This window comes from Sorex fumeus, unplaced genomic scaffold, assembly GCF_029834395.1.
Source record: "Sorex fumeus unplaced genomic scaffold, SorFum_2.1 ptg000012l, whole genome shotgun sequence".
NCBI lineage: Eukaryota > Metazoa > Chordata > Mammalia > Eulipotyphla > Soricidae > Sorex > Sorex fumeus.
Window position 1 is genome coordinate 841,424 of NW_026606069.1, and position 71,872 is coordinate 913,295.

Genomic DNA, 71,872 nt, shown 5'->3' on the forward strand with positions numbered 1-71,872 from the left:
TCTCCCATCACGAGCGAGCCCTCAAAGCATCATTTACTTACCGATCCCTTCTCTATCCCAGCTGCCTTTTCCCCCAGCACATAAGATCAGCTTCCAAGCTGTGGAGCGATCCTCTTGGCCCTTATCTCTACTATCCTTAGGTGTTAGTCTCCTATTATGCAGCAAATATATTGAAATTAAAACTTTCTGTCTCTTATCTTTTATTTATTTTAGTATTTGAACTGGGCTGAGAAGGGCTTAGGGGATAGTCCTTGTTCCATGCTCAGAAGTTCCATCCTGGAGTGTTACATAATTGAGGGAAATTGGTTAAACAAACATATGCTCTAAGACAATACAAACCTGTGCGCAAGTGAAACCTTTACACTCTAGAGATAACAAACTAATTAGCAGGAGTGGACATGAGGCATTTGAAATGACATTTAGCACATCTTTCTATTGAAAGGGGGAAAAAGTTTGAAATAAAATTTTATTTTATTAGAAATAGAAATAAGGATACACATTTACCAAATTTGTAGTACTTTTACTACAGTTCTACAAATTCTACAAATTTGTAGAATTGTGAAAAAGAAGGGCTGGAGTAAAAGCACAGTGAGGCTTTGAAGCGTTCAGCATAAGAAAAGGAACACGTGGAGGGTGCGGGGTCCTGGAGGAAAAAAAAAAAAGAAAAAACAGGTTCCAAAAAGAGCCGAGATCACCCGCAAGTTCCAGATGGAGTAGGTGCCGCATCCCGCCTCCCCCAGATGGAACCCCGGTGACCAGAAGCCTCTACAAACACAGCTCGAGTATGCGGGAACTAGGACTTTTCCTCAAAACCGCGCGGCCGCATACCCGCGTGACATCTCTCTTTATACAAAGTGATCAATGAGAAGTAAACCACCCAATCTTTCTCCCTGAAAATCAGAGTTAAGTTTGGAGCACGGCCACAGCCCCAGAAACACAAGGACTTAATGCAGAACCCAGCAGCTTAGAGCAGAAAAGTGAACGGACGATGAGTTAACCCAGGCCATCATTTCTGCCCAGAGGGGAAAGGATGTTGCCCCATTCGCCCTCTCTTCTCTGGAAAGAAGGATGGTGGCCGCATGGGAGCCTTGTGGACAGCAGGTATGAGCCGGGGGTGTGGGGGCTACTAAAACCTCATGGGAAGGGGGGCGTTCCAGTCCGTCCTTCACGCCCTACCGAGGTCACCAGTTGCCCCCCACGAGCGGCTCTCCAGCACGGCCACAGCCCCAGAAGCACAAGGGCTTAATGCAGAACCCAGCAGCTTGGAGCAGAAAAGTGAAAGGACTATGCATTAATCCAGGCAATCATTTCTGCCCAGAGGGGAAAGGGTGTTGCTCCCTTCCGCCCTCCTCCCTCTGGAAAGAAAGATGGCGGCCACATGGGAGCCTTGTGGACAGCAGGTATGAGCCAGGGGTGTGGGGGCGACTAAAACCTCATGGGAAGGGGGGCGTTCCAGTCCGTCCTTCACGCCCTACCGAGGTCACCAGTCACCCCCCATGAGCGGCTCTCCAGCACAGCCACGGCCCCAGAAGCACAAGGACTTAATGCAGAACCCAGCAGCTTAGAGCAGAAAAGTGAACGGACGATGAGTTAACCCAGGCCATCATTTCTGCCCAGAGGGGAAAGGGTGTTGCCCCATTCGCCCTCTCTTCTCTGGAAAGAAGGATGGCGGCCGCATGGGAGCCTTGTGGACAGCAGGTATGAGCCGGGGGTGTGGGGGGCGACTAAAACCTCACGAGAAGGGGGGCGTTCCGGTCCGTCCTTCACGCCCTACCGAGGTCAACAGTTGGCCCCCACGAGCGGCTCCCCAGCACGGCCACAGTCCCAGAAGCACAAGGACTTAATGCAGAACCCGGCAGCTTGGAGCAGAAAAGTGAAAGGACTATGCGTTAATCCAGGCCATCAAGTCTGCCGGAGGGGAAAGGGTGTTGCCCCATTCGCCCTCTCTTCTCTGGAAAGAAGGATGGCGGCCGCATGGGAGCCTTGTGGACAGCAGGTATGAGCCGGGGGTGTGGGGGCGACTAAAACCTCATGGGAAGGGGGGCGTTCCGGTCCGTCCTTCACGCCCTACCGAGGTCACCAGTTGCCCCCCACGAGCGGCTCTCCAGCACGGCCACAGCCCCAGAAGCACAAGGGCTTAATGCAGAACCCAGCAGCTTGGAGCAGAAAAGTGAAAGGACTATGCATTAATCCAGGCAATCATTTCTGCCCAGAGGGGAAAGGGTGTTGCTCCCTTCCGCCCTCCTCCCTCTGGAAAGAAAGATGGCGGCCACATGGGAGCCTTGTGGACAGCAGGTATGAGCCGGGGGTGTGGGGGCGACTAAAACCTCACGGGAAGGGGGGCGTTCCAGTCCATCCTTCACGCCCTACCGAGGTCTTCAGTCACCCCCCATGAGCGGCTCTCCAGCACAGCCACGGCCCCAGAAGCACAAGGACTTAATGCAGAACCCAGCAGCTTGGAGCAGAAAAGTGAACGGACTATGCGTTGATCCAGGCCATCAAGTCTGCCGGAGGGGAAAGGGTGTTGCCCCATTCGCCCTCTCCTCTCTGGAAAGAAAGATGGCGGCCACATGGGAGCCTTGTGGACAGCAGGTGTGAGCCGGGAGTGTGGGGGCGACTAAAACCTCATGGGAAGGGGGGCGTTCCAGTCTGTCCTTCACGCCCTACCGAGGTCACCAGTCGCCCTCCACGAGCGGCTCTCCAGCACGGCCATGGCCCCAGAAGCACAAGGACTTAATGCAGAACCCAGCAGCTTGGAGCAGAAAAGTGAACGGACTATGCGTTGATCCAGGCCATCAAGTCTGCCGGCGGGGAAAGGGTGTTGCCCCATTCGCCCTCTCCTCTCTGGAAAGAAAGATGGCGGCCACATGGGAGCCTTGTGGAGAGCCAGGTATGAGCCGGGAGTGTGGGGGCGACTAAAACCTCATGGGAAGGGGGGCGTTTCGCTCCGCCCTTCACGCCCTACCGAGGCCACCGGTTGCCCCCCGCGAGCGGCTCTCCAGCACGGCCACGACTCCAGAACACAGAAACCAATTTCTTAACTATCTGACTTTCAGTAGAAATACTTCCAGGGTCAATAGGTAAAATAGCAGAAATCCAAAACCAACATTTAATTCTTGAACCCAGCTGTAGAAAGCAAATCACTTCACAATGCTTTTTCAGCATGTCTGATTTGGGGGGGGGGGGGGAAATCTAAATAATAGTGGTGAATCTTTTATTGAAACAATGAATCTAATCAAAGCAGATAGAGTGTTAACTAGAATTCATCTGCCTCACAGGGACGGGGAGGGGTAGGGGGTGGGGTTTTATTGGGGTTCTTCAGGGTAAAAAAAATGTATTGGTAAAGGGAAATGTGTTTGATATTTGCATGACTGAGACCTAAACCTGAAAGCTTTGTAACCTTTCCCACAGTGATTCAATAAAAAAAAAAAAAAAAAAAAAAAAAAAAGCACAGTGAGTGGGGCATTTGCCTTGCACGCGGCCAACCCGGGTTTGATTCCCAGCATCCCATGTGGTCCCCCGAGTACCGCCAGGAGTGATTCCTGAGTGCAGACCTAGGAGTAACCCCTTTGCATTGCCAGGTGTGACCCCCCCCAAAGAAAAGAATTATGAGAAAGAGATCATTTTCCCCCATGTTCACTGAAAGTGAACACTTATGCAGTCACCCCGAAATCTAAAAAACCACCAGCTTTCCACACTGGGTGGGTGGGGGAAGGGTGAGCGTCAGAGAAGCCAAGGAAGGAAGAAGGAAGGGATCATCCCCAAACCTTTCTTGTGCCTACATTCTGAGGGGTGCAATCTTGAGTGGGGGGTGTGTAAAAGTGTGTTATCTGGTTCCTAATTATGTCTGTAATTTTAACAATATACTCATCAAAAATTCAGAACTTGTTTTGTTTTATCTTTTATTTATTTATTTTCGGTCAGCCCAGGATCTATTCCTTCGCCCCTCTTGGAGAGCCCAGCAAGCTACCCAGAGTATCTCACCCATACAGCAAAGCCTGGCAAGCTCCCTGTGACCTATTCAATATGCCAAACACAGTAACATCAAGTCTCGAAATGGAGACGTTACTGGGGCCACTCGAGTAAATCGATGAACAGTGGGAGGACACTGCAATGCAGTGCTCCTTTATTTTAGTATTTGGGCCTCACCTAGCTGGGCTTAGGGGATAATGCTTGCTTCATGCTCAGAAAAAACCACGAAAGGGTTACAAAATTGAGGAAAATTGGTTGAACATACATAATCACTGAGAATAAACAGTGTCCAGGAACAAGCAGAACATTCCAGCACTAGAGAAAAGCAAGTAGTGAGCGTGCACATGGATATTTTGCAATGTATTAGAAAATAACTTTATGATGAAAGAAAATATGAAACTACAAATGTCTGTTCTTCAAGTTTTTCTTATTAAAAAAAGATACAAAATAATTGGTTTTGCATTATAAAGAGTTACAAAATGGGAACATTTCTTCCCCCATCTTCCTTAAGTATCAACACCTGATGCAAAAAATTCTAAATTTAGAAAACCACCAGCTGTTAACATGAGGCAGGGGGGATGCCCAGGGTGTGCTCACCCCTCCTCTGCCCTCCCCGAGTCCACAGACAGAGGGGCACAGTCCGGCCCCACGCGGAAGTACGGCTTGAGCTCTTCAGCAAAGGGCTCGGTGAACGAGTGCAGGTGAGACCTGTCGGCAGCGTTGTAGAAGGAAAGCTGGCCCAGCTCCCAATCCAGGTAAACGCCAATGGCCACGGGTTGGTCCCTGAGAGCCAGAGGCACGGCCGCTGTGCCCACGGACAGGTAGTCGCCGTCCAGCAGCTGCAGCGTCCAGCATCTCTTGGGAGCCTCCAGGGAACGCGAGGCCTGGGCCGAAGGGGCGACGCTGCACACGCCCACGGCCCACTCGGGCTTGGCGCCCACCTGCACCTCCCAGTAGTGGCGGCCAGAGGCGAAGCCCTCCCGGCCCAGCAACACCAGCTGGGTGGTGTCATCACAGGATTCGGGGTCCCCATCCCCTTTGGACCTCTTCCTCACGCAGGTGACCGACTGGAGGTCCTGGGACATGCGCAGGCTGGGGTGGGCCGTGTTGGGGTCCAGGCTGATGCGCTCTCGGAATCTCCGGATGATGCTGTTGAGCGCCGAGCACAGAGGAGGGAGGCTGAAGCGCAGGGGCTGCACGGTCGGGGGCTGCAGGCCTGCCAAGCGCTGCTGCAGGCCCCTCACGCCCCTCAGCACCATCTCTTCGGACATCATGCTCCGCTCGGCCACATCCCGTCTGAGGTCTTTCAGTGTCCAGGTTGGCCCTGAGCTGCTGCTGCAGGCGTTTGTCCTCTTCTGCCAGCCTGCAGAGCACGGCCTCGTGCTCACGCTCCACAAACTGGGTGAGCTGCTCATATTCCGAGGCCAGCCGACTTCTGTGCTTTTCCACGTCCGCTCTCAGCTGCAGGAGGTTTCTGTCTTGGGCGACATCTCGCTTCTGCACCTCTGCCAGCTGCTTCTTCAGGGACTCGATGCAGCCGCTGAGCCTCTGTCTGTGATGAGCCGCTGCCTCAGCCAAGGACCTGATGTGGTGGCCCTGGTGGGCAGGGCCCTGGGCACACAGAGAACACACCAGTTTCTGGTCATCCTCGCAGAAGAGGCTCACTCCCTGTCTGTGCTCCTCACACCTGCCCTTCTCTGCCCGTGCCATCTCGCTGCTCCCAGAGCTCTGGAGGAGCATGGCCAGATCCACCAGCCTGCCCAGCTGGGCGTTGGCACTAACGCGAATCTCCTGGCGGGACTGCCGGCACACGGGACAAGGGATTGTGTCCTGCAGGTCCTTCCATGACATGCGGATGCAGGAGTCACAGAAGCTGTGGCCACAGTCGATGGTGACGGGGTCATTGATGTAGTCCAGGCAGATGTGACAGATGAGGTCTGGCTGCATTTGGGCCAGGGCTGCCGACACCTCCTCCATCCTTGGGTGCGGGAAGGGCAGGTCGGGGGTGATTTTCCTCAGAAAGTTGAAACCCTCAGACTCTCTCCTGCCAGGAAAACAGTTACACACTCAGTCATTTGTCCTGAGCTCATCTAAGAATGGGTCTCTCTGATGACCAGCACACTTCTAGACTCAAGGGCTTCTCCAAGTGTACTCTCCTAAGACCAATCGAACTGCTCCGAGCCTCATGCATTAGCACAGCGGTAGGGTGTTCGCCTTACAAGCGGCCAACATGGCTGACCCGAGTTCGATTCCTCCGCCCCTCTTGGAGAGCCCTGCAAGCTACCGAGAGTATTCGATATGCCAGACACAGTAACAACAACTCTTCAATGGATACATTACTGGGCCCGCTCGAGCAAATCGATGATCAACAGGAGGGCCTTTACCTTTACCTTACCTTTCAAGTAATATTGCTTCATAGATGCCAACTCTCTGTGAATGGGAAAATGACCCCATTCACATCAGAGAAAAGAGAACTTAATTCTGGGACTCAGTATAAAGAAAATAGATACCAGATAGTCAAATAGGTGCCCCCTAGCACCTGCACAAAGTGCGCAGGAAAGATGCTGTGAAGTTAAGCTCTGGCCCAGCAAGAAGCACATCCCCCCCCCCCCCCCACCCACTGTTTGACCTCTCTGCCCCACCTCTGTCCCACATAAGGCAATACCTGTGATGATCACTACTCACCTTGGTCCTGATTCTGGCCCTGCACAGTGCTCGGTGTTGTTGGTGAGCTGCTCTCCTTGGAGGATGCAGACTTCAGGCTGGCACTGCTTGCCCTGCACTCAGCACAGCATTTATATACATCCTAGGGTAGGGCTCAGGAGAACCACCCTGCAATAGGGTGGGGCTCAACTCACGGGATTCTCAGAGGGCTGAGTTATTTCCCAGACCTGTATTTTGTCACAAGGAATGCCATGTTCAGGGAACTAGCTTTCAGGGGAAGCAAGCCCTTCTTCAATTGTCTTCATTTTCCATATCCCATCCTTGTTGAGGAAAAGTAGAAATGATAAATAAACTAGAAACTGAGCGCTGTTGGCATCAGAGAGATAGTGGAGGCTGTAAGGTGTTTGCCAGGTGTGATCCTTGAGCCCAGAGGCAGGCAAGTACCCCCAAGCACTGTAGGGTGTGTGTTCCCACCATAAAACAAATAAACAAAGAGGCAAATAAACAAATACTGAAGTGCCAGACTGCACAGCAGGCTTGTTTGTTTTGCTTAGTTTGGGGTCACAAAGAGCTGGGATCAGACTTACCTTGGGCTCTATGCTCAGGGGTTACTCCTGGCAGGGTTTGAAGTACCTACCAATTGTTTTCCAGCAGAATAAACTGGATCAGCTGTGGGGAAGACAGGAACCTTAGTCTCTATTATATTGCTGACCTCAGAATTTTTATTTAATTTCATTTTGTCCTGAAGTTCAATGTGTTAAACATCACCTGAGAGACTTTTGTGCTGTTTTTTTTCTGCCACATCTAGCAATGCTCAGGGCTTATTCTTCAGATATCACTCCTCGTGTACTTGGGGAACTCTTTGAGGTCCCAAGATTCAATCTGGGTAGTCACATGCATGACAAGTATTATCAGTCCTTCCTAGTGATTTTTTCATTTTTTCCAGTAAGTCACCAATATTTTACAGTCATAATGCTTTGCATTTCTTCTTGATCAATAATATTTTAACACTCATTTACATAAAAAAGTTTTCCCTCATGAAGATCTTTGTAAACCACAGTGTTTATCTAAAGTATAAGAGGAAATTTGGAAAAACCAAGGAAATAAATTTAAACAAATAGATTCTTGAAAGAGGGAAAAAATGAGTTGTCTCATACATGAGGAACTTTGTTGAATAACTGCTAATAAACAATGCAAATATTTTCAACAATTTCCTTGGTAATCTGCAATTCTAATTAGCATTCACAATTAATAAAAAAAAATCGCGTGCCAGTGTAGCCCAATGGCATCTGCTCGCTCCAGGAATATGAAGAGCCTCAAACTGATCTGACCATCTCATAGGTGAGCGGCCACTCCACCGTCCTGTGGAATCCATTTGGTATTGGCTCTAGTCCAGCGGTCCCATGCATGGTATCATGTCCATTATCCCTGGCCTTTCGAGGGTGATCTCTGGGCTCAGATATCAGGTTCGGCTTTCCAGAGATTTTATTTAGACTTGCAGCATTCCATGGGCACATAGAGCCTTTTGGTTATCACTAAATTGATGATTATTTGGTTTCTCTTCAGCTTCTTCTGACATTTTGACATTTCTATTAAAAGGCAGTTTACACAAAGTATTTAACAATCCCTTTTCAGCAGTTATGATTGTTGGGGGGGTGAATTCTAAATAATAATGGTGCATCTTTTGTCAAAATAATGAATGTAATCAATGTAGAGAAGAGTTAAGTAGAAATCCTCTGCCTCACAGGCATTGGGAGGGGTGGGAGGGGGGTATATTGGGGTTCTTGGTGGTGAAAAATGAAAAATGAGTACTGGTGAAGGGAAAGGTGTCTGATCATTGTATTACCGAGACTTAAACCTGAAAGCTTGGTAACTTTTCCCACAGTAATTCAATAAATAAATATAAGAAGAAAAATAAATAAATAAAGTTATGAGAAAAAAATAAAAATAACTTCTCCCTGTAGGAAATAATATTACAACTAGGGAAATAACAAATTATAAATGTGTAGTCACTAAAAGATAATCATCCAATATTCAAATAAATATACTTTGTGTTTTATATCCAACCTTTAGTTAAGCAGTGTGCATTATTTTTCCAAAATAATTTTACTGTGCATTCAATTCTGTTTGGTTTCCATATCAGGCAAGAAATTAAAAAGAATCATACTTTCCTTAAAAAAAAAGGCAGTTTACATAGAAAATGTTCACAAAACAAAACAAAGTTCTTTTGAAATTCCAAAATAAAAAAATAAATTACAAGTTATTTCCTAACGTTTTATTTTTCAGGCTTCACAAATGTTCTTGTAGCGTCTATATTTTTCCTACTAGTTTCCTTTCTTAGAAATTCTTGAGTTTAGTATGTTACAAGCTCCGTGCTTTTCTCACATTGAAAAGAAAGTTCTTATTTTTTCTTGTTTTTCCTTTTTGTTACAACATGAAGAAAAAAGATATACAAGATGAACATAAATTCGCTCTGAATGGAATGAAGTTATATATACCTGAATGGAATGAGTTATATATACCTAGGTCAAGAAGTCAACATGACGAATGACCTGGCACCTGAGTTGCGCAGGAGGAAGAGAGTGTCTTGGAATGCCTTCAAGAGTGTTGAAGAAATAGCTAAGAGGACAAAGGACCTCTGGCTCTGGGCACATCTTTTAGATCCCATTGTTCTTCCTGCGTTAACATACACCTTAGAGACCTGGGCCCTACAAAAACAGAATGAGAATGTTATTCAGGTCTCCCAAAGAGGAATTTAAAGAGCTATGCTTGGAGTATCACAGTTCACTCAAATGAGAGAAAGAATCCAGCTTTCCAACCTCCATTGATGGTCAAGAATCAGGGATGCTGTCTTGTTTGCCAAGGAGTCAAAAATCAGATGGGCTGGACACATAATGAGATTTGGAGATGACTGTGGGACTAGTGTAATTACTGACTGGATTCCAAGTGACATTAAAAGATAATGTGGAAACCCACCCACGAGATGTTCAGACTAGTCTGTCAAGACCCTGAACAATTGCTTTGAGGCTCTTCGTGTTCCTAGAACAAGCAGACACCATTGGGCTACACTAGCATGCCACAGGGATGAATGGAGATGTTACGGTGCCCACTTGAGAAAAATCAATGAGTAATGGGATGTCAAGTGATAAAGTGATCAAGTGATAGAGTTGGGACAATAGCACAGCACGTAGGGTGTTTGCCTTGCACCTTTTACTTTCAGGAATCACTCGTGGCAGTGTGCAAAGCAAATGCCCTACCAGTTGGAGCAATAGCACAGCGGGTAAGGCATTTGCCTTGCACACAGCTGTCCTGGGTTCGATTCCTCCACCCCTCTCGGAGAGCCCAGCAAGCTACCGAGAGTATCTCACCCGCATGGCAAAGCCTGGCAAGCTCCTCGTGATGTATTCAATATGCCAAAAACAGTAACAACAAGTCTCACAATTTGTTGTGAGATGTTACTGGTGCCCACTCAAGCAAATCGATGAACAACAGGATGACAGTTCTACAGTGATACCTGGTGATTCTCAATATTATTCCAGGCTTTGCATTTAGGAATCACTCGTGACAGTGCTCAGGGACTATTTGGGATGCTATGGATCAAACCTGGGTTGCCTGCATGCAATGTTAGCACCCTCACAGCTGTGGACATGGGCAGGGACATGGCCAAAGCAGGAGCAGTTTCATGCTACTGAGCGCAGGGTTTGCTCTTGGTGGACTGGGTGAAGTTTAGGAATGAGAACATTCAAAGACAATATTAAGACTTTCACATAGGCAAAGAGGTAAATAAATGGTGGCACAATCACAGAGTGGTGAGGAATAATCAACGTCATTTTAAAAAACAGTTAACTTCATTTATTGGGCTGGAGCCATGGAACAGTCGGTAGGGCATTTGCCTTGCATGCGGCCAACCGAGCTGACCCGGGTTAGATGTCTCTTCCCCTCTCGGAGAGCCTGGCAGCTACTGAGAGTATCTTGCCCACACAGCAAAGCCTGGCAAGCTACCCGGGACCGTATTCGATATGTCAAATGCAGTAACAACAAGTCTCACAATGGACATGTTACTGGGCCCGCATAAGCAAATCAATGAACAAGGGGAGGACAGTACTATGGTGCTAATTCATTTATTATTTTTTTTTATTATGACACCACAATCTACCAAGGTGTTTGTAGTAGAAATTGTGGCTATGCCATTCTGACACCAGCCCCACCACAAATTTTATTAGCTGCACCCAGAAGTAAAGTATGCATATTCGAGGAAAAATATTTTCCTGAAAAGGGGAAATTCTGGGACTAGTGACTCTTTCCTTGGGAGAGAATGAACCCACAGAATAGCATGATACTTTGGTATTTTCTTTGTTTAGCACAGCGGAGAGGGCATTTGCCTTGCAAGCAGCCAACGTGGCCAACCTGAGTTAGATTCCTCTGCCCCTCTCGGAGAGCCCAGCATGCTACCGAGAGTATCTCACCCGCATGGCAAAGCCTGGCAAGCTACCCCTGGCGTATTCGATATGCAGAACACAGTAGCAAGTCTCACAATATTACTGGGCCCACTCAAGCTAATCGATGAATAACGGGAGGATCATGACCATGACCGTCACATGATAACACTACATTGCTGAGGCCATTTTCCTGGCTCTGGGTTGAGGGATCACAGCTGGCTGTCACCTTACATGCTCCACTGTCTCTCTGCCTCCAACACTGCTTTGTTTCTAGTTTATGGAACATTTCTACTTTCCGTCAAGAAAAGATGAAATTCGGTACATGTAAACAAAGAGGAAGGGCTTGATACACAGTTAAAATTAGGCTCCTGAAATAAAGACAGTTTCCCTCCACACGTAGTTCCGTGGACTCAGAATAGAGCTATGGGGAACCCATCATCAACCAATCATTGAACCAACCAATCAAATTGATGAAATCTCTTCATCAATTCAACCTCTCCCTACACTCCATTAGTCATTCCTGGATGAGTCTCTCCAGCTCCACCACTGATGTATATAAACACACTGCTGAGTGAAGAGCAAACAGTGCCCAGTGCAAGGCTGAAGTCTGCATCCTGCAAGGAGAGTAGCTCTCCAGTAGCCTCAGGCACTGTACTAGGCCAGTCAGAACCAAGCTGAGTAGGGATCAATTAGGTGTTATGGGGGACCAGAGTGGGTATTGAGATTAACCAGATAATATTTTATACTAAATCCTAGAGTTGAGTGATCACTCCTCTGATGTGAATGTGGTTCTTTCCTCATCACAGAGAGTGATGATGTGAAATAGTATCACGTGAGACAGGGGATCCTAATGTATGAAGCCCCAGAAGTTGATTGGCTTATTGGTAAATACTGTTTGGAGGGCGTTGAGTCCAGACATACACTGGATTCTCAGAGACCATCCCTGAGAAAACCATATTGAATTTAGAACAGAGGTCTGAGTAGGTGAATTTTTTTTTGGCTGGAGAAACTAAGGAGCTCTGCCTTGTGAGGAAAAACATCCCATTGCTGCCCATCCACACCTGACGATGGAGGAGGTGTCAGCAGCCCTGGCCAACATGCAGCCAGAGGTCATCTGTCCCATCTTCCTAGACAACATCTATGACCTCGTCACCATTGACTCCGTCCACAACTTCTCTGACTCCTGCATCTGCATGTCATGGAAGGACCTGCAGGACACATTCCCTTGTCCCTTGTGCTGGCAGTCCCGCCAGGAGATGCGCGTTAGTGCCAACGCCCAGCTGGGCAGGTTGGTGGACCTGGCCAAGCTCCTGCACAGCTCCAGGAGCAGCGAGATGGTGCTGGCAGAGGAGGGCATGTGTGAGGAGCACAGGCAGGGAGTGAACCTCTTCTGCGAGGATGACCAGGAACTGGTGTGTCCCCTGTGCGCCCAGGGTCCTGCCCACCAGAGTCACCACATCAGGCCCATGGAGGAGGCTGCAGATGAGTAAAGACAGAGGCTCGGTGGCTACATGAGTTCCCGAAGACACAGCGGGCAAAGGTGGAGAAGCTCTTAGTCATCCAAGACAGAAAGCTCCTGCAGCTGAGAGAGGAGGTGAGAATGCATAACAGTCAGTTGCCCTCGCAATTTGAGCAGCTCACCCATTTTGTGGAGCGTGAGCAAGAGGCCACGCTCTGCAGGCTGGCACAAGAGGAAAAGAGCCTGCATACAAGAGAATGCCACACACAGCACCAGGGAAGCAGCATGCTCAGAAAAGCTTGGCAGATTACAGGAGGGAAGTTTTCACATAAAGCAGAATTCTAGACGGAAAGAATTTCTACTTTATCATTGAAGTCCATTGGTAGAGAGCCAGTCTGATAATGGAGACAGGGCAATTTTTCCAAATACATGTTATATCCAACAGTGACAATAATAAAGCCAGAATACATATATAGAAATGAGGAAAGTGCTCTGGAGTAAGAAAACAACTCAGTGTCCAGAGAAATTGCAGAAAGGCTGGAGTGCCTGCTTAGCACGGGAACGTAGGGGTTAATTACTCAGCAACACTTAAAGCTTTGAGCACCCTGAACAGCAATCCTAAGCCACACACCTGGAGCCAGGAACAGGCAATGAGCACTGACACTGGGTCTGGCCCCAAATTTAACAACAACAACAACAACAAAGAAAATTATATAGTAAAATTATCCCTAATAACACAGGTACAGGAATTACCAAAAAGTTAAAAAAAGAACAATCTAGAACTAGACAACTGGGATGGGAAAGGAATTTCAGAGGACTGCAGAGTCATCCCCCTGTCCTGCAAGTTTTCATCCTGTGAACTAAGAATTCCAAGCTTGGCTCTGGTCACCCCAGTGTTTTGCAGTGATGGCAGTTACAGGAAAGGCACTTCCTGAGCACATGGTTTTCTCAGGCAGTTCCTTGTGGCCCAGATCTCTCCCTGGACCCCACACACCCCAGGACCCCTACTTACTGCTGCCAGTCTATAGAGGACTTGCCCCCAAACCCTTAGGGCCACTCATTTCCACTCCAACTACAGTTCTGCTTCCAATCTGACTGGCCTGTGGGGAAATACATTTTTCCAAAAACTTCCTTCAGATGATTAAATAATATTTATTATTATTTTTATCATCACCATCATTAGCATCATATTTGTATTATTTTGAAATGAGGACTGCAGGTGAAAGAGTAGGATAGAGAAGCCCACCTCTCCTTCACCGTCCAAGCAGGCCCCAGCTCGGTTTGCTGTCAAATGTCCCCAACAGTCACTTTTCCTGGAGCTGTTTCCATGCGCTAGAGGGTGGCTGTGGGGTTTTCAATTTGCCTTTGCTTTAATTGCACTAGAGTTCTAAATCACAAGCCTGGTTAACCTTAAGCAGTATGTATTCTGGCAGAGTTTAAAAAGAACAGTTATCTGGAAGCTCAAAGTGGGAACTGAGGCAAGGGAAAAGCACAGGATGCTCTAACCTACGGGTGTGAAATGTATCGCTGTGATGTAGCATCACACTGAGTCAACAATTGCTGTTAACCTATGGTTAAGGAGTAAGCAGATTCATAAAATTTCGAACCCTGTCACTTCTTAGTGCATTGTCTATATAAATATATGGATATATATATATATATATATATATATAAATAAAATGAGAGAGAGTTTGGAGGAGATAGCACAGCGATAGGGCGTTTGCCTTGCACGCAGCCAACATGGCCGACCCGAGTTCAATTCCTCCACCCCTCTCGGAGAGCCCGGCAAGCTACCAAGAGTATGCGATATGCCAGACAGAGTAACAACAAAGTCTCCAATGGACACGTTACCGGGCCCGCTCGAGCAAATCGACGATCAACGGGAGGGCCTTTACCTTTTACCTTTACCTCTACTCTTAGGTTTGATTTATCTTTGACTCTTCATTATGATGTGTTTTGAAGTATCCTATTCTATTCCTAAATCCCTGAGCCCTGGAGGAGTAATTCCTGAGTGCAGAAATAGGAGTAATCCCTGAGTACCACTGGGTGTGGCCCCCAAACAAAACAACAAACAGCTTTCAGGACCTGAGTGTATGATTCAAGCTTTGCCTTGGAGACGTTCTTAGCTTCAATTCTCCCTCCAAAATGTAACACCATATTCTCTTTTCTTTGAGACTCTTATAATAGGGATATTTCTCTTCATGTCAAACTATCTCTGGAAGTTTCTTCTTTTAACATTTTTATGTTTTTTTTAAATATTTTCTGATCTTGGAATTCATCTTCTTCAAACAGTCAGATTTGTTTCCCAGCTTCCATTATTCTGATGTTTATTCACAATGAGTACTTCTCTCCTTCTTGACTATCAAGGTTTAGTCAATCAGGGTGTTATTCATTACTAAATAATGACTAAATTTTTCATGACTGAAATTCTGATTTAACCACATCGAGTCTCTGTCCAGATTTCTGATAGTTCTACCAGGGACAGGATGTGTGCATGTTAGTCATATATGAGAAGAGGGGGGATGGGGAGTTCACAATCCTTATTCTGCTCTCTGATTCTCTATTTTAACTAGGTCTACTCTCTCTCTCTCTCTCTCTCTCTCTCTCGATCTCTGTCTCTCTGTCTCTCTCTCTTCCTCCCTCCCTCTCATCTCTTCTGAAAACACCTATCATACCTGGCAGTAAGCACTCACCCAGGCTTCTTCGCTCAACTCTATGGGTAGAACAGCCAAAAGTCAGAGGCAGGGCTAACCAAGAGAGTGACGTGGTGGCTTTGCTTTGTCACCTGATTGCTCATGAGGCCACACTCAGTTCCTCCTGCGAGTCTCTCAACAGTGAGGTATGAGCAGCTTGGTTCCCAGTTTAAACTTTTTCATTAGAAACCATATTCAAATGATAAGAGGACAAAAAGGCGTATTCTAATCCTAATCAATCTAGCCATACAACATTGTGCCATTCTATCTCTTCTCTAATCTCACGAAGCAAATTCCACACTACAGGTGACCTTTGGTGGAAATCCTCTACAATATACTCTGTTCTAATATGTAAATCATAATAGCATGATTTTATCAGAAGTAAAGTCAAGTAAGATGCTAAGTTCCATTTGGTTATCATTTAATATGCTATATATATACATATATATTCCAAAATACATATTTGTTTTAGACAATTTCTGTACTTTGCATTGATATATGTATCACTTGTTATAGGTGTAATTTTTTTCTTTTGACAGTGTGTTGTGAAGTTATCAAAACAAAGTTACTTGGATATTCTCGACTTGACATAATTTCATCAATTTCTTGTGCCTGTTTTGTAACAGAAAACGCCAAAATGCCAAGATAACTGAGTGAAGGGGACCCAGATTCCCAGACATTGTCATCGGTGATCATCTGTCCCCACTCTCACTTGGCAGCTGACTCAGGATCTGAAGAGGAGAAATCAAAAACAAGTTTGTGGTACTAGAACTTGCTGGGAACCTGGAAAGAGATCAGTTTTCCTCACAGTGTGCGTGCTAAGAAGAACGTTGCTTCTGACCTTAGAGTGGGTGGAGAACCAGAACTTTCTCAAAGGAACTTCGTCAGCTAACCCTATTCCTCACCAATGGCATTTTCAGCTTCCCTGTGAGATACCAGCAGAGGCCAGCTGCCCTCGCTGTCTGGATTACCTGAGAGAACCAGTGACCCTTGAGTGTGGGCACAACTTCTGTGACTCCTGCATCCACCAGTGCTGGGTTGACCTCCAGGACGTCTTCCCGTGTCCTGTCTGCTTCCACCACTGCCCTGACAGGAACTTCAAGAGGAACAACCAATTGCGTCACGTCACAGAAGTCCTTAAGCAGCTCCCCACTGGAAGGAGCAAAAGGAAATGGCAGGCAGAGAAACCCCTGTGTGAGAAGCACAATGAGGCCGTGGACCTGTTCTGTGAGGAGGACCAGCAGCCGTTGTGTCCTCAGTGTCGAGTTTCCACTCACCACCAGGGTCACCACCTGATCCCCACTGACAGAGCTGCAGAGAGTCAAAGGAAGAAGCTCAAAGGATTCATAGAACTTCTGAAGACAAAGATGAGCGATGCTAAGAAGGAGTGTGAAAATCAAATTGCACAGAGTGTGGGAGGGAGGTGGAAGATAGCATCTTGGAAAAGAGAACTACACGCTGAATTTGAGCAGTTCAAACTTTCCTTGAGAGAAGATCAATTTTCAATTCATGCCAGCTTGCTCAATAGAGAGAGAGAGATGGAAGAAAAGATAGTGCAGAATAAGAGTCAAATTTTAAGCAGTATGGACACGGTGAAAAATCTCTCACGTGACATAACAGAGAAGTGTTTGCAGGCTGACCAGAATGTACTAGCAAGTGTTGAGAACCTTTAGAGTACGTATGAAAACCTTCCCTCCCCTGCAGTCTCCTCATGTGAATCCAAAAAAGAGAGCTATGCTCTTCCTCCCCATTATGTTGGTCTGCACAAAATGATGAGCTAATTCCAGGATCCTAAGACTGCCCATCCAAGTCTGACTGTCTCCAAAGATAGAAAAAGAGTCAACCTTATAACAAGTCTCCCACTCCTGCTGGATCACCCCCATGTTGAGAATACTCCTTTCCTAGGTGTGCTCTGTTGTGAGGCCTTTGATGGAGGCAGGCATTTTTGGCAGGTAGAAGTGAAAGGCATAGGTAAATGTTCCCTCGGAGTGTGTGAAAAATCTTTCTGCAATCATATTTTGACACTTCCCTACTCTGTAAGTGAAATATAGCAATCAGATCTAGCCTTAACTCTCCCTGGTAATATGTGCATTCAACAGCCAGAAAAAATTTTGAGAATACGAATTGGTGTTTTTCTGGATTATGAAATGGGAGAACATTCTGTTTTTAATATGACTAACAGGTCATGTTTGCTTAGGCTCACTGGTACATTCTCAGAAAAAGTGATACCCTATTTTGCTATTGGACCTTTATCGAATTCTCTTACAATGCATATCGTTAGAGACTAATGATGTGAGCATACTGGAGGATAATGTGGTATGTGCTATGTTTCCTTCCCCTGATGTTGAAACGCTCACTGTAAATAAAGCTTTTCAAACATCTCCTAAAAGCCTTCTTCCCCCCTACCCCCTTTCCTGTTTGCCTGGGAAAACTGACAGGAGAGACTTTTGTATCAAGTGAATCTCTTAAGCCAAGCAAGTCCCTAGCAATGCTAGAATCATCACCGCACCCCAGCCACTAGTCCACAGAACACCTAAAATACTTGTCTTGGGCAACTTCAGTTCATTGGTGACCTACTGTGTATTTTTAGCTCATTTGTTTCTAGTTTATTATTTTCCCATAGTTATCTCTGTTTCGAAAATTCCTAGACACTTTCTACTATGCTATTTTGTACTGCATTTGCAGACTTTTGCTCGTTCTCAAGAATTGCTCCAGCTTTTTAAGCTATTTCCTCCATCTAGTTGCTGAAATTAAAAAATATACTTATGGATTGTGCTCCTTAATGTTTTATGTTTTAACCAGGTATAGCCCAAATGTGTGATAATGAACCTTATTGTAAGTAATGGTATAAGAAGGCTGGAAGCTAGTATTATTCAGATTTAATTTGGCATATGAGTTTAAGTTCCGGCTGGAGTGAACGCAGGAGTTTGAGCATTTTGCCTTGCCATGGTCGACCCGGGTTCAATTCCTCTGCCCCTTTCAGAGAGCCTGGCAAGCTACTGAGAGTATCCCACCCTCACGGCAAAGCCTGGCAAACTCCCCATGAAGTATTCAATATGCCAAAAACAAAAATAAGAACAAGTCTCATAATTGAGACGTTACTTGTGCCGGCTCGAGCAAATTGATGAACCACAGGACTACAGTGCTATTCATTTAAATTAAAATTTTGCAATGAAATTAGAAATATTCTTTAAGTATTATCTAACAGATAAGAGTTTTCTTGTGTTCAACAGGATAAAGTTTTTCCACAGGCACTGATGTGGCCCTCAGGGGATGTGAGGAGACATTTACAGGGCAAAGGGCACAGGCCAGGAGAGCGTACACAGGGTGGACTGGGTGAAGTTTTGGAATGAGAAAATTATTCTAGGAAAGAAGCAGGAAGTAATTAATTGATGAGGTTGACATGTCAATCAAAAAATAATTTCCATACTAGATAGAAAACAATATCACAGACCTCCAGAGATCCCTGAAAATGGTTGATTGTGAAGATCACGAGATTTGTATAATCACTTATACTTTCTTAGGAGAAATTGATATTTCCTAGTAAAGACTTCCGGATTTCAGTTTGATCCTATCAAACATTGAACAGAGATACAAGAATCAGGGAAAGCCCCAAAAGTGCAACGATCACACATGTCCACAGCCCTGGCTCCGGAACTTCATTTTCTTGGTTTTGGTTTTAGTTTTCGGTTTTCGTTTGGGGTGATACTCAGCTGTGCTCAAGGTGTACTTCTGGCTCTGTCCTAAGGTATCTCTCATGGTGGACTTGAAGGAAAAACTATATGGGGTTGGTGCAAGGCAAATGTCCTACCTGCTGTATTCTGCCCCACCCCTTCATTTTATTGTTGGGGAGTCCCTACCTTATAACCTGAACTTTTGTGTGTTCTCTCAGCTCAGCACCAGGCCAACCCTGCACTGCCTCTACCCAGAGAGACCTGAGGTCTTTGCTGTTTGAAATCTGAATTGTCCCACCCACTTTGTGAAAATTCCATCATGGTTATCACAGGATTTCACATCTACAGTTATAGGCCAGAATGTACTTTAACCAATAAGGCTGGCCTTGCACGCAAACCCACATTCAATTTCTGTCACCTCAATGGTATACCAGGCATTGCCAAGAGGGATCCCTAAGAACAGAATGCAGGAATAAGCCCTGAGCAATGCGAGGTGTGACCCCCAAACTACTTTATATTTATATTCATATAATACCCCCCATATCATCTTCCTTTTTTAAGTAAAATTTCTATAGAGAGAGATTATGAAGAATGAAAGAGGAGAATAACTCATTCAGAGAAAACATGGGCTTCTACGGAGGACAGAACTGGGAGCGCAATATCAGGTTTGAGACGCAGGGGAAGAGTAGTTTCATAAGTTTTATCCTAAGCTGCCCCCAGATGGAGCTTTATGCCTACATAAAAATCAGTCCATTGCACAAAGGCAGAACTGCAGACCAATGGAACAGGTTTGAATACACTGACATCTCCCCTCAACCATGTGATCATCTAATCTTTGATAAAGGTGCAAGAAATGTGAAGTGGAGTAAGGAAAGCCTCTTTAACAAATTGTGCTGGCATCACTGGATGGCTACATGCAAAAAAATGGGCTCAGAACTCTGCCTAACACCATGTACAAAGGTAAGATCAAAATGGATTACAGACCTCAACATCAGACCAGAAACCATAAGGTACATTGAAAACAAAGTTGGCAAAACCCTCCATGACATTGAGGCTAATGGTATTTTCAAAGACGCCACGCCACTGGCTGAGTAAGTGAAAGCAGAGATAGATAAATGGGACTATCTTAAACTAAGAAGCTTCTGCACCTCCAAAGAAACAGTGACCAAAATACAAAGACAGTCTACAGAATGGGAAAGGATATTCGCCAAATACACATCTGACAAGGGGTTGACATCCAGGATATGCAAAATACTGGTTGAACTCCACAAGAAGAAAACAGCCAACCCCATCCAAAAATGGGGCAATGAAATGAACAGAAACTTTCTCAAAGAAGAAATCAGAATGGCAAAAAAGCACATGAGAAAATGCTCTACAACATTAATCATCAAGGGAGATGCATATCAAAACCACAATGAGATACCATCTCACACCTCAGAGACTGGCCCACATTCAAAAGAACAAAAGCAACTGATGCTGGTGGGGATGTGGCGAGAAAGGGACACTCCTTCATTGTTGGTGGGAATGCCGACTGGTTCAGCCCTTTTGGAAAACAATATGGACGATTCTCAAAAAATTAGAAATTGTGCTCCCATTTGACACTGCAATACCACTCCTGGGAATATATCCCAGAGAGGCAAAAATGTAAGTCGAAGTGACATCTGCACTTGTTTGTTCATTGCAGCACTCTTTAAAATAGCCAGAAACTGGAAGAAATCTGAGTGCCCAAGAACAGATGACTGGTTAAAGAAACTTTGGTACATCTACACAATGGAATACTATGTAGCTGTTAGAAAAGATGAAGTCATGAAATTTACATACAAGTGGTACATCATGGAAAGTATCATGCTAAGCAAAATGAGTCAGAAAGAGAGGGATAGATATAGAAAGATTGCATTCATCTGGGGGATATAAAGTAACAAGATATGAGATTAATACCCAAGAATAGCTGAGATCAGCACCAAGAGGATTACTCCATAGCTTAGAGGCCAGCCGGGCATTCTAGGGAAAAGGGCAGCTCAGATAGAGAAGGGAGCACCAAATAAAGGGTGTTTGGAGGATCCTCCCAGGAGGGGAGATGCATGTCGAAAGTAGACTATGGACTGAACATGTTTGCCACTCAATGCCTCTTTTGCAGATCACAACATCCAAAAGGAGAGAGAGAACGAAAGGAATGGCCTACCACAGAGGCAGGGTGGGATGGGGGGGATGGGGGTGGGAGGGATATTATCCATGGTGGTGGAAAATGGGCACTGATAGAGGAATGGGTATTTGATCATTGTATAATCGAAACCCAAGCACAAAAAATTGTAAATCTACAACTGTACCTCATGGTGTTTCACTAATTTAAAAAAAATCAGTCCATTGCTGTGGTCTTTCTTGTCAAGAAGACCTTGAAACTTTTGATGATCAACCTTTATGTGCTTCTCACATTTTTAGACATGCTCGGGCACCTTTTCAAGGGGTCCAGGATCCTATAGGTCTGTACTGGTGTCAATTAAAGTCTTATCTGCCTTACTTCCTGTGACCAAAAAGTGGTTCTGTTCTTTAAAAATTGCTCATTTAGGACTAGTGAAAGTTATTTCTTCAATCTCAATCTTTACTGTATTAATTCTAAAGAACTCATTGCCAGTATACACCATTTCTCTTTTTTCTAGAAAACATGACAATAGAATGGACCCATAGAATAGCTGGTGGGGTATTTGCTTTGCACACACTGTCCCAGGTTCAACCCCTAGGATCCTATCTGGTCCCATGTGCACAGTAAGGAGTAATTTCCAAGAATAGAGCCAAAAGTAAGCCCTGAGCATCACCTGCTGTGGCCACAAAAATAAATAAATAAATAAATAAATAAATAAATAAATAAATCACTGTCACTGTCCTCCCGTTGTCCATCAATTTGCTCTAGCAGACACAGCAACGTCTCCGTTGTGACATTTGTTACTCTGTTTGGCATATCAAATACGTCACGGGTAGTTTGCCAAGCTTTTTGTGCAAGCGGGATACTCTCAGTAGCTTGCCGGGCTCTCTGAGAGGTGTGCAGGAATCATACCCAAATCGGCCACGTCAGCCGCATGCAAAGCAAATGCCCTACTCACTGTGCTATCGCTTCCGACCATTACATAACAGTAGAAACAGAAATTTTAAAAAAAATGAGTATAAGACCGTTCTCATATTATAAAAGGAAATATGCCTCAATCCATACTCCATGTGGATGCTAGTCTTCAAGACTGTGCTGTATGCTGTCAGAGGAATAGAACGAACCAGAGCCTCCAGTTCTTTCCTCAACTTTATGTACATGAATCATTCAGTACCTAACATGACCCAAATTGAGTCACTCTTTCTGCTGGCAAAGGATTCACAAGTAAAACTTCCTTCTAGGAAGTTGGAGTGAAGGGTGATTATTTACAGGTGTGTTGTGGACATAATACAGGCAAATAGACACGTGGGGGCAGCCGTTAATGAGGTTTTCCTCTGAAAAGGAAGTCTACCTAATCACATTCCCTATTGCTGCTCCAAAGCAGGACAATTGAACACCTCTGAGGTGGAAAGACTCAGCACCTTAGAGTGGGAGGGAAAACAATGTGAGCATTTTGGAGCTGTAGTGAACTTGGCCAGGTCGACCAGCCTGCCCAGCTGGGCAATGGCACTGACACTCTTCTCCTGGTCGGGCTGCCCGCAGACAGGGCAATAGTATCTGTCCTGCATGTCCTTTCGTGAGAGGCTTATGCAGGAGTCACAGAAGTTGTGCTCCAAGTCGATGGTGACCGAGTAGTCCAGGTAGATGGGACAGATGAGCTCTGCCTGCATTTTGGCCAGTTTTGCCAACACCTCCATTTTCAGCTGTGGGAAGGGCAGAACTGGAGTTTTATTCCTCACAAGGCAGAGCTCCTTGGGCTCTCTCTTGCCAGGAGGAGAAAAAGGTATTTATATAACAAGGCTCAAATAAATTATTATTATTATTATTATTTTTCTATTTGGTGTCACTCCCGGCAATGCACAGGGGTTACTTCTGGCTCTGCACTCAGGAATTACTCCTGGCAGTGCTCACAGGGTCATATGGGATGCAGGGAATCGAACTTGGGGCAGCTACGTGCAAGGCAAAAGCCCTACCCGCTATGCAATTGCTCCAGCCCCAAGTAAAACATTTCTGAGTGGGGGAACTGCAAAAGTGTGTGACATCTGATTCGTGATTTTGTTTGTAAGTGTAGCAATATATTAATAACAAATTCAGATCTTTGTTTTTATAATTATTTATTTATTTTATTATTTGGTCCTCATCAAACTGGGCAAAGTAGATAATCCTTGATCCATGCTCAGAGGAAACTGCTAAAGTGTTACAGAATTGAGGAAAACTGGTGAAATACACATATTCTCTAAGAATAAACAACCTGTGTTAAAAATAAGCCAAAAGTCCCAGGGACCTCCCACCTCCCAGGTCTAGTAAAACTGGATCGGAAAAGTTTGCAATGTCTTTGACAATAACATGTTGAGGAAAGGAAGTATAACTTATTAACCATTAAATTTTTATTTTATTAGAAATAGACATAAAGATATAAAATAGTTGGCATTAAAAATTACAAAGAGTTACAAAATGGGAACAGTTCTTCACATCAACCTTAACCACCGACACCTAATGCAAAGAATTCCAAATTTACAAGAACACAAGCTGTCCACATGATGCAGGGGGGGAAGCCCAGGATATGCTCACCCATCCTCAGCCCCGCCAGCGCCCACAGAGAGAGGGGCGGAGTCGGGCCCCAAGCGGAGGTAGGGCTTGAGCTCTTGAGCAAAGGGCTCCGTGAAAGAGTGGAGGTGAGACCTGTTGGTGGCGTTATAGAAGCAAAGCTGGCCCAGCTCCCAGTCCAGGTAAATGCCGATGGCCGTGGGCTGGTCTCTGAGAGCCAGAGGCTCGGCCCCCGCACTCACGGCCAGGTAGTCGCCGTCCTGCAGCTGCAGCGTCCAGCATCTCTTGGGAGCCGCCAGGGGCCGTGAGGTCTGCGCCGAAGGGACCACGCTGCACACGCCCACGGCCCACTCGGGCTTGGCGCCCACCTGCACCTCCCAGTAGTGGCGGCCAGAGGCGAAGCCCTCCCGGCCCAGGACCACCAGCTGGGTGGTGTCATCCCAGGGCCCGGGGTCCCCATCCCCTTTGGACCTTTTCCTCACGCAGGTCACCGACTGGAGGTCCTGGGACACACGCAGGCTTGGGTGGGCCGTGTCGGGGTCCAGGCTGATGCGCTCTCGGAATCTCTGGATGATGCTGTTGAGCGCCGAGTACAGAGGAGGGAGGCTGTAGGCCACCGGCCTGAAGCAAAGGGGCCGCACGACCGGGAGCTGCAGGCCCGCCCAGCGCTGCTACAAGCCCCTCACGCCCCTCAGCACCATCTCCTCCGACATCACGCTTCGCTCTGCCACCTCCCGTCTGAGGTCCTTCAGCTCCGAGATGTGGTCCGAGTAGGCCTCCAGGTTGGCCCTGAGCTGCTGCTGCAGGCGTTTGTCCTCTTCTGCCAGCCTGCGGAGTGCAGCCTCGTGCTCACGCTCCACAAACTGGGTGAGCTGCTCAAATTCCGAGGCCAGCTGATTCCTGTGCTTTCCCATGTCCTCTCTCAGCTGCAGGATGTTTCTGTCTTGGGCGACTTCTAGCTTCTGCAGCTCTAGCAGCTGCTTCTTCAGGGACTTGATGCAGTCACCAAGCCTCTGTCTGTGATGAGCCGCTGCCTCGCCTATGGACCTGACCTGGTGGCCCTGGTGGATAGGGCCCTGGGCGCACTGGGGACACACCAGCTCCTGGTCAACCTCGCAGAAGAGGCTCACTCCCTGCCTGTGCTCCTCACACCTGCCCTCCTCTGCCACCGCCATCTCGCTGCTGCTGGAGCTGTGCAGGAGCTTGGCCAGGTCCACCAGCCTGCCCAGCTGGGCGTTGGCACTAACGCGCATCTCCTGGCGGGACTGCCGGCACACGGGACAAGGGAATGTGTCCTGCAGGTCCTTCCATGACATGCGGATGCAGGAGTCGCAGAAGCTGTGGCCGCAGTCGATGGTGACCGGGTCATTGATGTAGTCCAGGCAGATGCGACAGATGAGGTCTGGCTGCATTTTGGCCAGGGCTTCCCACACCTCCATCCTTGGGTGTGGGAAAGGGCAAGTCGGGGGTGATTTTCCTCAGAAAGTTGAAACCCTCAGGCTCTCTCCTGCCAGGAAAACAGTTACACACTCAGTCATTATCCTGAACTCAATATGGGTTTCTAAGGGATGTGTCTCTCTGATGACCAGAACAGTTCTAGACTCAAGGGCTTCTCCAAGTTCACTCTCCTAAGACCAAAGGAACTGCTCGTGCAATAGGGTCCCTCGTGCATTAGGGTCCCCTGTTTCAAGTAATATTGCTCCACAGATGCCAAGTCTCCGTGAATGGGAAAATGACCCCATTCACATTAGAGGAAAGGGAACTTAATTCTGGGACTCAGATAGATATCAGATAGTCAAAAAGTTGCCCTCTAGAACCTCACACAGTGAGCACAAAGGAAATTGTGGGAGCTAAGCTCTGGCCCAGCAAGAAACACAACCCCTCTTCCCTCTCCATCCCCACTTTGATCTCTCTGCCCCACCCCTGCTCTACATAAGGCAAAACCCCTGATTGATCACTACTCACCTTGGTCCTGATTCTGGTCCTGCACAGTGCTTGTTGCTGTTGGTGAGCTGCCCTCCTTGCAGGATGCAGACTTCAGACTGGCAATGCTTGCCCTGAACTCAGCACAGCATTTATATACATCCTAGGGTAGGGCTCAGGAGAACCACCCTGAGATAGGGTGGGGCTGGATTAAAGGATTTTCATAGAGGGGAGTGATGCCCCAGAGCTCTATTTTGTCACAAGGAATGCCATGTTCAGGGAACTAGCTTTCAGGGGAAGCAAGCCCTTCTTCAATTGTCTTCTTGTTCCACATCCCATTCTTGTTGAGGAAAAGTAAAAATGATAAATAAACTAGAAACTGAGCGCTGTTGGCATCAGAGAGATAGTGGAGGCTGTAAGGTGTTTGCCAGGTGTGATCCTTGAGCCCAGAGGCAGGCAAGTACCCCCAAGCACTGTAGGGTGTGTGTTCCCACCATAAAACAAATAAAGAGAATACTGAAGTGCCAGACAACCATGAAGGTTTGCTTGTTTTGCTTAGTTTGGGATCAGAAGGAGCTGGGATCAGGACTTACTCTGGGCTCTGTGCTCAGGGTTTTCTCCTGGCAGGGTTTAGTGTACCTACCGGGTAGGGCGTTTGCCTTACAAGCGGCCAACATGGCCGACCCAAGTTCGATTCCTCCGCTCCTCTCGGAGAGCCCGGCAAGCTACCGAGAGTATTCGATATGCCAGACACAGTAACAACAACGTCTCCAATGGAGACGTTACTGGGCCCACTCGAGCAAAATCGACGATCAACGGGAGGGCCTTTACTTTTACTTACTTTACCATTTGTTTTCCAGCAGAGTAAGCTGAATCAGCTCTGTGGAAGACAAGAACGTTGTTCTCTATTATATTGCTGAACTCAGAATTTTTTTTAAAGTTTTTTATTAGTGAAACACCATGAGGTACAGTTATAGACTTACAAATTTTTGTGCTTGGGTTTCAGTTAGTGATGGAGCGATAGCATAGCGGTAGGGCGTTTGCCTTGCACGCAGCCAACATGGTCGACCCGAGTTCGTAGCTCTGGCCCTCTTGGAGAGCCTGGCAAGCTACTGAGAGTATCTTGCCTGCACGGCAAAGCCTGGCAAGCTAACCGTAATGTATTCGATATGCCAAACACAGTAACAAGAAGTTTCACGATGGAGACGTTACTGGGCCCGCTCGAGCAAATCGATGAACAATGGGAGGACCATGACCGTGGGTTTCAGTTATACAATGATCAAGTACCCATTCCTCCAGTAGTGCCCATCCATCACCACCACGGGTCCCAGCATTCCTCCCACACCCCATCCCCCCTATCCCACCCTGCCTCTGTGGCAGGCATTCCCCCTTGTTCTCTCTCTCTTCTTCTGGGTCCTGTGTTTTACAAGAGAGGCATTGAGTGGCAATCATATTTGGTCTATAGTCTACTTTCAGCATGCTTCTCCCACCCTGGGAGGATCCTCACAACACCCTTTATTTGGTGCTCTCTTCTCTATCTGAGCTTCCTTTTCCCCTAGCACGTGTGGCTAGCCTCCAAGTCATGGAGCAAAATTCCTGGTACTAATCTCAGCCACTCCTGGGTGTTAGTCTCCCATTTTGTTGCTTTATGTTCCCCAGATGAATGCATTTTTTTAATTTAATTTTAAGATCAGTGTGTTTTAAGTTACCCTGAGAGACTTTTGTGTTGTTTCTTTTTATACCACTTTTAGCAGTGCTCAGTGCTTATTCTTCAGTTATCACTCCTTATGGTCTTGGGGAACTCTTTGAGGTCCCAAGATTCAATCTGGGTAGGTCACATGCATGACAATTATTATCAGTCCTTCCTAGTGATTTTTAATTTTTTCCCAATAAATCACCAATATTTTACAGTGATAAAGCTTTTCTTTTCTTCTTGATCAATAATATTTTAAGACTTATTTTATGTTAAAGAATTGTCACTCATGAAGAACTTTGAAAATCACAGTGTTTATATAAAGTATGAAAGGAAATTTGGAAAAGCTAAGGAAATAAAGTTAAACAAATAGATTCTTGAAAGAGGGAAAAAAACTCTGAGTTGTCTCATCCCTGAGGAACGTTGTTGAATAACTGCTAATAAACAATGCAAACGTTTTCATCAATTTCCTTGGTAATCTACAATTCTAATGAGCATTCACAATTAATAAAAATAAAAAAATATCACGTGCTAGTGTAGCCCAATGGCATCTGCTCGCTCCAGGAACATGAAGAGCCTCAAACAGATCTGACCATCTCATATGTGGGCGGCCACTCCATCGTTTGACGTCCCATGGAATCCATTTGGTAACAGCTCTATTCCAGTGGTCCCATGCATGGTCCATTATCCCTAGCCTTTTGAGGATAATCTCTGGGCTCAGATATCAGGTTCGGCTTTTTTAGATAATTATTTAGGATTTTTTTTTCTTTTTGGGTCACACCCGGTGATGCTCAGTGGTTACTCCATATGGGATGCTGGGAATCAAACCAGGGTCAGGCGCGTGCAAGGCAAATGCCCTACCCGCTGTGCTATTGCTCGAACCCCTCAGAGAATTACTTAGACTTGCAGCATTCTATGAGCACACAGAGCTTTTTGGTTATCACCAAAATGGTGATTATTTGGTTTCTCTTCAGACACTTCTGACATTTTGACATTTCTATTAAAAGGCAGTTTACAAAGAAAATGTTCAGGAAACAAAACAAAGTTCTTTTGAAATTCAAAAAAAAAAACAAGTTATTTTCTAACATTGCATTTTTCAGGTTTCACAAATGTGCTCGTAGTATCTACGTTTTTCCTACTAGTTTCCTTTCTTAGAAATTCTTGAGTTTAGTATGTTACAAGTTCCATGCTTTTCTCACATTGAAAAGAAAGTTCTTCTTTTTTCTTTTTTTTTCCTTTTTGTTACAAAATGGGGCTGGAAAGATAGTATAGCGGGTAGGGTGTTTGCCTTCCATGAGGCCGACCGACCGACCAAAGTTCGATTCCTCTGCCCCTCTCAGAGATCCTGGCAAGCTACAGAGAGTATCTCGCTCATATGGCAAAGCCTGTCAAGCTCCCTGTGACGTATTCGATATGCCAAAAACAGTAATAACAAATCTCATAATGGAGACGTTACTGGGCCCGCTGGAGCAAATCAATAAACAATGGGAGAACAGTGACAGTGACAGTGATACATATATAATTATTATATAATAACAATTTTTAAGTGTACCCTGCTTTTTGGGATAAAAACATTCCAAAAATAAAAGGTTTTAGAAAATTTTTCATTTCATTTCATTTCATCATCCTGTTATTCGTTGATTGCCTCGAGCAGGCCCCAGTAACTTCTCTATCATCCTAGCCCTGAGATTATATTCAAGGCTCTTTAGGAGAATGAGACCCATCGTTGCTACTGGTATTTGGCATATTTGGTACGCCACGGGGAGTTTGCCAGACTCTGCCCTGTGCGCAGGCTACGTTCGATAGCCTGCAAGTTTGTCCAAAGTAGGAATGAGACAATAAGATGTCATAAAAAAAAGTTCTGATAAGATGTCACGCGGCTGCGCGGTTCCGGGATCTGGATTTTATAGTCTCTGAGTCTTGGCCGCTGATGGGATTACACGGTGCCAGGGGGCCAGGTGGTGGGTGTGACCCCCGCCTACTGGAATTTGGAGGATCTGGGTGGAAGATGCTTGACTCCAATCCGAGTAGGCTTGGAGGTCTCGGACCTGGAACCCGCGTGGCTTTGAAAATATGTCAAGTAATTTTGTGAGCCCATAATCAAGAATAATCAACCTCTTACCAAAATGTGTTTCTTTTTATGGAGTCAGAGAGAGAGAGTACAGTCGGTAGGGCGTTCACCTGCATGAAGCTCACCAGCTTTGGTCCCTAGTACCAATTATTCCTATTCCACATATCCCTAGTCCCCATCAAATATGAACCTGAGCACAGTGCCAGAGTTAAGCCTGGAGCACTGCTAATTTGGGGTGAAAGCAATCAAACAAAAAATATACTAAGAAATGAAATAAAATTGATTATTTTTTTATTTGTTTTCTTTTTGGTCCATACCTGGTGAAGCTCTAGTGGGCCCAGTAACATCTTCATTGTGAGACTTGTTTTTACTGTGTTTGGCATATAGAATATTTCCATGTGGCAATAGAAGCATGCTGAAAGTAAATTATAGACCGAAAATGATTACCACTCAATGCCTTGTTTGCAAACCACAACACCCAAAAGGAGAGAGAGAACAAAAGGGAATGCCCTGACACAGAAGCAGGATAGGGTGGGAGGAATGGGGGGTGGGAGGGATACTCGGACCAGTGGTGGTGGAAAATGGGCACTGGTGGAGGGATGGTAGTTGATCATTTTATAACTGAAACCCAAGCACAAAAATTTGTAAGTCTACAACTGTACCTCATGGTGTTTCACTAAGGTAAAAGGTAAAGGTAAAAGCCCTCCCGTTGTTTGTTGATTTGCTTGAGCGGGCCCAGTAACGTCTCCATTGGATACTTTGTTGTTACTGTGTTTGGCATATCAAATACATCACAGGGAGCTTATCAGGCTCTGCCGTGCGGGCGAGATACTCTCCGTAGCTTGCCGGGCTCTCCAAGAGGGGCGAAGGAATCGAACTCGGGTTGGCCATGTTGGCTGCGTGCAAGGCAAACACCCTACCACTGTGCTATCACTCCAGCGATAGTGTTTCACTAAATAAAATAAAATAAAATAAAAAAATAGAATATTGCCCATGTGGGCATATTTGGCATATTGAATACGTCACTGCGAGCTTGCCAGGCTTTGACATGCGGACGAGATACTCTTGGTAGCTTGTTGGGCTCTCTGAGAGGGGTAGAGGAATTGAACCCAGATCGCCCCGGTCGGCTATGTGCAAAGCAAATGTCCTACCAGCTGGAGCAATAGCACAGCGGGTAAGGCATTTGCCTTGCACACAGCTGTCCTGGGTTTGATTCCTCCGCCCCTCTCGGAGAGCCCAGCAAGCTACCGAGAGTATCTCGTCCGCACGGCAAAGCCTGGCAAGCTCCCCGTGACGTATCCAATATGTCAAAAACAGTAACAGCAAGTCTCACAATTTGTTGTGAGATGCTACTGGTGCCCACTCAAGCAAATCGATGAACAACAGGATGACAGTGCTACAGTGCTACCTGGCGAATCTCAATATTATTCCAGCCTTTGCATTTAGGAATCACTCGTGACAGTGCTCAGGGACTATTTGGGATGCTATGGACCAAACCTGGGTTGGCTGCGTGCAATGTTAGCACCCTAACAGCTGTGGACATGGGCAGGGACATGGCCAAAGCAGGAGCACTTTCATGCTACTGAGCGCAGGGTTTGCTCTTGATGGACTGGGTGAAGTTTAGGAATGCGAAAATTCAAAGACAATATTAAGATTTTCACATAGGCAAAGAGGTAAATAAATGGTGGCACAATCACAGAGTGGTGAGGACTAATCAACGTCATTTTAAAAAACAGTTTACTTCATTTGTTGGGCTGGAGCCATGGAACAGCGGGTAGGGCATGTGCCTTGCATGTGGCCAACCCAGCCGACCTGGGTTCTCTGCCAATCCTTCAGAGATCCTGGCAGCTACTGAGAGTATCTCGCCCTCAAGGCAAAGCCTGGCAAGCTCCCCATGACGTATCCGATATGCCAAACACAGTAAAAACAAGTCTCACAATGGACACGTTACTGGGCCCGCTCAAGCAAATCGATGAAAGGGAGGACTGTGACCGTGGCTTCCAATTATGGCACCACAATCTACCAAGGCGTTTGTAGTAGAAATTGTGGCTATGTTATTCTGACACCAGCCCCACCACCAATTTTATTGGCTGCACCCAGAGGTAATGTATGCATATTCGAGAAAAAATATTTTCGAAGCCTCATTGCAGCACTGCAGACTCTTAAAAGGGAAAATTGTGGGCCTAGTGACCCTACCAACCAATCAAATTGATGAAATCCCTCCATCATTTCAACCCCTTCCTACAGTCCATTAGTCATTCCTGGATGAGTCTCTCCAGCTCCACCACTGATGTATATAAACACACCGCTGGGTGAAGAGCGAACAGTGCCCAATGCAAGGCTGAAGTCTGCATCCTGCAAGGAGAGTAGCTCTCCCGTAGCCTCAGGCACTGTGCTAGGCCAGTCAGGACCAAGGTGAGTAGTGATCAATTAGGTGTTATGGGGGACCGGAGTGGGGTATTGAGATTAACCAGATAATATTTTATACTAAAACTCAGAGTTGAGTGACCACTCCTGTGATGTGAATGAGGTCATTTGCTCCTCGCAGAGAGCTGTGCTGTGAAACAGTATCAGGTGAAACAGGGGACCCTAATGTATGAAGGCCCAGAAGTTGATTTGCTTATTGGTAAATACCATTTGGAGGGCGTTGAGTCCAGACGTACACTAGATTCTCAGAGACCATCCCTGAGTAAACGAAATTGAATTCAGAACAGAGGTCTGAATAGGTGATTTTTTTCTGGCTGGAGGAATTGTGGAGCTCTGCATTGTGAAGGAAAAACACCCTAGTCCTGCCCATCCCACACCTGAGGATGGAGGAGGTGTTGGCAGCCCTGGCCAAAATGCAGCCAGAGCTCATCTGTCACATCTGCCTGGACTACCTCAATGACCCCATCACCATCTACTGCAGACACAACTTCTGTGACTCCTGCATCCGCATGTCATGGAAGGACTTGCAGGATACATTCCCTGTCCTGTGTCTCAGCAATCCTGCCAGGAGTTGCGCATCAGTGCCAACGCCCAGCTGGGCAGGCTGGTGGACCTGGCCAAGCTCCCATACAGCTCAAGGAGCAGAGAGATGGCATGTGCAGAGGAGGGCAGGGGTGGGGAGCACAGGCAGGGGATGATCCTCTTATGAGAGGAGGACCAGGAGCTGGTGTGTCCCCTGTGAGCCCAGGGCCCTGCCCACCAGGGCCACCACGTCAGGTCCGTGGCTGAGGCAGTGGCTCACAGACAGAGGGTCGGCGACTGCATCAAATCCCTGAAGAAACAGCTGGCAGAGGTGCAGAAGTGAGAAGTCACCCATGACCGAAACGTCCTGCAGCTGAGAGCAGATGTGGGAAAGCACAGGACTCGGCTGGCCTTGAAACTTGCGCAGCTCACCCAGTTTGTGGAGCATGAGCAAGATGCTGCTCTCTGCAGGCTGGCAGAAGGAGACAAGTGCCTGCACACGAGAGAATGCCACACACAGCACCAGGAAAGCGGCATGCTCAGAAAAGCTTGGCAGGTTCCAGAAGGGAAGTTTTCACTTAAAGCAGCATTCTAGACTGAAAGAATTTCTACTTCATCAGTGAAGTCCATTTGCAGAGAGCCAGTGTGATAATGGAGACAGGGCGATTTTTCCAAATGCTTGTTGCATCCAACAGTGACAACAATAAAGCCAGAATACATATTAAAAAAATGAGTAATGTGGTCTGGAATCAGAAAACAACTTAGTGTCTAGAGAAATTGCCTGAAATGCTGGAGTGCCTGCCTAGCAGGGGAACATAGGGATTAATTACTCAGCAACACTTAAAGCTTTGAGCACCCTTAGCAGCAATCCTGAGCAACACATCGGGAGCCAGGAACAAGCACTGAGCACTGGCACTGGGTCTGGTGTGGTCCCAAAATTAACAACAACAACAACAAAAAGAAGAAGATAATTATATTGTAAAAATATCCCTAGTAACACAGGTATAGGAATTACCAAAAAGTTTAGAAAAGAACAATCTAGAACTAGAAAACTGGGATGGAAAATTATTTTTGGAGGACTGCTGTCTTGCAAGTTTTCATCCTGTGAACTAAGAATTCCAAGCTTGGCTCTGGTCACCCCGGTGTTTTGCAGTGATGGCAGTTACAGGAAAGGCACTTCCTGAGCACATGGTTTTCTCAGGCAGTTCCTTGTAGCCCAGATCTCTCCCTGGACCCCACACACCCCAGGACCCCTACTTACTGCTTCCAGTCTAAAGAGGACTTGCCCCCAAACCCTTAGGACCACTCATTTCTACTCCCACTGCAGTTCTAATTCTAATCTGACTCGACCTGTGGGGAAATACATTTTTCCAAAAAGTTCCTTAATGTGGTTAAATAATACTCATTATTATTCTTATCATCATCATCATCATTTGCATCATATTTGTATTATTTTGAATTGAGGACTGCAGGTGAGAGAGTAGGATAGAGAAGCCCACTTCTCCTGCCACTTTCCCCTTCACCAACCGAGCAGGCCCCAGCTCAGTTTGCTGTCAAATGTCCCCAACAGTCACTTTTCCTGAGCTGTTTCCACGTGCTAGAGCTTAGCCGTGGGGTTTTGAAGTTGCTTTTGCTTTAATTGTATTAGAGTTCAAGATCCCAAGCTTGGATAACCTTAAGCAGTATGTATTCTGGCAGGTTTTTAAAAAGAGCAGTTATGTCGGATCTCAAAGGGGAAACTGAGGCAAGGGAAATAGCAAAGGGTGCTCTAAGCTACTGGTGTGAAATGTTTCACTGTGATGTAGCTTCACATTGAGTCAACAATTATTATTAACCTGTAGTTAAGGAGTAAGCAGATTCATAAACTTTGGAACCCTGTCACTCCTTAGTGCGTGTGTCTGTATATACATATATATGTGTATATATATATATAGTCACGGTCACGGTCATGGTCCTCCCGTTGTTCATCGATTTGCTCGAGCGGGCCCAGTAACGTCTCCATTGTGACACTTATTACTGTGTTTGGCATATTGAATATGTCACGGGGAGCTTGCCAGGCTTTGCTGTGCACGCAAGATACTCTTGGTAGCTTGCAGCGCTCTCTGAGAGGGGCAGAGGAATCGAACTCAGGTCGACCATGTTGGCTGCATGCAAGGCAAGTGCCCTACCTGCTCTACTATCGCTCCAGCTCTATATAATAGAGTAAATAATATAGTTATAATATATATAGAGAGAGTTTGGAGGAGATGAAAATCTCTCTCTATATAGATAAATACGTATCTATCTATCTATACACACACTCAACAATACACACACATATGTAACGGTGTATGTATATGTGTGTGTCAGATGAAGATGTTTTCTAGTGAAGAGTTATTTATTACCTATTAGATGAACCCTCATATAAAATGGATCTAGGCGACAGGAAACTGACAAAAAGTGGACTTGGGTGGAAGTTTGGAATCCAATCAACGCTTCAGTGGTGAAAGAAAGAACATGTCTTTCCAGTGTCTTTGTAAACTAAGAGAACTTGGTGGCACTGAAAGGATAAAGTGAGGATAAAAGGTGCAAGGTTTTCTCTAAATCTCCCGTTAGCTCTAGGCCAGTCCACCGGTTGTTTCTTGGAGGTGGGATCATCACCCTTTCCTGAGATTGGTTGCTATAGTTGGAAGACCCACCCAGTGGAGACCCACCTAGTGGAGACCCACCCAGTGGCTTTTAAATGAGCTGGCCAGCTCAGAGACCGCACAATGCTGCCAGGCTGCCCTCACAGAGCATTCAGGAAATCCACTGCAGACTGACCCCAGAGGAACTCAAGGCCTTTACAACTGGCCAACCAGGTAAGCATGGGATTGAGACGATGTGGGGAGGCAGAACTTTGAAGGGACACATACTCTGGAGATTTCTGGCCCTGCAGAGACAGAGATCTGCACCTGTAAAGGAAACACACCCTCTGTTCAGTTTCCTGGAAAAGATTTTTCCATTCATTACAAATTCCAGTTCCTCTACCTTTCTCTTCTTCATCACATATATTCTTGCTAAATTCAGATAGCAATTTGCACCGTGACATAGATCAGACACAGTGGAGAAATGTGATGGATGGGCTCACTGTGGGACTTGGGGTGCAGAGGGGACGCAATGACTGACACCTGATATGTGATGAACCATCTGAAGAAGCTGGTGTTAATCACCATTCTAATCCCAAAGAAACTCTGTGTAAAGAATATCGGACTGGAGGTGACTTTGGGTTCGAACTGGACAGTTGTGGGTACTTTGTCAGTGAGAACATTTACTTTGTATACCAATTCCATAGCTTTCCTCCACTGTAATATTACATTAAGTAAGTAAAGTCCCTCCTGTTGATCATCGATTTGCTCGAGCGGGCCCAATAACGTCTCCATTGGAGACTTTTGTTGTTACCGTGTTTGGCATATCGAATACGTCACGGGGAGCTTGCCAGGCTCTGCCGTGCGGGCGAGATACTCTCGGTAGCTTGCCGGGCTCTCTGAGAGGGGCGGAGGAATCGAACTCAGGTCGGCCATGTTGGCTGTGTGCAAGGCAAACGCCCTACCGCTGTGCTATCGCTCCAGTTAATATTACATTAACCTTATTATCTGAAGCATAACATTTTTTGTCTTTAAAGAGAGGGCCATAGAGGCATCACAATTGCCTCATATGCATCTAACTATGGTTTGATCCCAGGCTCCACATAATGTCTCCGTGGCACACACCAAAGAGAGAGACAGAGACAGAGACAGAGACAGAGACAGAGGGAGAGAGAGAGAGAGAAAAAGAGAGAGAGAGAGAGAGAGAGAGAGAGAGAGAGAGAGAGAGAGAGAGAGGTTGGAGTACAGTTTTGAATTAAAGTAAAAAAGAAAAGCACTGACATGGAAATTGGCTTGTCAAGAGTGTGGTTAGAAAAACAGTAGTAGTTTTGGTTGGACATACGTAGTTTTTATATCAATTTTTATCCTGATATACCATCACCCGCATTGCATCCTCAGTTAAGTTATGTGGACAATATTGAAGGGTTTGTTTAACTGTGGTTTGTCTGTTTCCTTGCTTTGTTTCTTTATACTCCACATATGAATGAAATAATGTTCTTTTTTTCTTTTTTTTTTAATTGTTCTCTGGCATCGATCTGTACTAAAGGTTGTAAACTGATTTTTGAGCATCTATCTGTGTTCAGGGTTTACCCCTGCCTCTGCGTTCAGGGATTACTCTCAGCTGGGTTCCTGTGACCAATGGGCTTCTGAGGATAAAACCCGCATCAGACACATTCAAGGTTAGTTCCTTACTCACCTTACTCTCTCCCAGCCCAATTGTGATCTTTAAGAGAGCTCCCTCATACGTATTTTTTTGCCCTGCTTCTCTACTCTTAGGTTTGATTTATCTTTGACTCTTCTTTATGATGTGTTTTGAAGTTTTTCTCCTTGGACTTATTCTATTTGCAACTTTTAAAGCTTCCAGTGTGAACGTACAGTGGGAGTAGCATTTGCCTTACATTCAGCTGACCTGTATTCGAACCCCAATATCCTATTCCTAGGTCCCTGAGCCCTGGAGAAGTAGTTCCTGAGTGCAGAACCAGGAGTAATCCCTGAGGACCACTGGGCGTGGCCCCAAAACAAAACAAACAAACAAACAAACAACAAACAGCTTTCAGCATCTGAGTGTATGATTCAAGCCTTGCCTTGGAGATGTTCTTAGCTTCAATTCTCCCTCCAAAATGTAACAACCTATTCTCTTTTATTTGAGACCCTTATTATAGGGATATTTCTCTTCATGCCAAACCATCTCTGGTATTTTCTTCTTTTAACATGTTTGCGGTTTTTTAAAATTTTTTTTTGATCTTGGAATTTATCTTGTTCAAACACTCATATTTTTTCCCAGCTTCGGAGAGCCCGGCAAGCTTCCGAGAGTATTCGATATGCCAGACACAGTAACAACAAAGTTTCCAATGGAGACGTTACTGTGCCCGCTCGAGCAAATCGACGATCAACGGGACGGCGGCTTTCTGTCATTCTGATGTTTATTCACAACGGGTACTTCTCTCCTTCTTGATTATCAAGGTTTAGTCAATCAGGGAGTTATTCATTACTAAATAATTACTAGATTTTTCATGACTAAAATTCTGGTTCTGACCACATTGAGTATCTGTCCAGATTTCTGATAGTTCCACTAGGGACACAATGTGTGCATGTTAGTCATATATGAGAAGATGGGGGATGGTGAATTGACAACCCTCATTCTACTCTGTGTTTCTCTATTTTAACTAGGTCTACTCTCTCTCTCTCTCTTTCTCTCTCTCTCTCTCTCTCTCTCTCTCTCTCTCTCTCTCTCTCTCTCTCTCTCTTCTTTCCTCCCTCTTGTCTCTTCTGAAAACACTTATCATACCTGGCAGTAAGCACTCACCCAGGCTTCTCCGCCCACCTCTATGGGCAGAACAGCCAAAAAGTGAGACGCAGGGCTAACCAAGGGAGTGACGTGGTGGCTTTGCTTTGTCACCTTATTGCTCATGAGGCCACTCTCAGTTCCTCCTGGGAGTCTCTCAACAGTGAGGTATGAGCAGCTTGGTTCCCAGTTTAAACTTTTTCATTAGAAACCATATTCAAATGATAAGAGGACAAAAAGGCATATTCTAAACCTAATCAATCTAGCCATGCAACATTGTGCCATTTTATCTCTTCTCTAATATCATGAAGCAAATTCCACACTACAGGTGACCTTTGGTGGAAATCCTCCACAATATTCACATTCACTGTCACTGTCACTGTCACTGTTCTCCTGTTGTTCATCGATTTTCTCGTGTGGGCCTAGTAACATCTCGATCGTGAGACTTTGTTGTTACTGTGTTTGGCATATCGAAAATGTCACGGGTAGCTTGCGAGGCTTTGCCAAGCGGGCAAGAAACTCTTGGTAGCTTGCCGGGCTCTCCGAAAGGGGGCGGAGGAATTGAACTCGGGTCAGTCATATTGGCTGAGTGCAAGGCAAACGCCCTACCCACTATGCTATCACTCTGTTCTAATATTTAAATCATAATAGCATGATTTTATTATAAGTAAAATCAAATAAGATGCCACGTTGCATTTGGTTATCATTTTATATGCTCTCTCTATATACATATATAGGCTGGAATTATAGCACAGTGGTAGCATTTTACTTGCAAGCTGCTGCCTGGCTAAGCCGGGTTTGATTCGTCGCCCTTCTCAGAGAGCCTGGCTAGTTACCGAGTCTTTTGCCCACACGGCAAAGCCTGGCAAGCTACCCGTGATGTATTTCATATGCCAAACACAGTAACAACAAGTCTCACAATAGAGATGGTACTGGGACCGCTGGAGCAAATCAATGAACAATGGGAGGAAGTGACATATATATATATATATATATATATATATATATACACATACATATCACTGTCACTGTCCTCCCGATGTTCATCGATTTGCTCAAGTGGGCCCAGTAACATCTCCATTACGAGACTTGTTACTGTGTTTGGCATATCGAATACGTCACGGGTAGCTTGCCAGGCTCTCCGAGAGGGGCGGATGAATCGAACTCGTGTCGGCCATGTTGACTGCTTGCAAGGCAAACGCCCTACCTGCTGTGCTATATATATTTGTTTCAGACAATTTATACTTTGCATTGACCTATCTCCACTTGTCTATATGTATTTTTTTTTCTTTTGACAGTATATGGTAAAATTATCAAACTAAAGTTACTTGGATATCCTCGACGTGGCATAATTTCATCACTTTCTTGATCTTGTGCCTGTTTTGTAAAAAAAAAGGCCAAAATGCCAAGATAAATGAGTGAAGGGGACCCAGACCCCCAAAAATTGTCGATGGTGATCATCTGGCCACACTCTCACTTGGCAGCTGTAAGGATCTCAGGATCTGCAAAGGAGAAATCAAAAACAAGTTTGTGGTAGTAAAACTTGCTGAGAACCTGGAAAGAGGTCAGCTTTCCTCAAAGCGTGAGTGCTAAGAAGAACGTTGCTTCTGACCTTAGAGTGGGTAGAGAACCAGAACATTCTCAAAGGAACTTCTTCAGGTAGCCCTATTCCTGACCAATGGCGTTTTCAGCTTCCCTGGCTGAGATCCCAGCAGAGGCCAGCTGCCCTCACTGTCTGGATTACCTGAGAGACCCAGTGACCCTTGAGTGTGGGCACAACTTCTGTGATTCCTGCATCCACCAGTGCTGGATTGACCTCCAGGACGTCTTCCCGTGTCCCGTCTGCCTCCACCACTCCCCTGACAGGAACTTCAAGAGGAACAACCAATTGCATCACGTCACAGAAGTCCTTAAGCAGCTCCACACTGGAAAGAGCAAAAGGAAATGGCAGGCAGAGGAACCCCTGTGTGAGAAGCACAATGAGGCCCTGGACCTGTTCTGTGAGGAGGACCAGCAGCTGTTGTGTCCTCAGTGTCGAATCTCCACTCACCACCAGGCTCACCACCTGATCCCCACCGACAGAGCTGCAGAGAGTCAAAGGAAGAAGCTCAAAGGATTCATAGAACTTCTGAAGACAAAGATAAGCGATGCTGAAAAGGAGTGTGAAAATCAAATTAAAAGAAGTGTGGAAGGAAGGTGGAAAATAGCTTCTTGGAAAGAAGAACTACAAACTGAATTTGAGCAGTTCAAACTTTCCTTGAGTGAAGAGCAATTTTCAATTCATGTCAGCTTGCTCAATAGAGAGAGAGAGATGGAAGAACAGATAGCGCAGAATAAGAGCCAAAGTTTAAGCAGTATGAACACAGTAAAAATTCTCTTGGGTGACATAACAGAGAAGTGTTTGCAGGCTGACCAGGATTTTCTAGCAACTGCTGAGAACCTTCAGCATAGGTATAAAAACCCACTCTTCCCTACAGTCTCCTCATGTGAATTCAAGAATGAGAGCTGCACTCTTCCTCCCAATTATGTTGGTCTGCACAAAATAATGAGCAAATTCCAGGAGAATTTGACACTGGATCCTGATACCGCCCATCCAAGTCTGACCATCTCCAAAGATAGAAGTAGTGTCCACATTGGATCAAGTCACCCTCACCTGCTGGACCACCGCCATGTTGACAACATTGTTCCTTTCCCAGCTCTGCAGTGTTGTGAGTCCTTTGATGGAGGCAGGCATTTTTGGCAGGTAGAAGTGAGAGGCATAGGCGAATGTTCCCTCGGAGTGTGTAAAGCATCCTTCCATGATCATATTTGGACACTTCCCTTCTCTCAAAGTGACTTATGGCAATCAGATATCACCTTGACTCTCCCTGGTAATATGCGCATTGAAAGGCCAGAACAATTTGTGAGAACGAGAATTGGTGTTTTTCTGGATTATGAAATGAGAGAGCTTTCTATTTTTAATATGAATAACAGGTCATGTTTGCATAGGCTCACTGGTACACTCTCAGAAAAAGTGATACCCTATTTTGCTATTGGACCTTTATCGAAATCTCTCACAATGCATATCGTTAGAGACTAATGATGTGAACATACTGGAGGATAATGTGGTCTGTGGTATGTTTCTTCCCCCTGTCATTGAAGGTTCAATGTAAATAAAGCTTTTCACACAACTGCTAAAAGGCTTCTTTGATTTTTTTTCCCCATTTCATCTTTGCCTGGGAAAACTGACAGGAGAGCCTTTCGTATCAAGTGAATCTCTGTAGACAAGCAAGTTTCTAGTAATGTTAGAATAATCACTGCATGCCAGCCACTACTCCCTAGAACACCTAAAATACTTGTTTTGGGCAACTTTTCTTTTTGGGACCTACTGTGTATTTTTACCTCAGGGGTTTCCAGCTAATCATTATTTGCTCATAGTCATTTCTGCTTCCAAAACTCCTCAACATTTTCTAATTTGTTATTTTGTACAGAATTTGCAGATTTCGCTTCATTCTTAGGAATTTCTCCAACTTTTTATGCTATTTCCTCTACCTTGTTACTGAAATTAAGAATAAAGTTATGGCATGCACAGCTAGCTCGATCTCCTAGAAAACCGGTTTTCTCCCCTGATCTGCTCGGGACAGGAATGGAGGCCCACCTCTCGGCAACAAAGCTGAACATCTCCTATTCCAGCCAGGTACAGCTTCCCCCCAGTGTCCGGGACTCTCTCTGGGCATGCGCAGCTTGCTCGATTTCCTAGAAAGCTGGTTTTCTCCCCCAATCTGCGTGGGACAGGAACGGAGGCCCACCTCTTGGCAACAAAGCTGAAGGTCTCCAATTCCAACCAGGTACAGCCTGGCTCCCAGTGCAAGGGACCCTTTCCGTAGCCACGGCTGCTAATGCGGCCGCGAAATATTCTCCCACTACATATGCCATAGGAACCATAAGCTACCCTCTTAGATGGAATCTTCTCTATTTTAGCTCAGCCACTAGAAACACAGTAGCCAATAACTCATAAGCCTATCTCAACTCACACTGCATATTAAGTAGAATAGTAACAGTGAACGTGAAGGACTAAACCACACTTGTCACAATGGTAAAGCAACGCAAAAGCCCACCAAACTTTCTTATTGAAGAGTCTAGCCCAGATGACACCAACAGTACTGTAGTGTTAGACAACCTCTCTGACAAGGAATTCAGAAGGGAGCTACTTAGGATGCTTAGGGAACTAAAAGACACAATGGAAAGCAATGCCAATAGAAGACAAGAGGATTTGAAGGCAGAAATGAGGAAAATGCAATCGGAAATGTCAGACCTGAACAATCTCGTAGGCAAATTGAAAAACTCAGTGGAAGGCCTCAGCAGCAGAGTAACAGCTGCTGAGAACAGAATCAGTGAGCTCGAAGATGAAGTTCAGAGACTCTCCAGAAAAGAGCAGAATATGGAAAAGAGACTCACAATTCGGGAGCAGATGCCAAAAGAAGATTGTGCTGAAGCCAACAGGGGTAACATAGAATTTTTTGAGTCCCAGAGGGACAGGAAGAAAAGCTTGATGAAGAAGAAACTGTCAAAGACATCATTGCTACAACGTTTCCAGAGCTGAAGAAAACTTGTGACCACATTCAGGAGGCCTGAAGGGTACCAGCTAGAAGAAATCCAAATAAAAATACCCCAAGACACATCCTGATCAAAATGACCAAAACCTTAGACAGAGTCAAAATTCTGAAAGAAGCAAGATCGAAGAAAGAAATCTCTTACAAAGGAGCATCCTTAAAATTCACAGCTGATTTTTCTGATGAAACCCTCATGGCCCGAAAACAGTGGTGGGAGTAGGTGAAAAAACTCAATAAAATAAATGCCTCTCCAAAAATACTTTACCCAGCGAGACTCTCATTCATAATAGAAGGAACAACACACAGTTTCACAGAAAAATAACAGCTCAGGAACTTCATAGACTCAAAACCATGGTTACAAGAACAACTAAATGGGCTAGTTTAAGGCAAGACAGGCCCCTCAAATACACCAAATTTCAACAGAACAATGGGACAAAATTCCATAACAATAATCTCTCTCAATGTCAATGGGCTAAACGCACCAATTAAAAGACATAGAGTAGCAGGTTGGATTAGAAAAGTGAACCCAACATTCTGCTGCCTGCAAGAAACACATCTCAATAGGCAAAGCAAACACAGACTCAGAGTCAAAGGCTGGAAAACAATCCTACAGGCATACAGCTCCCATAAAAAAGCTGGGGTAGCCATCCTAATATCAGACCACATCGATTTCAGAGTGAAGAAGGTCATAAGAGACAGTGAAGGCCATTTCTTATTGATCAAAGGATCTGTACAACAGGAAGAACTTACAATAATAAAGGTATATGCACCTAATGAGAGACCAGCAAAGTACTTAAAACAACTACTCATAGATTTGGAAAAAGACATCAATAGCAACACAATACTAGTGGGAGACTTCAACACCGCTTTGTCACCTCTTGATAGATCAACGAGACTCAAGCTCAGCAAGGACATACTTCATCTGAGGGAAACAATGGAAGAAAGGGACTTAGTAGATATATACAGGACACTTCATCCTCAAAAAGCTGAATATACATTCTTCCCAAGCATACATGGAATATTCTCCAAGATAGACCACATGCTGTGTCACAAAACATGCCTCCATAAAATTAAGAAGATAGAGATTGTGTCAACAATCTTCTCAGAACATAATGCACTGAAATTAGAAGTAAATCACACAAAAAGAGAAAATTAAATCAAACACCTGGAAATTATACAGTACGCTATTGAACAATGAGTGGCTTAGAAAGGAAATCAAAGAAGAAATCAAAAGATTCCTAGAAACGAATGAAAATGAGAACACGAGTTACCAAAATTTATGGGACACAGCAAAAGCTCTGTTAAGAGGAAAGTTTATAGCTCTACAAGCATTCCTCAGGAAGGAGAAGCGAGCACACATAAATAACCTAAACTCACAGCTTAAGAGCTTGGAGAAGGACCAACAAAAGGAGCACAACCTGAACAGGAGAAAGGAAATAATAAAACTCAGAGCAGAGATTAATGAGATAGGAAACCCAAAAAACAATCCGAAAGATCAATGAAACCAAGACCTGGTTCTTCGAGAAAATTAACAAGATCGATAAGCCTCTAGCAAAACTCACAAAGAAAGGGAGAGAGAAAGCCCTAATAAACCGAATCAGAAATGAAAAGGGGGTCATTACAACAGAAACTACAGAAATTCAAAGGATCCTCAGGGAGTACTTTGAGAAGCTTTATGCCACAGAACATCAAAACCTCTAGGAAATAGATAAATTCCTAGACACCTACAGACTCCCAAGGCTGAACCAAGAAGACCTGGAATACCTGAACAGACCTATCACCATCAAGGAAATTGAAATGGTAATAAAAAGTCTCCCCAAGCACAAAAGTCCTGGCCCGGATGGATTCACTAGTGAATTCTTCCAAATCTTTAAAGAGGACTTACTCCCAATTCTCTTTAAGCATTTCCACGAAATTGAAATATCAAAAACACTTCCGAACAGTTTCTACGAAGCAAATATCACACTGATAACAAAAGCAGACAGAGATACCACAAAGAAAGAGAATTACAGACGAATATCCCTGTTGAACACAGATGCAAAGATCCTCAACAAACTACTAGCAAATAGAATACAACTACTCATCAAAAAGATCATACACCATGACCAAGTAGGATTCATCCTAGGGTTGCAAGGATGGTTTAACGTTCGGAAATCAATCAACATAATCCATCATATAAACAAAAGAAAAGATAAAAAGCATATGATCATATCAATAGATGCAGAGAGAGCATTAGACAAGATCCAGCACCCCGTTATGATGAAAACCCTAGCCAAAATGGGTATAGAGGGGACTTTCCTCAACATAGTTAAAGCCATCTACCACAAGCCCACAACAAGCATCATCCTCAATGGGGAAAAACTGAGAGACTTCCCTCTAATATCGGGGACGAGACAAGGATGCCCACTCTCTCCACTGCTGTTCAATATAGTACTGGAAGTACTTGCAATAGCAATTAGGCAAGAAAAAGATATTAAGGGTATTCAGGTAGGAAAGGAAGACATCAAGCTCTCACTATTCGCAGATGATATGATACTCTACTTAGAGAACCCAATAACCTCCACCAAAAAACTCCTAAAAACAATAGACTGGTATAGTAAAGTTGCAGGCTATAAAATCAATACACAAAAGTCCATGGCTTTCCTATACGAACACAGTGAGAGAGAAGAAAGCGACATGAAAAAAACAATCCCGTTCACAATTGTGCCCCACAAAATCAAGTACCTAGGAATCAATTTATCTAAGGAAGTAAAGGACCTGTACAAAGAAAACTACAAAACGCTACTTCAGGAAATAAAAGAGGACACGAGGAAATGGAAAGATATCCCCTGCTCATGGGTCGGGAGACTTAACACTGTCAAAATGGCAATACTACCGAAAGCATTGTATAATTTCAATGCAATCCCTATAAGGATACCCATGACATTCTTCAAAGAAATGGAGCAAACACTCCGGAAATTTATATGGAACAATAAGCCCCCACAAATAGCTAAAGCAATTCTTGGGAAAAAGAAAATCGGAGCAATCAAACTCCCTAACTTCAAACTCTTCTACAAAGCAGTAATAATTAAAACAGCATGGTACTGGAACAAAGGCAGAACTACAGACCAATGGAACAGGGTTGAATACACTGACATCTCTCCTCAATCATATGATCATCTAATCTTTGATAAAGGTGCAAGAAATGTGAAGTGGAGTAAGGAAAGCCTCTTTAACAAATTTTGCTGGCATCACTGGACGGCTACATGCAAAAAATGGGCTCAGAACTCTGCCTAACACCACGTACAAAAGTAAGATCAAAATGGATTAAAGACCTCAACATCAGACCAGAAACCAAAAGGTACATTGAAGACAAAGTTGGCAAAACCCTCCATGACATTGAAGCTAATGGTATTTTCAAAGATGCCACGTCACTGGCCAAGCAAGTGTAAACAGAGATAGATAAATGGGACTATCTTAAACTAAGAAGCTTCTGCACCTCAAAAGAAACAGTGACCAAAATACAAAGACATTCTACAGATTGGGAAAGGATTTTCGCCGAATACACATTTGACAAGGGGTTGATATCGAGGATATACAAAATACTGATTGAACTCCACAAGAAGAAAACGTCCAACCCCATCCAAAAATGGGGCAATGAAATGAACAGAAACATTTTCAAAGAAGAAATCCGAATGGCAAAAAAGCACATGAGAAAATGCTCTACATCATTAATCATCATGGAGATGCAGATCAAAACCACAATTAGATACCATCTCACACCTCAGAAACTGGCACACATTCAAAAGAACAAAAGCAACTGATGCTGGCACGGATGTCGTGAGAAACGGACACTCCTTCACTGTTGGTGGTAATGTCGACTGATTCAGCCCTTCTGGATAACAGTATGGACTATTCTCAAAAAATTAGACATTGAGCTCCCATTTGACCCAGCAATACCACTCCTGGGAATATATCCCAGAGAGGCAAAAATGTATACTCGAAGTGACATCTGCACTTGTTTGTTCATTGCAGCACTCTTTACAATAGCCAGAAACTGGAAGAAACCTGAATGCCCAAGGACAGATGAATGGTTAAAGAAACTTTGGTACATCTAAACAATGGAGTACTATGTAGCTGTTAGAAAAGATGAAGTCATGAAATTTACATACAAGTGGTACAACATGGAAAGTATCATGCTAAGCAAAATGATTCAGAAAGAGAGGGATAGACATAGAAAGATTGCATTCATCTGGGAGATATAAAGTAACAAAGTTTGAGATTAATACCCAAGAATAGCTGAGATCAGCACCAGAGATAGATAAGGATGGAGGATTACTCCATAGCTTAGAGGCCAGCCAGGAATTCTAGGGGAAAGGGCAGCTCAGATAGAGAAGGGAGCACCAAATAAAGAGTGTTTGGAGGATCCTCCCAGGAGGGGAGATGCATGTCGAAAGTAGACTATGGACTGAACATGTTTGCCACTCAATGCCTCTTTTGCAGACAACAACACCCAAAAGAAGAGAGCGAACACAAGGGAATGCCCTGCCACAGAGGCAGGGGGGATGGGGGGATGGGGGTTGGGGGGATATTATCCATGGTGTTGGAAAATGGGCACTGGTGGAGGGATGGGTATTTGATCATTGTATAATCAAAACCCAAGCACAAAAAATTGCAAATCTAAAACTGTACCTCATGGTCATGGTGTTTCACTAATAAAAAAAAAATACCAAAAAAAAAAAGAAACTGTGAATTCACAATTAAAAATAAAGGAAAAAATAAAAAAAAGAGTTAGGAAGGGTGTTCGATTGCCTGTCTCACAAGTCTAAGGTCTCAAGTTTATTCCCCAGTGCTACCACATGTGCTGAACATGATTTTGATAACTCTGTTCTTTGATTTTTCAAACCTGCACTGTAAGCAATTTCTAGTTTTACTGTTGTCAAGTATGTGTGAGTATCACTACTAGAGGGGTGCAACCCCGAGTGAGTACCACTAAAAGATGTGTGAGCACCACCGCCAGGAAGCACAACCTCTTACTAGCAACTGAGTAAGTGACCCTCAGTGTTCAACCAAATGATATATGCATAGCACAACCAAATAATGTGAACCCTGGTGAACCCCTATGTGCAGTGAAAGGGGTACAACCCTATTGTTATTCCTGGGGACCACCACAGATAAAATGTGTGAGCACCAAACCTGGGTATATGCACTTCTGGTCATAGCAACACAAAACAACAGTAAGAATGAATAGAGGGAAATTCAGAGAAGAATAAATCTTAAGAAAGAAAAACATAGATTTATTTTCTTTAATTAATTAATTTGGGGGTTTGGGAGCACATTATCAGGGATTACTGCTGACTCTATGCTTTGGGTTCACTCCTCATGGTGGTTAGGAAACCATAGAGAGTGCCAAGAATTAAACTCGGGTTAGTTGCAATCAGGCAAGTGCCTTAACCCCCTCTACTATATCTTTAGCTTCTACCTCTATTTTACACTCGTGAAAAAAACTGATTGCTTAATCTCTTGAATTAACACCATCTTTACCTGTTTAATGGGGATAATACATTTTCTTGCTTAGTGATATGGCTAAGAGAAAGATTAGGAGTGAATGAAATATAAATAAAAGGTCACAAAGAGCTTGAAGATAATATATATGCTATACTATTTTTAAATTATTGGTCTCAGAAACTTATTTGCTGAACAATTTTACATGGTAGCAGTTTGCTATATTTACATATGTACATATTTATTTTCTTTCATTTGATGATCTCTAAACCTTTTCCTCGAATTATTAAGAACCAAGGATGCTAAAACCCTTACAGAGATGTAATTAGACCCATGTCATTGAAGAAGACCAGGTCTCAGACAGGGAAAACAAGGCTTTTGCCTTCAGGGAAGTGGGGAGAGAATATAGCAGAGTGGGATAAACACAAATTTTGGAGTTGATGGACCTGTGGTAGCTAATATTCCTGCATCTCAATTTCTTCTGCGAAGTGGGATAATAATGCCTTGAGGTCTTGTAAGTTTCCAATCAGATTATGAAATAATGTTGATAATGTTGCCTATTTGTCAATAATGTCAATAAATGTTGCCTATTTTCAAAAAAAGAAGAATAAAGTTATGGGTTGAGCTTCTTAATGTGTCTCATGGGGATCAAGTGTTTTAACCAGGGATTTCCCAAATGTGTGACAATGAAAATTATTTTAAATAATGGCATAAGAAGCATGGAAGCTAGTATTATTCAGATTGATCTTGGCATATGAGTTTAAATTCGCCTGGAGCAATAGCACAGCAGGTAGGGCATTTTGCATTGCAAGTGGCTGACCTGGGTTCTATTCCTTTGTCCCTCTTGGAGAGTCCAGCAAGCTTCAGAGAGTATCTTGCCCACTTGGCAGGGCTGGGCAAACTCCCCATGGTGTACTCAATATGCCAAAAACAGTAACAAGTCTCACAATTGAGACATTACTGGTGCCTGCTTGAGAGTATCTATGAACAGTGGGACAAAGTGCTACAGTGCTATGAATTTAAATTAAATTTGGCAATGAAATTCAGAATACCCTTTAAGTATTATCTACCAGGTAAGAGTTCTCTTGTGTCCAACAGGATAAAACTTTTCCCCAGGCACTGATGTGGCCCTCCGTAGATCTGAGGAGGTGGTTATAAGGCAGAGGGCACAGGCCAGGGGCATGCACAGGATGCACTGGGTGAAGTTTTGGAATGAGAAAATTCAAAGATTATTCAAGGAAAGAATTAGGAAGTAATTACTTGATGAGGCTGACATGTCAATCAAACTATAATTTCCATACTAGACAGAAAACAATTTCACAGGCCCGACACATCCCTGGATATGGTTGTTTTGTGAAGGTAGTGAAATTTGTACAACCACTCACACTTTCCTAATGAGAAATTGATACTTCCTAGTAAAGACTTCCGGATTTCAGTTTCTTCCTAATCAAACATTGAACAAAAATACAAGAAGTCAGGGAAAGCCCTAAAAGTACAAAGAAGATCACACATGTCTATAGCCCTGGCTCCGGGACTTCATATTTTTTTGTTTTGTTTTCCATTTTTGGTTTTTCTTTTGGGGTGATATTCAGCTGTGCTCAAGGTGTACTTCTGGCTCTTCCCTAAGGTATCTCTCATAGTGAGCTTGAGGGAACAACTATATGGGATTGGTGAAAGGCAAATATCTTTCCTGCCTTACTATGCCCTGGCTGCTTCACTTTACTTTGGGAGAGTCCCTACCTTATAACCTGTACCTTTATGTGTTCTCTCAGCTCAGCTCCAGGCCAACCCTGCATGCACTCCCTCTACTGGAGGAATCTGAGGTCTTTGCTGGTTGGAATCTGCATAGTCCCACCCACCTTGTGGAAATTCCTTCATGGTTATCAAAAGATTTCACACCTGCTTTGGGAGGTCAGAATGTTACTATAACCATTAAGGCTGGTTATGCATGTGAACTCATATTCAGTTCCTGTCAGCCCAGCATTTTACCATGCATTGCCAAGAGGGATCCCTAAGTACAGAATGCAAAAATAAGCCGTGAACAGTGGCGGGTGTAACCCCCAAATGACTTTATATTTCATCACTTGATCACTTGACATCCAATTACTCATCGATTTGCTGGACTGGGTGTCAGTGCCGTCTCGATTTGTCCCTGTTGTGTGCTAGTGTAGCCCAATGGCCTCTGCTCGCTCCAGGAACATGAAGAGCCTCAAACTGTTCTGTCAGGGTCTTGAAGAAGAAGTCTGACTATCTTGTAGTTGGGCAGTCACGCGATCTTTTGACGTCCCATGGAATCCAGTCAGTAATGGCTCTAGTCCAGGTATCATGTCCAAATTACATTATGTGTCCAAATCATCTGATTTTTGATGCCTTGGCAAATGAGACAGCATCCCCGATTCTCGATCATCAATGGAGTTCGGAACTACGGATTCCTTCTCTCACTTGAGTGAATCTTGATACTCCAAGCATAGCTCTTTGGATTCCTCTTTGGGAGATACTGATAGCGTTCTGATTCTATTTTCGTAGCACTCAGGTCTCTGAGTAGTATGTAGTGCAGGAAGAAAGGTGGAGTCAAAGAGATGTGCCCAGAGCTGGAGGTTCTTTATCCTCTTCAACAGTCTTGAAGGCATTTCAAGCGGCTCTCTTCCTCCTGTGCAACTCAGGTGCCAGGTTCTTTTTCATATTTAGTTCTAGATCTAGGTATACATTACTGCTGCATTCAGAGATGTTCATTCATTGAGAGTGAATGGAATGTCAGGAGGTCGTCCATCTCTCATAAAAATTGTCTTCATGAGACAAATGGGACAGATGTGGTCTGGCTGCGTTTTGGCCAGGGCCGCCAACACCTCATCCATCCTTGGGTGTGGGAAGGGCAGGATTCGGGTGTTTTTTTTTTTCCTAACAAAGTCGAGGCTACCAGAAAAAAAAAATATATATATATATGTATATGTATATCACACTCAGACCTCTGTCCTGAATTCAATCAGCTTTCCCGGGGATGCCCTTTCTGATGAGCAGCACCCTGGACTCAAAGACCTCCCTAAGTATTCTCCGGCGATCATATCGGCCACTAACGCTTCATGCTTTCCTTCCCCCTTTTCAAGTGATATTCTTCCATCAACAACTACTCTCTCTCAATAAAGAAATGAGTCCATTCAAACCAGATAAAAGGGAACTCAATTCTGAGATTTAGCATAAAGAACATATTACCAGAGAGTCAAAAGGTTGTCCTCTAGACCCTGTACAAGGATAGCACCAAGGAAGTTGTGGGAGTTAATGTCCCCTTATCCCTTCCTGTCACCCCTGAATAATGGTAAATTCCTGGATTAATTGCTACTCAACTTGCTCCTGACTCTGGGTGGCGCAATGCCTGGTGCTGCTGCTGAGCTACTCCCCTTGCAGGATGCAGACTCAGGCTGGCACCAGCACATTGTGTGTCCTGCACTCAGCACCGTGTTTATATACATCACAGGGTGGGGTTGGAGAGACCCACCCAGGGATGACTGATGGGAGGTAAGGGGGGACTGACCTTTGAAAGGATTTTTAAAGGGGTGATTGATTTCCCCACACTAGTCAGAATATCTGGAACTACACATGCAGGGAACCCGGATTCATTTTACAATCTACTTATTGTATGAAGCAAGCCCTTCCTTTATGTCATCCTGAGCCCCAATTCTATTCTTTTAGAGAAAAATAGAAATGCTTCATGAAGTAGAAATAAAGCGCTGTTGGATCAGAGACTTCGTAGCACCATAAGGGGTTTGCCATGCGATTCCTGCCTTAGTTCCAGTATCAGGAATAGACCCCTGAGCACTGCAGGGTGTGTCTGCAGAACAAAACAAACAGAATACACAAAGAACTGTTGTGCTGCTCTCTCTCCCCAGGCAGTGTAGCTGCTCCCAGTATTTGTTCTTTTCAAACTTGCCGTGCTGCAATTGAGGTCATTGAGAACATTTTTCCTCTAACATGTATGAATTATCTCCCGACTAAATCCAAACTTTCTGGTGGTCGGATCACTGCTGGAACATCATATGCCAGAAACTTGACTGCAAATAATTTGTAAATCATGGTCTCCTAATAAAGAGCTTAAACAATCAATCAAATAAAGAAATTTTAAAATGACATTCATTACTCTCCCCAGCTCACTGATTGCTACATCATTCATTTACCTATTTGCCTATCTGCACATGTGAAAATCTTCGGAACTATCTTTGAATTTTCTCATTCCAGAACTTTACCCAGTCAACCAAGAGCAAACCCTGTGCTCAGTACCGTGAACCTTTTCCTGCTGTGACCATGCCCTAGCCTGTGCCCTCTGCCTGCTCTTTATCCTCAGATCTCCTTTGTGGCTGCATCAGTCTAAGTGGAAAAGATTTGTTCTGATGAACACTGGAAAGCTGTTGAAAGATAGAAAGGCTGAGGCAGTGCCATGAAGAACGGGCTCAGTGAAGAACTTGGCCCGACTAAGCCTAAGTTTTGGTTCCCTAAACTTGTGTTGCACTTTCCCTGAAATACAGTGGAGAGATCAGCAGAAGAACTAATTAAACATGATGCCAGCCAGAACATCTAATCTAATCAGACCCACCATGTCTTCATGTAACCTCGCCTCCACCCAAGTAACCTCAGCCTTCACCCAATCAGAAGTTACCAAGTAATAGAAAGTCCCCTAGACCATTGCCAATGGAATGCCCCCACTATGGCACTGTAATGTGTAAAAACCTTTGTTGTTTGGGGCCGCTCGTTCAGAGTAAGCTGCTGTGTCAGTGAGCCGGATGGAGGCCATAGCCCAGGCTAGGACTAGCTCAAGCTAATCAATAAAGATACTCTTATAGTTGCATCAGAGTCAACTCCTTGGTGGTCTTTCGAGAAACTGAGTCACAGGTTAACACTGTTATCTGGATGGTAACACTTAAAGGATACTTTTAATCCCATTGCCAAACTTAAGGCCACATGGGAAGATAATTCTGAATTGTTAGCTTCCAGGCTTCTTATCATTTGTATCACTTGTCATCCTATTAATCTTGGATTGCTCGAGAGAGGGCACCAGTAACTTCTCCATTCGTTCCTATCGTGTGCTAGTGTAGTCCAATGACATCTGCTTGCTCCAGGAACACGAAAAACCTCAAACCAGTTGGTTCAGGGTTTTGATGAAGAAGTATGACCATCTCTTAGGTGGGTGGCCACGCATCCTTTTGCCATCCCGTGGAATTCAGTCAGTAATGGCTCTAGTCCACTGGTCGTCTCTAAATGAAATTACATGTCCAGGTCATCTGAACTTCGACACCATGGCAAACGAGAAAGCATCCCTGATTCTGGATCATCGATGCAGGTTGGAACTCTGGATTCCTTCTCTCACTTGAGTGAAATGTGATATTCCAAGCATAGTTCTTTTGGCTCCTACTTGGGAGAACAGAAATAGCTTTCTCATCCTGTTTTCGTAGGGCCCAGATCTCTGAGGCTTAAGTTAGAGCAGAAAGAATGGTGGATTCGAAAAGATGTGCCCGGAGCTGGAGGTTCTTTATCTTCTTAACTACTTCTTTGATGCTCTGGAAGGTGTTACACATGGCTCACTTCCTCATGCGCAGTATTGGCACCTAGTCATTCCTCATGTTGAGTTCTCGAGTCAGGTACACATAGCTGCTACATTCGGAGATGTTTGTTCCATTGAGAGAAAATGGAACATCAAGGACTTGTTCATTTTCACAAATATTGTTTTGGTGAGATTCACTGCAGTCTGACCTTTCCACACTCACAGCTGAAGTCGGCCAGCATTTGTGCCGCTTGGCTAATGTTTGGTGTTATTAGAATGATGTCATCAGTGAAGCAGAGGTGTTGTAGTTGCCGACAATTTATCTTCACTCCAATTTCTTCCCATTCTAGTCGTCGAATGACATTCTTGAGGGTGGCACTGAAGAACTTCGATGAAATGGTATCACCCTGCCAAACCCCTCTCTTGACCTCGATGATCACTTCCTTGTAGATTGGTGAGATCCTGGTAGTGAATCATTAATACAGCTCGAGGAGGATTCGGATGTACTGAATTTAAATGCCCTGTTTGGCTAGGGCTTCGATGACCGCTTCAGTCTCAGTAGAATCAAAGGTCTTCTTTAAATTGATGAACGTTAGACAGAGCAGCATCTTGAAGTCTCGTGAAATATCAATCAGTATGGTCACTTGTGGATATGATCGATACTGCTGAATCAGGACTTCTTATACAATTCTATGAAATAAGTTTCTGTTTCATACATTTGAATTGAAATGTGAACAACAGTCAAAGGCATCTGTTTTTACTATTGGAGAAGATTTCATGCAAGTAAATATCCCTTTTCCACTTTTTTTTTTTTAGGTTCTATTTGGCTGTGTTCATTGTCACATGTCACAGCCCCCAGAGAACTGTGCAGTGCTGAAATTGAATCTGGGCCTCCAATAAGCATTCACTTAGTTCTTTGAAGAGTGTCTGCACTGTATCATTGTAGCACTGTCTTTCCATTTTCATTGATTTGCTCGAGTGGTCCCAGTAATATCTCCATCATGAGACATGTTTTACTGTGTTTGGTATATCGAATATGTCATGGGTAGCTTACCAGGCTTTGCTGTGCAGGCAAGATACTCTAGGTACCTTGCCAGGCTCACAGAGAGTGGCAGAGGAATCGAACTCAGCTTGGCCGGGCTGGCTGCGTGCAAGGCAACTATTGCTCTATCTGCCTGTTGTCTGTTGTCTACAAATTATTCACTCAAGTCATCCTGAATAGGATTGGAAGAACACTAGATTAAGGACAACCGTGCAAGCAAGTCGGGTTCCAAAAAGGATTCAGCATAATCGTCCATATCCACATGATAACCAAGTTCATTGAGGTTTCTCAGAATTTCAAGATGCAGCTCTGTCTAATGTTCATTGATCTAAAGAAGACTTTGATTCTGTTGACTGAAGTGTCATCGAAGCCCTAGCCAAACAGGGCATTCAAACTCAATACATCAGGATCCTCTGTGAGCTGTGTTGCGGATTCACTACCAGGATCTCACCATTCTACAGAGAGATGATCATTGACTCATGAGAGGGGTTCGGCAGGGTGATACCATTTCACCAAAACTCTTCAGTGCCACACTCGAGAACGTCAGGTGACAACTGGAATGGGAAGGAATTGGATTGAAGATAGACAGTCAGCAGCTACACCACCTCCGCTTCGCTGATGACATCATTTTAGTAACACCAAACATCAGACAAGCTGTACAAATTCTGGCGACTTCAACTGTGAGTGTGGAAAGGTTGGAATACAGCTAAATATCACGAAGACAATGTTTATGAGAAATGGTCTCATTCCTGATGTTCCATTCACTCTCAACGGGATGGACATTTCCGAAGGCAACAGTTGCATGTACCTAGGTCAAAATTCAACATGACAAATGACCTGGCACCTGAGTTGCACAGGAGGAAGAGAGCATCTTGTAACGCCTATCAGAACGTCGAAGAAATAACTAAGAGGAGGAAGAACCTCCAGCTCCGGGCCCATCTCTTCAATTCCACTGTTCTTCCTGCATTAACATACGTCTCAGAGACCTGGGTCCTATGAAAACAGGATGAGAATGCTATTCGAGTCTCCCAAAGAGGAATCAAAAGAGTTATGCTTGAGGTATCATGCTTCACTTGAATGAGAGAAAGAATCTGGACTTCCAACCTCTATCAACGGTCAAGAATCAGGGATACTCTCTTGTTTGCCAAGGCGTCAAGAATTAGATGGGCTGGACACATAACGTAATTTGGCGACAGCCGCTGACTAGAGCCATTACTGACTGGATTCCATGGGATATCAAAAGATCGCGTGGCTGCCCACCTATGAGATGGTCAGACTTCTTTCAAAGACGTTGGCCGAACGGTTTGAGGCTGCTCATGGTCCTAGAATGAGCAGACAGCATTGGGCTACACTAGCAACTGACAGGGACAAATGGAGACATTACTGGCGCCCACATGAACAAATCGATGAGTAATGGCATTTCAACTGATCAAGTGATTAAGTGACGCATGCTCACATTTCAACTCAAATGTGTGACACTGAAGCTTAGTTTAAGTAATTGTATAAGAAACTTCGAAGATAATATTATTTAGATTTATCTTGGCTTATGGCTTTCAATTTAAGTTTGGCAATGTAATTAAAAATACCCTTTAACGCATCGAGAGAGACTGGAAGTGGAGTGTGGGTACTGGGGATGGTGGGAGGGAAACTGGGGACATTGGTGGTGGGAAATGTACTCTGGTGGAGGAATGGGTGCTGGTTCATTGTATGACTGAAAACCAAAACCCAATTATAAACAGCTTTGTAATGGTCTATTTCATCAACAGTCAGTTAACAGAATTAAAAAAAAAAACAAAAAGTAATATATCGTTCATGCCTGCTTCAATCAGCTTAGTCAGTGGCTGAATAAATTGCAGTAGACCTACAATAAAGCAATGTGTATAGGGGGTGGAGTGATAGCACAGCAGGAAGGGTGTTTGCCTTGCACACGGCCGACCCAGGTTTGATTCCCAGCATCCCATACGGTCCAGCACCGTCAGAAGTAATTCCTGAGTACATGAGCCAGGAGTAACTCCTGTGCATCACCAGGTTTGACCCAAAAAGAAAAAACAAAACTATCCTTTAAGTATTATCTACCAGATAAGAGCTTTCCAGTGTTCTTAGGACAAGCTTTCCCCAGGCAGTGATGTGTCCCTAAAGGAGCTCTGAGGAGAAGGTGAGAGAGCAGAAGGCAAAGGCCCGAATGTGACTACAGCAGGAACAGGTTTATGGTACTGAGCACAGGGTTTGCTCTTGGTGGACTGGGTGAGGTTTTCAAATAAGAAAATTCAAGGGTGTTTCCAACGACTTTCACACTTGCTGATAGAAAGTTAAATAAATGGTGTCTCAATCAGAGAGCTGTGGACACTTATAATGTCATTTTAAATATTATTTTTTATTTATTGTTTAAAATTTGGGGCTGAAGCAATAACACAGCAGATAGAGCGTTTGCATTCCACGCAGCCAACATAACCTACCCGAGTTCAATTCCTCCGCCCCTCTTGGAGAGCCCAGCAAGCTACCGAGAGTATCTCACCCGCAACTCAAAACCTGGCAAGCTCCCAGTGATGTATTCGATATGACAAAAAAAGTAACAGCAAGTATCACAATTTGTTGTGAGATGTTACTGGTACCTGCTTGAGCAAATCGATGAACAACGAGAGGACAGTGCTATAGTGCTACAGTTTAAAATTTTATTAGGGCACAGCAATTTAACAAGTTTCTCATAGTAGAATATGTGACCCAAACTGTTCTGGCACCAGTGCCACCCCCAGTGTCATTGGCGAAAATTTTTGAAATCTCAATGCAGCACTGAAGACTCCAGAAAGGACAAATTGTGGACCCACTTACACTCCCCTGTGGAGAGACTGAAACTGCAGCGCAGCCTGGAACTTCAGTGTACTTTGGTATTTAATTAATTTTATAGGGCTGGAGCAATAACACAGCGGGTAGGGCGCTTGCCTTGCTTGCAGCCGACCTGGGCCGACGTTGGTTTGATTCCTCCGCCCCTCCTGGAGAGCCCGAGAGTTTCGTGCCCTCATGCAAAGCCTGGCAAGCTAACCATGACATATTGATATGCCAAAAACAGTAACAAGTCTCACAATGGAGATATTACTGGTGCCCGCTCAAGGAAATCACTGAACAATAGGAGGATTGTGCTATACAGGGCTATAATTAGTTTTGTTGTGCCACACCCTACACTGAACATGGCATTTTGTTGACTCGGTGCCACACCTGGCAAACACCTTAGAGCCTCCATTATCTCTCTTACCCCAACAGCACTTTCCTTCTAATTCATAAACATTTTCTACTTTTTCTCAATGAGAATGGGATAGGGAACATAAAGACAGTTAAGGAAGGGCTTGCTTCCTGTGAACGCTACTTCCCTAAACATGGAGCTTCTAGTGACAGGTTAGAGCTCTGGGGAATCCCATCACTGCTCTGAAAATCCCTTCTATCCAGCCCCACCCGACCTCCCGTCAGTCATTCCTGGGTGGGTCTCTCCAGACCCACCTTATGATGCATATAAACACGGTGCTGAGTGCAGGGCACACAATGCGCTAGTGCCAGCCTGAGTCTGCATCCTTCAAGGGAAGTAGCTCACCAGCAGGACCAAGCACTGCACCAGCCAGAGTCAGGATCAAGGTGAGTTAGCGATCAATCTGGGGTTTGTGGTAACTGGAGGCAGGAATAAGGGACAAGAAATCAATCAGGGAATTTGTGGTTCTTGTGGGGTCAGAGCATTATTTCTACAGCTTCCTTAGTGCCTACTGTGTGCAGGGTCTAGAGGGGCTCCGTTTGACCATCTGATCTCTATTTTCTTTATACTATACCCCAGAGTTGAGTGACCATTCCTCTGATGTAAAAGGGGTCATTTCCTCATCACAGAAAGTGGTGATCACTTGAAACAGGGGATTCTAATAGACGAAGCCCCGGAGGTTGGTGGGCTTATTGGTGAAAACAGTTTGGAGGGCCTTGAGTCCAGTTGGGAGCTGTGTTTTCACAGAGATAAATCACAGAGAAAACCATATTAAATTTCGAACAGAGGCTGAGTTTGTGATTTTTTTTAATTTTTTATTTTCTGGCAGGAGAAAACCTGAGGAGTTCGAACTTGTGAGCAAAAACGTCCTTGTCCTGCCCTTTCCACACCTAAGGATGGAGGAGGTGTCGGCAGCCCTGGCCAAAATGCATCCAGAACTCATCTGTCTCGTCTGCCTGGACTACCTCAATGACCCTGTCACCATCGACTGCGGCCACAACTTCTGCGACTCCTGCATCCGCATGTCATGGAAGGACCTGCAGAACACATTTCCCTGTCCTGTGTGCCGGCAGGCCCGCCAGGAGATGCTTGTCAGTGCCAACGCCCAGCTCGGCAGACTGGTGGACCTGGCCAAGCTCCTGCACAGATCTGAGAGCAGCGAGATGGCATGGGCAGAGGAGCGCTGGTGTGAGGAGCACAGACAGGGAGTGAGTCTCTTCTGCGAGGATGACCAGGAGCTGGTATGTCCTCTGTGTGCCCAGGGCTCTGCCCACCAGGGCCACCACGTCAGGTCGGTGGCCGAGGCAGCGGCTCATCACAGACAGAGGCTTGGTGACTATATCGAGTCCCTGAAGAAGCAGCTGGTAGAGGTGCAGAAGCGAGAAGTCGCCCAAGATAGAAACCTCCCGCAGCTGAGAGCAGACGTGGAAAAGCACAGGAGTCAGCTGGCCTCGGAATTTGAGCAGCTCACCCAGTTTGTGGAGCGTGAGCAGGAGGCGGTGCTCTGCAGGCTGGCAGAAGAGGACAAACGCCTACAGTAGCAGCTCAGGGCCAACCTGGAGGCCTACTCGGACCACATCTCGGAGCTGAAGGACCTCAGACGGGTGGTGGCTGAGCGAAGCGTGATGTCGGAGGAGATGGTGCTGAGGGGGGTGAGCGACCTACAGCAGCGCTGGGCGGGACTGCATCCCCCGGCCGTGCAGCTCCTGCGCTTCAGGCCAGTGACCTACAGCCTCCCTCCTCTGTGCTCAGCACTCAGCAGCATCATCCAGAGATTCCGAGAGAGGATCAGCCTGGACCCCGACACGGCCCACCCCAGCCTGCGAGTGTCCCAGGACCTCCAGTCGGTGACCTGCGTGAGGAAGAGGTCCAAAGGGGATGGGGACCCCGTGTGCTGGGATGACTACACCCCGCTGGTTGTCCTGGGCTGGGAGGGCTTCGCCTCTGGCCGCCACTACTGGGAGGTGCAGGTGGGCGCCAAGCCCGAGGGGGCCGTGGGCGTGTGCAGCGTCGCCCCTTCGGCCCAGACCTCACGGCCCCTGGTGGCTCCCAAAAGATGCTGGACGCTGCAGCTGCAGGACAGCGATTACCTGGCCGTGGGCTCGGGGACCGTGCCTCTGGCTTTCAGGGACCAGCCTGCTACCATCGGCGTTTACCTGGACTGGGAGCTGGACCAGCTTTCCTTCTACAATGCGGCCGACAGGTCTCACCTGCACTCGTTCACCGAGCCCTTTGCTCAAGAGCTCAAGCCCTACTTTCGTGTAGGGCCTGACTGCACCCCTCTCTCCGTGAGGGCGGGGAGGGCTGGGGAAGGGTGAGCACAGCCTGGGTTTCCCCCCTGCCTCATGTGGACTACGGGTTATCTGATATATATGAGACTGGTTGCGTAAGTCTTCAATTTTGGGGCAGCTTAGGGAGATGATCTCTTCTTGTAACTCTTTGTAATATATCTCTGATTATTTTGCACCTATATGCCTGTGTCTAATAAAATACACTTTTACTGCAAAGAAAAGTCTTGCTTCCTTGCAGCAGAAATATGTTTTAAAAGGCATTACACAGGTCTCACGGGCTGGAGAAATAGCACAGCGGTAGGGCGTTTGCCTTGCACGCAGCCAACATGGCTGACCCGAGTTCGATTCCTTCGCCCCTCTCAGAGAGCCCGGCAAGCTACCGAGAGTATCTCGCCCGCACGGCAGAACCTGGCAAGCTCCCCGTGACGTATTCAATATGCCAAACACAGTAACAACAAAGTCTCCAATGGAGACGTTACTGGACCCGCTCGAGCAAATCATGATCAACGGGAGGGCCTTTTACTTTTACACAGGTCTCATATCCATTCCTGCTTATTACTTTATATCTACAGTGTATTTTATTAGCGGTATGCACATTTAACAAATTTCCCTCAATTATATAAAACCTAGGAGTAGTGATCTCCATGCCTGGAACAAGGAATATCCTGTAAGCCCTACTGAGTATCAGGTTTAAATACTAAAATAAGTATATAAAAAAGTTAAAAACAGTTCTGGATTTAGTTTTGATATATTTTCTGTATTTACAAAGAGAATTTGGACTAAAATATCACATGCCATCATAATTACACCACTCACTAATGAGTCGTGCAATTACACCACTCATTAATGATTGGTCAAAGACCTTTCTGTGCAAACATTCCTCCTTCTGTTGACATGTATGTCATAAGCAGGCTTAAAGCGCTCATTAGAATCTTTCTAATATTCTTAAATATTCTATTTATTGTTTTCAAATTTAATTCAAAAAACAAATATGCTAATTTAACTTCAACACATGAAAAATATGTCCTTCATTTTGTATTTTTTAATCACTCTTTTCATTTTCTTTTAGTAAGAATAGTATTTGGTGGGCTCACTTGGTATGAGTTCCTCAAAAGGAATACAACTAAGATGGGATTGAAGAATATACTATCAGGATCACGATCACGATCATCCTGTTGTTCGTTGATTTTCTCAAGCAAGCACCAGTAACGTCTAATTCTTCTTAGCCCTGAGATTTTTAAAAGAGCCGTTTCAATGCTCTTTCAGGATTAGAAGAATGAGCCCCATCATTGTTACTGGTATTTGGCATATTGAGTATGACCCAGGAAGTTTGCCAGACTCTGCCGTGCGGGCAGGATACTTTTGGTAACCTGCCACGTTCTCCAAAGGAAAAAATAAGATGCCACGAATGAGGCCGCACACTTCTGGGAGCTGGGTTTTATAGTCTCTGCGTCTTGGCCATTGATGGGACCAATCTGGCGCTGGCGGCAGCTGGTGGGTGTGACGCCTACTTACTGGAAGATGAGGGGGGTCTGGGTGGAGAAGGCCCAGTCCCAATCCGAGTAGGCTTGGAGACCTCAGCCCCAGGACCCGCATGCCTGGGTTCCTCTGCCAGTTCTTTCATGAATGAGGCCCGTCCGGACGAGTAGAGAGTGGTCCCAGCATGGCCGTGGCTGGCTCCGGAGGTCCTCAGCTGCTGGGGCTCTGCTCGGGGTGGGGGGTGGAGAGAAACTCAACCCTCCCCCGTCCAAGGGGCCCCGGTGAGGACAGCAAGGCACGGGGACAGGAGACTGCGCTGTTTTCCTCCGGGAGCTGGATTTTATAGTCTCTGCGTCTTGACCGTTGATGGGACCAACCTGGTGCTGGGGGCAGCTGGTGGGTGTGATGACTACCTACTGGAAGATGGAGGGAGGGGTCTGGGTGGAGAAGGCCCAGTCTCAATCCGAGTAAGCTTGGAGACTTCAGCCCCGGGGACCCGCATGCCTGGGTTCCTCTGCCAGTTCTTTCATGCTTGAGGCACGTCTAGACATGTGGAGAGTGGTCCAAGCATAGCTGTGCCTGACTCTGGAGGTCCTCAGCTGCTGGGGCTCTGCTCAGGGTTGGGCGGGGAGAGAGAAACTCAACCCTCAAAAGGAATAGAACTAGGGTGGGATTGAAGAATTTACTATCACTAGCTCTAAAATAGGAAGACTCAATATGGTCAGGGTTGGAGCAATAGTACAACAAGTAGGGCATTTAGTTTGCATGAGACCTGTGTTTGATTCCCAGCATTACATATGGTCTCCCAAGCACTGCCAGGAGTGATGACTGTGCATCACCAGATGTGACCAAAAAAGGAAAAAAAAGAAAACTCTTAATACTTAATATGGTCAGACCCAACTTTGCAGGCAACCAACCCAGATTCGATTTCCAACATCTCATATGGTCCCCTGAGCACTGCCAGGAGTAATTCCTCAGTACATAAACCAGGAGTAAACCCTGTGCATTGTCCGGGTGTGACCCAAGAAGCAAAAAAAAAAAAAAAAAAAGTCTCAGGCTCTTTTTGACAATACCATAGCAGTGAACAGACTTTTAGCCAGGTAGAAAAGTTGTCTGTAGGCAGATTAGGAGAAAACCTATAAAGTTACTCTAAAATTATTGTGAAGGCAAGTACTTTCCTCCCCTGAATCTCTAACTGTGGTATTGCTCTCAGCTCTCATCTTGGAGAAGTCTATGCTCTCTCTGAACATGTTATTCTCTTTCTTTCACTTCTAGTAATCTCTAAATACAACTATTATACAAGCCAAAAAATAGTGATTTGGGGGAAATGATATAAACATGAATTGAAAGTGGATTAAGAAACTATATCAATTAAAGCTTGTTGTTCCTAGCTTAGTCCTGGATTCTGTTCTTTGGGATCCTTACTGACAATCCCTGTCATCATTTAAAGTGATAGGGTTCAAACCCAGGTTCTGTGTAAAGATAGTGCTTTACCCACTATTCTTTCTTTCCAGCTCTTAAAGAATTTCTTGATGCTAGCCTGGAGTCTATGGAATTAACAATTTATAAATCCAGTCATGCTTGTCTCCATTTACCTATTCCTCATATTGTGAGGTAGAGAAAGAACCTCATTAGCACCGTGACAGGCTGCATTTCAACAAATGAGCAGTAGGCCTAAGTTTCTGTCCCCCCTGTTCCCGCAACACACCAAAGAATTTCCTGAAACTGTCCTTGGCCAAAGCTAGAAATCCCTAGGCACCTTTTGACAGTCCTGTGAGAAGTAGGATATCTCTGGGCACAGCAGGTGGGCATGACCAATTAGCTCACAGACTTGTGACAGTTTCCTCAAATTTTGGGAAAACTGCCACCTTTGCTTCTATAACCATAAGCGATAAAGTGTCTTCTGGAACTTTCTGTGGAACAGACTTGCACGCTGCTGACCCAGGTTTGATTCCCAGCATCCCATATGAGTAGTAATTCCTGAGTGCAGAGTGCAGAGCCAGGAGTAACCCCTGTGCATCACGGGGTGTGACCCAAAAAGCAAAAAAAAAAAAAAAAAAGGAAAGAATTGTCCAGGTGGGTCAGATTATCAATAAAATTGTCCAGGTGGGTCAGATTATCAATAAACTCTTTTGAGTTTATTAAAGCCCCAGTGAGGTGTTGGCAGCACCAACAATTCTCAGCCTGGTACTCAAAGGTCTTACTTAGTCCCAACTCACTTCAGCACCGCCCCCATTGACCAAAGAAGATAGAAAGGAAAGTGGCAGAATCTCATATGATGGCTAATGGTTCTCTTCTCAATCTTCACATAAGTCACTTTCAACAATTCAAGTTAAAAATGGTGATATTAAATTAGAAAATATATGCAACAAGTGATTGTACTTATTTTGGAAATTTGCATAGAAATGTATGGCATAAAGATATCCAATAAAGTACCTACATCTTCAATTAGAGTTTATTATACTGTGTTTAGTAATATAGATAAAGTTCTACAAAGGACCTTGAGTTGCTGTTTTGATACAGAAAATGGATGTTAGCTAATGCTGAAATTTGAACATTTTCTCTATTACAGAGGCACAAAGAACAAAATCACTAATTTTATTTCTCTTTTATTTAAAAAAAACTAAATACTGTGGTTTACAAAATTATAATAAAATAGTTGTTTGGGGCATTTGGATTTCCAATACCCATCCATTCATCAATGTACATTTCTCAACACTAATGTCCCCAGTTTCCACCCCCAATATAGATCTCCCTTTATATTCATCAACATAAACGAAAGGTGATGTTTTGGGGAGCAGGGGTTGTTGACATTGGAGTGGGTTGGACCACATCTAGAGGTATCAGGGCTGGCTCCTAGCTTAGAGATAATATGTGGAAGTGCTCAGAAGACCATATAGGATTATATGCAAGGCAAATACTCTTCCCACTGTATGATTAGTCTGGTCCCAAACTTTCATGACTCCTTGTAGATCTTAATATTCTGGAGTTAAATATGATGGAAACTAATCCCACCAGTATGACACTGTGTGGGACAGGGTGTGGGTATTTTATTTTCTATAGCTCTGATAACAAAATCTTTGTTATGATAAACATAAGCAGCTGTGTGGTGTTAGCAAAGATATTTTATAGGTATCACAAATCAAATCACAAATCATCCTGTTAATCGTCGATTGCCTCGAGCAGGCCCCAGTAACGTCTCCTTCATCCTAGCCCTGAGATTATATTCAAGGCTCTTTAGGAGAATGAGACCCATCATTGTTACTGGTATTTGGCATATTGGGTACGACACAGGGAGTTTGCCAGACTCTGCCGTGTGGGCAGGCTACATTCGGTAACCTGCCAGTTTGTCCAAAGTAGGAATGAGATAATAAGATGTCATAATAGGATGCCATAATAGGATGCATTCACGGTCACGCGGTTCCGGGAGCTGGTTTTTATAGTCTCTGAGTCTTGGCCGTTGATGGGATTACACGGCGCCAGGGGGCCAGTTGGTGGGTGTGACCCCCGCCTACTGGAATTTGGAGGATCTGGGTGGAGGATGCTCGGCCCAAATCCGAGTAGGCTTGGAGATCTCAGCCCCGGAACCCGCGTGACTTTGTCCCTCTGCCAGTACGTTCATGTGTGCGGAGAGTGGACTCAGCATGGTGGTGGCTGGTCCTGGACCAGCCACTTTATAGGTATACCAATATCAAAATAGCTGAATCTTCATATAATGATGGGTTATTTATAGAGACTGTACCTGTTTCACAGGAAGCACTATAGAGTAAAACGATTTTAACTAGACTTGTTTTATCCCATGAGCTCTGTGTAGAACAGGGGTCAAGGTCTGAGAGACACAATTAATTTGACCTAGGAGAGAATCCTTCTCTCACTGCATACCTCATAGACAATGTCAAAAACGAAACAGTCAGTCCATTGCAAGGCATTGAAAGGTGTGTGTTGAGACAATTTTTGGTTTTTGGTTCACAGGCTGGTGTTCTGCGGCTACTCCCATCCTGATGATGAGAGAACATGCAGTGTTGTAATCAGTCCTAGGATCTAATAAAAAAAGTCAAGTGCTCCATTTGTAAGATGAATTTGTAGAAATATTTATTTTTATGTTTTGTAAGATAAACTTGTAGAAGTATTTATTTTATATTTTATTTATTTTATGTTTTAAGTATTATTTTATTATATTTTAAAAGAAATGTTTATTTATTTTTTGTGAAAATTCCAAAACCAGGACCTCGTCATGCAGGACAAGTACTTCACCACTGTCTGCAACCCTTAATTCCCAAGAGGCACATTAAGAAGCTCAACCCAATGGTGTAAGGTGCCACCAGCCAGTCAACCTGTACCTGCGGGATGAGTGTATCAGCAGCCTGATGGTGCCTTCAGACATGCAGACCTCAATATTGCTGCTGTCCCTTTGGCCAGACCCAGACAACTTTGGGCCAAGTTTACCAAGAAATTAATTGGCCAAAATTTAGGTATGTGGGAGCCACACCCACAAACCACCTCCGGCTCAGCTGTATAAGCTCACTTATTGGCCTTATTCAAAGACCCACAAATCTTGATTGAGATCAAAAGACTCAGATAGGGCCTATAGTTTGGAGGTAGGCAGGAACCCATGACTGAGATCTTCAGGCCCACTTGGATAGGGAGAGGGCCTTCTCCCCACAGCTCCCCAGTTTTCCACTAGTTTGGCAGTCACCCACAAACCGCCCGTGGTGCCATGTAATCTCACCAATGACCAGAGACTATGTACTAAAGGTCCCAGAAGAGGGCCCAAAGAGTCTCCTGACCCCACGCCAGGCTGTCCTCATTGGAGCACCTTGGAGGGGAGCTAGTTGAGTCACCCTCCCCACCCCAAGCAGTGCCCTGGCAGCTGAAAACCTCCAGAACCCAACCAACGCCAAGTTGAAGGCCACTCTCCACACATTCGTATGACCTCTGCCAAGAGAAGATGAGCCTCACTCAAGACGGGATGAATCTCACTGGAGAGCAGACCAGCAGGCAAACCCAGGTACACAGGAACCCGTCACTGAGATCCCCAAGCCCTGTAATCTCCAAGCCATGTAATCTCATCAACAGCCAAGACCCAGACTCTATAAACTAAAGCTCCTGAAAGAGAACAACACAGAATTTCCTGCACATTATACTCTATCCATAACAAGCAATACAAAAGAAATCATCTAGCATTGTCTTTTAGGCAGGTTTGAGAGTGGTGAGACTGGTGTCAACATATGGAATGTAACCCAAGTAGAGAGAAGGTATGCAGTAAATTGTCTTCCACATAGGCAGAAGAAAGTATGGAATGGGGGTGGTCTGGGAAAATACTAAGGATTTTGGTGGTGGAAAATGTGTACTAGTGAAAGCATGAATTTGTACTGGTGAAGGGATGGGTCTTTGATGATTGTTTGACTGAAGCTCAAACATGAAAGCTTTGTAACTGTATCTCACGGTAAATAAAAAAAAGGGGGGGTGGGGGAAATAATAATAAAATAATAAAATTAACATTCTGAATAAAAAAAGAAAACGCAATGTGGAATTCATGCCCAATTCAATCAGCTTACTCAATGCCTAAATAAATAGCATTGTTCATCGATTTGCTCAAGCAGGTACCAGTAACATCTCACAACAAATTGTGTTACTTGCTATTACTGTTTTTGGCATACCGAATAGTCACTGGGAGCTTGCCAGGCTTTGCACTGTGGGCGAGATAATCTCAGTAGGTTTCTGGGCTCTCCAAGAGGGGCGGAAGAATTGAACTCGGGTAGGTTATGTTGGCTGCGTGGAATGCAATCGCCCTATGCACTATGCTATTGCTCCAGTCCCAAATTTTAAAAAATAAATCCTGTCCTCCCGTTGTTCATCTGTTTGCTCAATCGGGCCCAGTAATGTCTCCATTGTGAGACTTCTTATTTCTGTTTTTGGAATATTGAATTTTCTCAGTATCTTGCCAGGCTCTCCGAGAGGGGCGGAGGAATCGAACCCAGCTCGGCCGGGCTAGTTGCGAGCAAGGCAAAGGCCCTATCACTGCGCTATCACTCCAGCCTTAAAATTATAAAAAAAATATATTTTTAAAATGACATTATAAGTGTCCACAGCTCTCTTATTGAGGCACCATTTACTTAACTTTCTATCAGCACATGCGAAAGTCGTTGCAATCATCCTTGAATTTTCTTATTCGAAAATTTCACCCAGTCCACCAAGAGCCAACCCTGTGCTCAGTACCATGAACCTGTTCCTCCTGTAGTCACATTCAGGCCTTTGCCTTCTGCTCTCTCATCTTCTCCTCAGAGCTCCTTTAGGAATGCATCAGTGCCTGGGGAAAAGCTTTGTCCTAAGAACACTGGAAAGCTCTTATCTGGTAGATAATACTTAAAGGATAGTTTTTTTTTCTTTTTGGGTCACACCTGGTGATGCACAGGAGTTACTCCTGGCTCATGTACTCAGGAATTACTCCTAGCGGTGCTGGACCGTATGGGATGGAGGGAATCAAACCTGGGTCGGCCGTGTGCAAGGCAAACATCCTTCCTGCTGTACTATCACTCCACCCTCTATACACATTGCTTTAATGTAGTAATACTGCTATTTATTCAGCCACTGACTAAGCTAATTGAAGCAGGCATGAACTCTCCATTACTTTTTGTTTTTCCTTTTAATTTTGTTAACTGAATATCCATGAGATAGACCATTACAAAGCTGTTAATAATTGGGGTTTGGATTTCGGTCATATAATGATCCAGCACCCATTCCTCCACCAGAGTACATTTCCCACCACCAATGTCCTCAGTTTCCCTCCCACCATCCCCAATACCCCACACTCCACCCCCATTCTCTGTCGATGGGTTAAAGGGTATTTTTAATTACATTGCCAAACTTAAATTGAAAGCCATATGCCAAGATAAATCTAAATAATATTAGCTTGGAGGTTTCTTATACAATTACTTAAGCTAAGCTTCAGTATCACACATTTGAGTTGAAATGTGAGCATGAATCACTTAATCACTTCATGACTTGACATTCCATTACCCATCAATTTGTTCATGCGGGCACCTGTAATGTCTCCATTTATCCCTGTCAATTGCTAGTGTAGCCCAATGCTGTCTGCTCATTCTAGGACGATGAGCAGCCTCAAACCGTTCTGTCAAGGTCTTTCAAAGAAGTCTGACCATCTCATAGGTGGATGGCCACGCGAACTTTTGATATCCCATAGAATCCAGTCAGTAATGTCTCTAGTCAGCGGCTGTCGCCAAATCACATTATATGTCTAGCCGATCTAATTTTCGATGCCTTGGCAAACAAGAGAGCATCTCTGATTCTTGACTGTTGATATAGGTCCGATCTGGATTCTTTCTCTCATTCGGGTGAAATATGATACCTCAAGCATAGCTCTTTTGATTCCTCTTTGGGAGACTCAAATAGCATTCTCATCCTGTTTTCATGGAACCCAGGTCTCTGAGATATATGTTAATGCAGGAAGAACAGTGGAATTGAAGAGATGGGCCCAAAGCCGGAGGTTTTTCATCCTCTTAGTTATTTCTTCGATGCTCTGATAGGCGTTCCAAGATGCTCTCTTCCTCCTGCGCAACTCTGGTGCCAGGTCATTCGTCATGTTGACTTCTTGACCTAGGTACCTGTAACTGTTGCATTCGGAAATGTTCATCCCGTTGAGAGTGAATGGAACATCAGGAATGAGACTGTTTCTCATAAACATTGTCTTCGTGAGATTTAACTGTATTCCAACCTTTCCACACTCACTGTCGAAATAACCAGCATTTGTACTGCTTGGCTGATGTTTGGTGTTACTAAAATGATGTCATCAGCGAAGCGGAGGCGGTGTAGTTGCTGACTGTCTATCTTCAATCCCATTCCTTCCCATTACAGTTGTCACCTGACATTCTTGAGGGTGGCACTGAAGAGTTTTGGTGAAATGGTATCACCCTGCCAAACCCCTCTCTTGAGTCAATGATCACCTTCATGTAGAATGGTGAGATCCTGGTAGTGAATCCACAACACAGCGCACAGAGGATCCTGATGTATTGAGTTTGAATGCCCTGTTTGGCTAGGGCTTCGATGATACTTCAGTCAACAGAATCAAAGCCTTCTTTAAATCAATGAACATTAGATAGAGCTGCATCTTGAAATTCTGAGAAACCTCAATGAACTTGGTTATCATGTGGATATGGACGATTATGCTGAATCCTTTTTGGAACACGAATTGATTGCACGGTTGTCCTTAATCTAGTGTTCTTCCAATCCTATTCAGGATGACTTGAGTGAATAACTTGTAGACAACAGACAACATGCAGATAGGGCAGTAGGTTGCCTTGTACGCAGCCAGCCCAGCCAAGCTGTGTTCGATTCCTCTGCCGCTCTCTGAGACCCTGGCAAGCTACCTAGAGTATCTCACCTGCACAGGAAAACCTGGTAAGCTACCCATGACGTATTCAATATACCAAACACAGTAACAACAAGTCTCACGATGGAGATGTTACTGGGCCCACTCGAGCAAATCAATGAACAGCGGAAGGACAGTACTACAGTGATACAGTGCACAGACACTTCAAAGAACTAAGTGAATGCTTATGGGAGGCCCAGATTCAATCTCAGCACTGCACAGTTCTCTGGGGGCTGTGTCATGTGACAATGAACACAGCCAGATAGAGCCTAAAAAATAACAAAGGTGTAAAGAGGACATTTACTTGCATGAAATCTCCTCCAGTAGTAAAAACAGATGCCTTTGACTGTTGTTCACATTTCAATTCAAATGTATGACACTGAAACTTATTTTATATAATTGTATGAGAAGTCCCGATTCAGCAGAATCGATCATATCCACAAGTGACCAAACTCATTGATATTTCAAGAGACTTCAAGATGCCGCTCTGTCTAACGTTCATCAATTTAAAGAAGACCATTGATTCTACTGAGACAGACGCAGTCATCGAAGCCCTAGCCAAACAGGGCATTCAAATTCAGTACAACCGAATCCTACTTGAGCTGTATTAATGATTCACCACCAGGATCTCACCGTTCTACAAGGAAGTGATCATCGAGGTTAAGAGAGGTGTTTGGGAGGGTGATACCATTTTACCGAAACTCTTCAGTCCCACCCTCAAGAACGTCATGCGACACTGGAATGGGAAGAAATTGGAGTGAAGATAAATTTTCGGCAACTACAACACCTCTGCTTCACTGATGACATCATTCTAATAACACCAAACATTAGCCAAACAGCACAAATGCTGACCGACTTCAGCCGTGAGTGTGGAAAGGTCAGACTGCAGTGAATCTCACCAAAACAATGTGAAAAATGAACTAGTCCTGATGTTCCATTTGCTCTCAATGGAACAAACATCTCCGAATGTAGCAGCTATGTGTACCTGGCTCGAGAACTCAACATGAGGAATGACTTGGTGCCAATATTGCGCAGGAGGAAGAGAGCCGTGTGGAACACCTTCCAGAGCGTCAAAGAAGTTGTTAAGAAGATAAAGAACCTCCAGCTCCGGGCACATCTTTTCGAATCCACCATTCTTCTTGTACTAACTTATGCCTCAGAGACCTGGACCCTACAAAAACAGGATGAGAAAGCTATTTGTGTCTCCCAAGGAGGAGTCGAAAGAACTATGCTTGGAATATCACATTTCACTCAAGTGAGAGAAGGAATCCAGAGTTCCAAACTCCATCTATGATCAAGAATCAGGGATGCTTTCTCCTTTGCCAAGGCGTCGAAATTCAGATGACCTGGACATGTAATTTTATTTAGAGACGACCAGTGGACTAGAGCCATTACTGACTGAATTCCACGGGATGGCAAAAGGATGCATGGCCCCCCACCTAAGAGATGGTCATACTTCTTCATCAAAACCCTGAACCAACTGGTTTGAGGTTCTTCGTGTTCCTGGAGCAAGCAGATGTCGTTGGGCTACACTAGCACTCGACAGTAATGAATGGAGACATTACTGGTGCGCTCTCTTGAGCAATCGAAGATTAACAGGATGACAAGTGATACAAATGATAAGAAGTCCTGAAGCTAAGGATTCAGAATTATCTTCGCATTTGGCCTTAAGTTTTGCAATGGGATTAAAGTATCCTTTAAATGTTACCACCCAGATAACAGTGTTAACCTGTGACTCAGTTTCTCGAAAGACCAACTAGGAGTTGACTCTGATGCAACTATAAGAGTATCTTTATTGATTAGCTCGAGCTAGGCCTAACCTGGGCTATGGCCTCCATCCGGCTCACTGACACAGTAGCTTACTCTGAATGAGCTGCCCCAAGCAACAAAGGTTGCTATACATTACAGTGGTATAGCGGGCGCATTCCATTGGCAATGGTCTAGGGGACTTTCTATTACTTGGTAACTTCTGATTGGGTGAAGGCTGCGTTTACTTGTGTGGAGGCGAGGTTACATGACGACATGGTGGGTCTGATTAGATTAGATGTTCTGGCTGGCATCATGTTCAATTAGTTCTTCTGCTGACCTTGCCACTGTATTTCAGGGAAAGTGCAACGCAAGTTTAGGGAACCAAAACTTAGGCTTAGTCGGGCCAAGTTCTTCACCGAGCCGGTTCTTCATGGCGCTGCCTCAGCCTTTCTATCTTTCAACA

At 44.8% G+C, this 71,872-nt stretch overlaps 3 protein-coding genes across 3 annotated transcripts; 1 reads left to right on the top strand and 2 right to left on the bottom strand.

Annotated features, from left to right (window-relative positions):
• Window positions 1–4,565: 4,565 nt before the first annotated feature.
• On the bottom strand, window positions 4,566–5,949 carry LOC130020466 (tripartite motif-containing protein 75-like). Its single transcript, XM_056111079.1, has 2 exons — window positions 5,361–5,949; window positions 4,566–5,275 (listed from the first exon to the last, which is right to left on the bottom strand). The coding sequence occupies exons 1-2, from the start codon at window positions 5,947–5,949 to the stop codon at window positions 4,566–4,568; spliced, it is 1,299 nt and encodes a 432-aa protein (XP_055967054.1).
• A 17,659-nt stretch (window positions 5,950–23,608) lies between these two features.
• On the bottom strand, window positions 23,609–25,027 carry LOC130020467 (tripartite motif-containing protein 75-like). Its single transcript, XM_056111080.1, has 2 exons — window positions 24,300–25,027; window positions 23,609–24,209 (listed from the first exon to the last, which is right to left on the bottom strand). The coding sequence occupies exons 1-2, from the start codon at window positions 25,025–25,027 to the stop codon at window positions 23,609–23,611; spliced, it is 1,329 nt and encodes a 442-aa protein (XP_055967055.1).
• A 7,058-nt stretch (window positions 25,028–32,085) lies between these two features.
• LOC130020468 (tripartite motif-containing protein 60-like) lies at window positions 32,086–40,694 on the top strand. Its single transcript, XM_056111081.1, has 3 exons — window positions 32,086–32,213; window positions 39,100–39,197; window positions 39,307–40,694. The coding sequence occupies exons 1-3, from the start codon at window positions 32,086–32,088 to the stop codon at window positions 40,692–40,694; spliced, it is 1,614 nt and encodes a 537-aa protein (XP_055967056.1).
• The last annotated feature ends 31,178 nt before the right edge of the window (window positions 40,695–71,872 follow it).

What these genes read in the sequence shown, in the direction of transcription:
- LOC130020468 (XM_056111081.1), top strand. Translation starts at nt 32,086, where the DNA reads ATGGAGGAGGTGTTGGCAGCCCTGGCCAAAATGCAGCCAGAGCTCATC. An exon ending in TGTGACTCCTGCATCCGCAT is followed by an intron (nt 32,214 to 39,099) that starts GTCATGGAAGGA and finishes CTCACTTGGCAG; the next exon opens with CTGTAAGGATCTCAGGATCT. An exon ending in AGGTCAGCTTTCCTCAAAGC is followed by an intron (nt 39,198 to 39,306) that starts GTGAGTGCTAAG and finishes TGGCGTTTTCAG; the next exon opens with CTTCCCTGGCTGAGATCCCA.
- LOC130020467 (XM_056111080.1), bottom strand. Translation starts at nt 25,027, where the DNA reads ATGGAGGTGTGGGAAGCCCTGGCCAAAATGCAGCCAGACCTCATCTGT. An exon ending in GTGGCAGAGCGAAGCGTGAT is followed by an intron (nt 24,210 to 24,299) that starts GTCGGAGGAGAT and finishes CCTTTGCTTCAG; the next exon opens with GCCGGTGGCCTACAGCCTCC.
- LOC130020466 (XM_056111079.1), bottom strand. Translation starts at nt 5,949, where the DNA reads ATGGAGGAGGTGTCGGCAGCCCTGGCCCAAATGCAGCCAGACCTCATC. An exon ending in GCTCACCCAGTTTGTGGAGC is followed by an intron (nt 5,276 to 5,360) that starts GTGAGCACGAGG and finishes GGACACTGAAAG; the next exon opens with ACCTCAGACGGGATGTGGCC.